Source organism: Ixodes scapularis, unplaced genomic scaffold (assembly GCF_016920785.2).
Source record: "Ixodes scapularis isolate PalLabHiFi unplaced genomic scaffold, ASM1692078v2 ptg001185l_1__unscaffolded, whole genome shotgun sequence".
In the NCBI taxonomy this organism is placed as follows: Eukaryota; Metazoa; Arthropoda; class Arachnida; order Ixodida; family Ixodidae; genus Ixodes; species Ixodes scapularis.
In genome coordinates this window covers 164,514-225,461 of record NW_024610114.1, presented here as the reverse complement: position 1 = coordinate 225,461, position 60,948 = coordinate 164,514, and the positions used below count along the sequence as shown (strand labels likewise).

Sequence of the window (60,948 nt, the reverse complement as noted above, 5' to 3'; positions counted from 1 at the left end):
GAGATAGAAACCAGAGAAGGAGAGTGGAGTGAAAGAGAGAGAGAAAGAGCAGATGATGAAGCCCTCGACTAAAAGAAGGAGAAAGAAAAAAAAAAGCGAAGGAATAAAGAAGGACGTAAGCGAGACAGGAAGACATAGAGCCGTACACAATAATCACGGCCTCCATCTAAAGAACGACCACTGCCTGACACAGCCGGACCACCCACGTTGCCCGGAGTGCTACGCGTGGATTCAGAACGAGCAGAGATGCGAGGGAAGATAGAGGGAAAGAAGGGGCAAGAACGGCGCGCGCGCGACCGACCGGCAACTCGCACCGTGAGTTTATTTTCTGTCTCGCAGGGGAGCCAGTGAAAGCAACAACGACAAAGCACAGACAAGAAACGTCCTAAACTCAAAGAACGACTCTGTCGCACAGTTCCTCCGGCTGCCACTGTATTTTTCTTTTCTTTATTTCGACGCGCCATCTTCAAGACGCTTTATCTTCCTTGCACATTTTCTCTCGGTACGTGTTGGGAATACGGTTCCTGGCCTCCTTGGATTGCCCCAAGCTGACAGGGCGGTGGAAGTCACGTGCTCGTTGTACCAATCTCTCGTCTATCTTCAGTCACGTGATCACGCACACTCCCGTCTCCGCACGCCGCTGATCTCCACTAGGGAGCTAAATGGCGCATGGAGCAAACAGGTACGAAACCACCCGAAGTAAGCAGCTTGTCCCGGAAGTGGCGAGCTTGACATGCTTTTCAACTCTTCCGAGCATCGGCCCGAATAGCGTCTAAGGTTCTGGCGTTTTTCGCGTTATGTCAAGAGAGCCTGCTTGTTACACAATAACTGTGCTTGCAGACCCAAGGAGACTTCTGGGAAGTCATTTAGGGTGTGAGAATTTCGAGATTCTGATTGATTAAGTGTGTATGCACCGTGTTCAAATGCCTCATTCTAGGGGATTCAATGCTAAAGGTGATTCTTAAGTTGGTCATAGTATCTGTCCGCAAAGGGTTAAGGCTGAGATAAGAGCGCAAGGCGTGGACCGTAACAGCGGGCACTCGGCGTTTGGGACAAGTATCGATCTTCGGGTGGCTGTTAAGCGGCATCCAACCCCGTAGAGTAGAGATCAGTGGTATTCCCGCGCAGAGAGTGGGGTAGGGCGATGAAAAAAAGGCAGCTGATTGGTTCTGCAAATGCGTGTACCTCCCACCGCACTGTCAGCTTTGGTGGGGGCGAACGGAGCAGAGCTTCCCAGGCACGCCGCCCGCTACCTTCGGTCCCTCGGGTTCGGACAAGAAAAGGCGATGGTACGATCGGGAGGCTCGAAAATATGGCGACGCGTCTCGGTGAACTGTCTTCGAGAGTTAACGATCGGGAATATCGGCTCGAACGTTTACGATGGGGAAAGTTTATTAGGATGACCCCGCGTACGTAAAACGCAGTCGCGGCCATGAACTCGCTTCGTGGAGATGGCTTCTCGGTGCCGGCGTTTGAAACTTGCAAACGTGTAATCGAACGGGAGAAGGGCTGGCCCAAACCAACACCACCTATAAAGTAATCGGGGTCTGCGAACGTCCTCCTCTTTCTCCGCGGAACCTTCACCACAGTCGGATGGCGCCAACTCAGCGATTGGACCCGAGAGCCGATGCCGGGCGTCCTTCTACACGTTGAATGGACATGAGGGCCAGCCGAATGCTGCCGCACCACTCGGGTCCGATCCGAGTCTTCGCTCCATCTCAGTGTGAAGCTGTTAAGATTCGCAGGCTTTGACTATCTACCTGGTGTCGCCCGAACACGTCTCCCGCCGTCCAGTCAACCCTAAAAATTGCCGATAGAAAGTGCCGAACCTTAAATTTTAATCAATTCCTGGACGTACGCCCAGGTCGGATCTGGCTCGTCAAAGTTCCGAGCACTACTCCGAATGCTCGGCTTTCTATTCCGGCATATCCGGCTTCACAATCACGGTGCTTGCTATGCATTAGGAAGTTGATAGACGATGTATTACTTTGTGAACGTAGCGTGGCGTGAAATATTAAATATGGATTGAGTGTCACGGGTAATTTGAGGTCACGTCATGCCTTGACGTCCCGTCACAACGTGACGCACGTGACGTCACTTAGCATCATGCTGTTACGTGACGTCTTGTGGAATCAGGGTGTCGCGTGACGTCTCGGTATCGCGTGATGTCACGATGTCGCGTGAAATTCTCAACAAATTCTATAGAAATTTTGTATTTTTTTTCTCCGCGGTGCGTGGGGTTACTAGACGTTGAGTTCATAATAAAGCGCGTGCTCAAAGCGAGGCCTCATTTATCGTGTGCCAAGATCGACAGCGGAAATCCGAGTTGCGAAAACACCATGGAAGGTTGCCGTCAACACGTCATCGTGAGCTCAGCAGCAATGCACTCACCAGGAGTGCATATCCAATAGGCAAAACTTTCAGCCTTTCCACTCTGGGGAAGAAGGAAAACCAGCGAAGCTGTACTATGGTGGAGATGAAGGAATAACCGGCCGCAAGTCGGCAAGCAAAAGTGGAAAGGCCTGGAAATGTTGCCACCATCTATGAGCGACAGCAGCAACCAGACGACTGGCAAGCCGATTGTCTGGTTTCCGCCGTCGCTCATAGATGGTGGTAGCTATCCGGACTGTTGTGTCATCATTTGTTTGCTGGCGGACACGATCCCGCGGAAACTAGCCCTTAACAGCTCCGCTGTAAAAAGAAAAAGAAGCCCCCCACCCCTCCATGCGCTCGCCGCTTGGACCCACGATACATGACGGCCAGTGAATCTCTGCAGTGGTTTCCTTGTTGTGGGTACGAACATAGCGGCGGTCGATATCCACCGATTGCGCGGGCCTACGGCAGCTGGCGAACCGATCATTTTCTAAGGTGGAGTGGCGACCGACAATCCACGTTGTGACAACCAGTCTTGAATAGTAACGCGTTACTAGTAACGCGTTACTGTAACTTAGTTACTTTTTAGGTAACTTGTAACGGTAACGAGTTTAAAAATTTAACTTTAAAACTCGTTTAACTTTTTAGTTAAACGAGTTTAAAAGTTAAAAATTATTGAGTTTTTTAAAAGTTAAAAATTTAACTTTAAAAAAATAAAATAAAAATTAAAAACAAATGCAACTTGTAACTTGTAGTTCTATTTCTTTTTTCTGAGGTAACGATGAAAGTAAGGACGTTACTTTGGTCGTTACTTTCCAGTTTTTTTATGAATTACATATGATTGAACGAGTACCCCCCCCCCCCCCCTTCTCCCCCCCCCCCCCAATCTAGCCATCCTTGTACTTTCCAAATTGTCTGTTCCAACATTTCGAGTGTCAAGTTGGCCATGCACAAACTTGTGAATACGTTCTTTCTCGTAAGTCACGATCCGAATATAGCCACGTGTCGATGTGATGAAGAAAATGACCGCATCTCCACGGAGGGAATGATGTTGATTGGAGCGAAGCTCTGGTGGTGCTGATGACACTGATTGTGTTCATAAGTAGTGCTGATGGTGCTGAATTTTTTTTTTTTTATTGCTCATGGGTAGTGTTGAGTTCCGGGTTCCGTTGGTATGGAATGTGTGGTATGGAACTTGGTTATATACGGATTTGAGCATTTGACCGCAGCGCCCTCCCGTCTATAAACGTTGAGCCAATGCATGCAAAGTTTAACGCAATTATATACGCATTTGACCGCAGCGCCCTCTCCTGTATAGACGTTGTGCGGCTGCATGCAACGTTTCATCCATGACATCCCCATCTCTTGAGTTACTACCACATCTCAGATCCCCCTACTCATCCCGCAGTCGTGGCCGAGTGGTTAAGGCGATGGACTAGAAATCCATTGGGGTCTCCCCGCACAGGTCCGAATCCTGTTGACTGTGCAAACATTTTTTTTTTTTTTAAAGAAGACAGATGGGATGGCAATCGATGTGAGCACGGACGCCGGACAAGGCTAGACCCTTAGGAGCTTCGCCCCTAAAAAAATTTAGTTATCTTTACGCACGCGCGTGTACTTTATGACTGAACACTTACATCTTAGTATCTTGAAGCACCATCTATGCTGCGGTTGTTCTTTTTTCTGCGCAAACGCTTTTTAATCGGGTGAATCAACCGTGAAACAACAATACACACAAAGGGCACTGCGAATTTTTCGTATCAAATGATTAGCACCACTGCTCCGCGCTCCGCATGTTTTGTATTTTGATTTACGCCACTACTCCGACATGGTGCCAACAGTCGAGACAAAACGTACTGCTGTTCGCGCGGGGTTTGCTCGTTGCTCTGGTTGCGCGCGGTCCGTTCAGCAAGGGCAGGGACGTGTTCGCCATCAAACGAGAGAAGCTTTCAGACACTAATTTTTAGAAGCAACTGCTGCTATGATACAATATGAAGTAAAAAGCGTGCTTTTTTACTTTTATTCAATAAAACTTGATGAGGGGCGTTTTCGAGTATTTCCTAAATTTTTCGTGTTATAGAAAAGTAACTTAAAAGTAACCTCGTTACTTTTTAAAAGTAACTAACTGTAACGAGTTACTCTTTTGATGCGGTAACTGTAACGGTAACGTCGCTACATTTTTCTGAAAGTAACTGTTACGAATTACTTTTTAAAAGTAACTTACCCAAGACTGGTGACAACACATGTAACTTCCGTGCGCCTGGGACAATGAAAGTTGTAAAACTATGGTAAGAACGGTAACTCTAATCGTCGCAGAAGTGACCGTGGGAAAACAGACTTTCTGTAGCGCTGCGTGCTGTAACTGGCCCGTAATAATAAAAAAAAGTCTGACTTATTAAAAACAAATTGTCATTTTGTATGTTTTTTTTTGTGCGTATCTCTGATATGATGCATATGACCAATCGTAGTTCATTCATGGATACACAGCTTCTCTTTGAGCGCCTCGAACAACCGCCTGAAATTTTCTGAAATAAAAAAACAAAAAAACAAAAAAAAAAGCTTCATTGTACAGGTAAAAAAAGAAAAACTAAAAACAGACCCGCATGGTTACGTCAGGAGTCAGGACACACGAGCACACTTGACCCGCGTCTGAATTTCGGCTCCGGTGTAAACGTCAACGCATACAAGGCCTCGGGCCGGTGGGTGTATAAGATAAACCGCGGACTCGTTAAAAAAGAAAGAATGAAATAAAATTATGCTTTTACTTCGTCTACTACAAAAATCCATGTCTGCTAAACAAAAATACACAATCACACACAAAAAAAAAACATTGTTTTTTTTCGCGGGGTGAATTTGGCGGATTTTGAGTTCGCGTGGTCCGAATCCTGATCTGCTGGAACAGCCTGCAACTAGAACGCTTGACCAACACCGCCTATAGTCTGTGACAGGTCAAGAACGAAGTGGAAGCTCCTCCCAACTCTTTCCACTTTAGCAGAGCGAACCCTGGAGAGGAGGTTGCCTCCTCTCAACGTTCGCTCTGCTAAAGTGGCAAGAGTTGGGAGGAGCGTCCACTTCGTTCTTGACCTGTCACCGACTATAGAGTAGGCAACGCCCGCGCACTAGAATTTCGACATCATCACAATGGGCCGGAGCCCAGACACAAACTGCGCACGAGTGGTGTGTCAGCGCTCGACCGGGCCTCGCGTCCAATCGAAGCGTCGAAGGGCGCTCTGCATCGGGCCCGGGTCCGATAGAAACCCTTTCCGGAATTCTGTCCGGCCACCTCGATACGTGGCCAGACATTGAGGCTGTCTTGCTACGCCGCGTTAATTTTCACGCACCAGCTCGATTGTGCACAACTCTTTCTTTACTTTGTCCTTGTCTTAAAAAAAAAAAAAAAAAAAAAAAAAAAACAATGTTAGCAATAATTTGCATGAAATATTATTTAGCGAGTCAGCGTCACCATATTTAGACAATTTCGGTGAATTGGCCCCCCTCAAGCATGAACACCGCGTGACACATGTATATCGTTTAAAACAGCATTGTTACGATGCACAGCTTTTTTTCTTTTTCAATGTACGTACGTGCCACCACATGAAAACCGTAAGGCTGTTCTGGGGCACGGAGCAAATAACGGCTTATTATTATTATTATAGCTACCATCGTCGAAGTGTATATCATTTGTACGTGCTGGTGGCTTTTTCTTTTGATGGTTGATGAAGGAAGTATTTGAAGACAGGCACCGATGTGGACTTGGAGTCTAAACACTTCAGACGTTATAATAGTCAGGTGTTTAATGTCAGCTTGACGAGACTTATAAGCTTCTAAGCGCTAAGCATTTTGAGGTGTCATGCGAATCATTTGGCTTCGGCACACCCCAGACAGCTCATGAAAATGAAATGAGTTTAACATTATCGAGATATTTACTCAAGTAAGTGCCTTGTACAAAGTGACAGTTTCTTGACACCACCGAAACTGAAACGAGCAGAGAAAGACAAGCGTACAGCGAATAACGCCGTAACATTAGTGCGTTTGCCGTTGACGGAAATATACTAGAATACTACTAGCTCGAGCTGCGGAATCCAAGGTCTTCGGCTCAATCACTTCCCCGTTCCGATCTGGTTGAGCATCGCATCGGGGTGCTGTCGTGTATCACTACTGCGTGGCGACCATTAAAGGGGCACTGACACATCAAAATCATATTTTTTTTTTATTATCCGAAACGATTGAAAACGATGCCGGGACGTTACCCTCAAAATTTGAGATTTGGGAATTCAGTATTCGTGAAGTAAAAAAACAATTTCCAAATGCCGAATTCGAAGTTCCCGCGCGATCGGCGCCGGTGCCTTGACGTCAAAAATTGAGGAGACCTGAGAGTCCACTTTCCTGTCACCACTCCCTGCTGTTGCCATGGCGACCCAAAGCGAGGAGGATAGGAGCGAGTGCCGGCTAGCGCCGGCGTTGCGGCGGACCGGTTTTGAGCGGTGTCGCCTGTTTTCCGTTGGAGGATACAAATCCAGGAGACGGCACCACAACGAACTCCCGATTTTTGGTATTTCAAAAAGAAGGGCCGTAGTGCGTTCGCAATTGCGTTAAAAAACATGTTTTAAGATTGCCGTAATTAAATGTTATAGAGATGTCGCCTACAAAGCTTCTAAATTTCCTGATTTTTGACGTCACCGATCAAAAGAAGCGAGGAGGCGAGAGGCGGGAAAATCAAACGCCAAAAATAAAAAGGCGCGCGCGCGCGCGGAAAAAATTTTTTTCGCGATGCGGTTTTTTTTGCGTGTCTATGACTACAACTTGCATCGTTTTAGACAATAAAAATAAATACGACCTTTGGGGTGTCAGTGCCCCTTTAAAGACCCCATGCTAGCGGTTGTACCGCACTGGCTAAATTTTTCATCTACAGCTGAGACACCAGACGTCCACTGGGCTTGACTAATGTCCAGCTGCGTAAGCATCAGTTGAGGACAGCGCGCTCCTCCCGCAGTGCAGATAAAGTTCGCTTTTCACTCTCTCTCTCGCTATGGTTTCAAGCGGCGCCGGCAAATGACTCGTCGACCCGTCGGCACGGCAAAGACGGCTCGTGCCACCTCATGCTCCACACGCGCAGAGCTCCAGCGAGGTTGTCGCACGTGCAGAAAGACCACAGTGTACCGGGATGTCATGGCAACGAGATAATTTTTTTCGCTCTCACACAGTTTCGCCGTTTGGCCGCCGGCGACACTGTCAGCCGCGGGCACGGTGGCAGCGGAATAATGCTGCCTTTCGGATGCCTGTCGAACGAACGCTATCTGATTCCTCGCGCCGCGCGTTCAGCCCCGCCGTGTCCACACCTAAAGAGTGTATCAATTACACCGCGGGTAAGCATACACGCCACAGAATTACTTACTCCCGTTAGAATACAAAAATTAGACTGCTATTTGAGCCACTAGGTGGCATTGCATTTTCGAAAGAGTGCGCCGTCTAAGTGCGATGACGCTCCATGGAGAGAGAGGAAGGATGCTGCCAGGCCTCGATTATTTTAAGTGGTGTTGACCCGTCTTAGGTACGTGGTCGGTTTGACATCTCCTGATACTCCAAGCGAGGTACTGTAATAATCGAACAAGACAAGGGAGAGAGGTGCACGTACCCTGACCGCCACCAAACAACGCCTCCTGGTGACAAGGCCGTACTGCTGGTGTTTCACGTCGCCTACCGGACGCCATCATGATGGACAGATTATGCGCGAGTGCTGCTTCAGTTTGTGACTTCAATCGGTGCTTCACCGACTGAGCACGAGCCCAGCCGAACGTTGACGCAGCGTTCGCCTACGTCGGCCAAGCGCTGCGTCAGAAACACAAATAAATAGTTCGTGTTCTTGTTGTTCCCATGGGTTTAGTTATCAACTTAACCGCTATGGGGTGCGACGGCTGGAGCTCCTCTCCAATAGAAGGCATTGCACCACCTCGCTCTTCGGTTTATTTGGCCCACACGGGAAAGACGCCACCAGATGTGAAGCCAGGGGCGTCTTTCGGTTTGGAGGGACATGCCCCCAACCATGACCCAAACCAAAAGACGCAGTTAGGGAGGGCTGATTTGGCGCCAACAGCTGTTTTAACGCGGAAAAGCCGGCGTCGGCGTCGGTGGCCTTGTGACCGGAAAATTCAGGACTGGTCGATAGGGTTATGACGTCGCAGCAAGGAGCACGGAGTTGGCCGAGTATTGCCCAATGGCTGGCAATGGTCCTTTGGCCAGTGGCCAGAGAGGGGCCGATGACTGGCCTTTCCGTGGCCATTGGCCAGTGGCCACTGGCCATCAGGCATCGGCCGAGCATTGTTTGGCCACTGGCCACAAGAACACCCCCAGCCAATGGCCACTGCTTGGCCAAAATCCGTGCTGCTTGGGACATGACCTCGCGTGGGAATTTCAAACAACCCCCAACTCTCACGTGAAACGTGACGTCACGCGTGGGATTAAAGTGACTAAACATGACATATAATCCGAATGAAAGGTCGCCCCATGTCTTAACTGATTTCAATTTATAAAGTAATTCCACTGCCTTAAAGAAAAAAATTGAAGTATTTTAGGCGGAGGCGTTATCCGAACCCATGACCCTTCGATTGCGAGCCAGACACGCTACCCACTAAACCTTTATTTTTTTAAGTAGTTAATTTAATACCATTTTCTTTTACGGACGATGAGGTTAACGCAGTTCAAAGTTACGATTCTCAATTGTATATATCTTCGTGTTTACCCGAAGATGCAACAAAAGGGAACCCCAACATACGCACATACAAAAAAAAAAAAAAAATCACTCCTCGCGTAGCGTTAAAAAAAAAGTATCTTTACTAAGGAGGCCTTTTCAGGACGATATCGTCCCGTGGCATTTGAAATTTCGGCGGCCGGAGCCAACTGCGTCTCGCCGCGGCGGCGAGCTTCCGGCGTTGTTGGATTTCCCTTCCTCGCCGCTGCAGGCCCTCTTGTTCTAGCGGTCGCTTGCTTGCCGCAGCAAACACTACCATCTCCTCCTCGCCTTGTGCCGCGTCGTCTGGTACCGCATCTTTTGTCGGCGCTAGAGCTTGTGCCTTGTGTGCCTTGCCACTGGGCTTGGTAGTGGGCGTTGCCTGACCGTTTTGGTGGGCTGCACCCGAGGAAGCGTCCTGAGGGAGCCCAACCTCTGGAGACTGTTCCTCGGCTGCGGCTGCTGGCGTTCCGCTAGTCCCTCGTGCAACGAGTTGGGCAGTGGCGTACCAATTTGTTTTTGAGGCAGGGGGAAGGGGGCTAACCCCCCACCCCCCACCAGGGTTGAGGGGTGGTGACCTTGGTATCCCTTGGGCGCCGCCGGCCAGTGTTTGCCCTGCCCAGTGGCGGCTGTTTCAGGGGGGGGGGGGGTAGCGAATCACATGTCTTCCCCCTCCCACTCTGAGAACGGGGGGGGGGGGGGGGGCAAGGGCCCCCCTTGCCCCCCCCGGTTGGTACGCCCATGGAGTTGGGTGTACTCAGGAACATTCACGGACGAATCTTGCTCTGCTTCCCCCTCGTCCATCAGCTGATCGGTGTTTTCGTCGGGAAGTGAACCGGCGTTTGCGGCTGCGTAGGATTCGACGCAGTCCGTCCTGGCGTGGCCGTATAAGTGGCAGTCCTTGCAGCGGGGGACGCGGCACTATTTTTCTTGTGTCCTGTGTTCTTGCACTGGAGGCATAAAGGGGCGCGGTCGGGCACCAGGACGAGAACGGTGCCGCCAAGAAACCGGAACTGGTGAGGGACGCTCTCTTTGGTGACGCCGTTTCTTAGGGTGACCCGGACCAGCCTTGTAGTCAGTCTTGGGTAGTAACGCGTTACTAGTAACACGTTACTGTAATTTCGTTACTTTTTTGGTAACTTGTAACTGTAACGAGTTACTTTTTAAAAATGTAACTTGTAACTGTAGTTCTATTACTTTTTTCTGAGGTAACGGTGAAAGTAACGACGTTACTTTTGTCGTTACTTTTCAGTGTTTTATGAATAATATACACCAACTCATGTTTACAAACAAACCGGAGCGCCCGGAGCGCCCGGAGCGCCCGGAGCGCCCCTAGCGAACGCCACCGGCGCCGCGCATGCGCGATGGGGGTGTGGGCAAGAAGCTCGCCGTCGCCCATAAAGAAACCCTTGAAATGAGATGTTGTCGGCGTGGGTGTGAGTCCCCGCGCTCTTTTTGGCGTTGAAATTGTTGATTCTACGTCCTCCTAAGCCTAACGATGCCTGACTACTTGAGCGGCGTCAGCGAAATTACCGAGGCTCATTACACCGCAAAACTTCGCGTCAATCATCTGACTTGCGGCGATTCATTCCGCGTGGACGCCGCAGAATATACGCTAAAGCCTGATTCACATGATGATATTTCGCTCGCAATTTTCAGTAGCGACGTCGCTTGGACTGCAAAAGCGTGAACCGTAGCTGAAATGTCGACGTCGATACTGAAAATCGCAAGCAGAATCTAACCAAGTGAATCAGGCATAACAAGTCGGTGATGGCCACTGGTAACAATGATCAACATCTCCTTGTATCTACTGTTCACGTCCAGTCTGCTTACTAACCTTCAAACTTAAGTCTTTTGAGGCCTGCACTTACTGCTTATCGCAAGTATCAGGCCCACGTTTGGTCTACGGGCCGGTGTCCTCTAAAAGAGCAGACGACAAGCAGAAACTTTTGAAAGAGCAGACGATAGTTCGAACGATCAGGCGGCCGTTTGAACTTGAAGACACACTGAACGTAGTCCGCAGGTGGTCCGTACAACTTGACGATTTTCCGGCGCTCATTTTGGAACAAAGCAAATAAATGTGATGGCCAGAAGTATCCGTGAATTCAACCCAAAATGCTTCCCGCCCAAGCAATCGCGGTCCGACGGCATCTGGTTTTCCCTTTTCACAGCACATCCGCGTTCTCGGACGAACCGAGCGCATGCAAACTGACCTTCAAATCTTTCTCGACACTTTTGGTACAGCCCCAGTCGCGGAATTTTGACGAGAAGGCAGGTTTTTGTCTGGTTCCTTTCAAAACAACGCAGGAATACACGTCTCACATGGGCACTTCCGCCCACAGCCCCGGACCGGAAGTGCGTCCAACGCGCCACCACCGCGGCGTGACGTAACAGAGATGAGTTTTCAATTCAATTCATTTATTTACTCCCATTTGTACATATGGGTGACGGAGACAGGGAAAAAAGCTGCAAAATGTGCAGCTTGACAAAGCCCCTGCCCCCTATCGGCAGATCGGCAGACAGGAAACGTTAACAGAAACATTTTAAAGGCGAAAAAACAAAACAGGCAGTTCTATGCAGACTTGTACACGTTACTGAAAAATAGTAACGAATTACATTTACAATTACTCAAGGCCAAATTGTAATTTATTACAATTACAATTACCGTCCCATGAAAGTAACTGACCGTTACCCCAAAAAGTAATCCGTTACTTTCGTGGCGTTACTTTTAACATTATTGTCCTCAAGTAAAAAACAAAGGGAAGAGGGTCATTCAAGTTCTTATTGTTGCAACGTGTTCCATTTAATGACCTTGAGTATTTTGAGCAACAGCTGGCCTTCGAAAGTCTCGTCAGGCATTTTGCGTTATTTCTTACTCAATAGAGAGTTTTAGTAGACCGTTTTCGGTTTCCCGCTCCGCTCTATGGAAAGCGGAGTCGCCATCGCGCATGCGCGACCCGCTTTGGGATTTGAGCGTGGAGCGTCAGCTCCGCTATCGTCGCCATTTTGAGAAGTACGTTCCACTCTCAGTGAAGGTTCACTAGATGGTGCTTTTCTGGAAAGGTGGGTGCTCGCTATTTGAAATCATGCTTGGGAGCGCGCTTGACCCTTATGAACCTCGCTGCGCTAAGAAGCTGCGCAGACTTTGTTTGAAAAGGCGTCCCCCAGAAAACGTTTCACGGTAGTCAAGAACCTCTGGCTGCTTCGAGAAATCGCTGGCCGCAATCTTTTTACGGCCCCTGAACGGTGGGAACAGGTGCTGCCTTGTCTAAGCCAGCGGGCTCGATTTTTCTATGCGAGTTGACGACGATGATGTTGAGAGGATGACACACCGGGCGACGGCGGTGTCTCAATTTGAGCCCTGGGCCTCGGTTCCTCGGAGGCGGCAGCTTCTACTTCGGCTGGACTACCTCCTTGGAGCATGATTCTTTAACCCCAGTGGACCCCAGTGAGCAATAGCGCCATTATGTTCCTGGTGCTCCTTCATGCACTGATCGAACGGCGTGCAAGATCTTCATAGCTCGCTGCTCACCCGCCCAACCCGCCGCCACGAAGTCTGGACTCCTGTAAATCGGACTGCCACCCTCCCCAATACCAACAACCCATGTCGTCTTCATCTTGCACGATATACTCATCACATTACCATGTTCCCTAGACGCGGCACCGCGGGCCTCGGTGGTACGGGCTGCTGCTTTCCGCGGTGCCGCAGCTCTCCAGAGCCAGAAATTAAAGGTTAAAGACCAAAGACTAAAGCAGTCGGCAAACGGACAGATATTTTGTTTGGTTACTTCAGGCAGCAAGGTAGTGAAAATTAGCGAAAGCGAGTGCTCCAGTTATATCTCTACTTTTTTTTTTCCCAATGAAATGAGTCTTTTCTTCTTCGTATGCTTCGGTTTGTGATATGGTGCCTTGGTGTTTATGTACACTGCGCGACACTGTTAGCGGGAGTATTCAATATCCTGTTTTCCTTTTTCACCTTAAATTCGAGGGGCTGACATTTGCCTATTGGTGTGGAATAAAGCGCTCGTTTGGGGCACCAATCTGAGCGACAAATTTTCAGCTTTTTCAATAGCTGTCAAAAAAATAAACTGCAAATAAAAGCGATTTTTTTCGTGTTCGTATTAACAGTGGAGCGCAGTGTATGTATCTGCCTTGGGGGGTGACATGAAACCATTTTGCTTCACTATACACTTCTTTTTATTTCTTTTGTGTGTTTATGAAAGTGCGTTTTTCAGCTTAAGCTCCTGCCCAGTTTCTGCCTCACTTGTGCTACGGTCTTTTCTTGCAATAGAAGGCCACGCAACATAGTCTACTCTTACAATGCTGAATTCAACAGTAACACTGTAATTTGGTTAGATGCAATATTCACACGCACATCTGAGAAGCAAAATGGGAGTCGTTAGTAAACGTTTTTTATTAAAATATTTCTAGATGCCTTTCAGCCCAGTTGGACAGGTATTTCGCCCAGTACAAAAGCTTGAACATGATTTACTGTGATAATTTTATGCATTCTAATATTAAACAAACAAAAAAATGCCCATGGTCTTTGTAGGTTTTGTCCAGCCGTCAAATTATGCCGTCTGCGCACATCAGCTGCCTGGTGCTTCACGACGAGCACCCTCTTGTGGTCTTCTTCTAATTTTTTTGATGGACGGCATATGGGCATGCTGTGCGGTCAACAAAACCCTTGTCCTTGACGTTCCCTTGTCCTTGACGGCCTAATAAAAAAGACAAAGAAAAACACTCTTACAACACGGCAGTATTTAAACACTACCAAAACATGTGATATGGGACTTGTTACTCCTCTAAGATAAAGCGTATTTCCATTGTAGGGTTGTAAAAAACTGGGTATCGTAAATTAATATATATATATATAGTTGTTTCTTAATTCTGCTAAGGTTTGTGGCCGTCAAACTGTGCATGCGAGGCCCGCTACGCCGGAATTCAAAACGAAACTTCTGAAAACTGTTCTAATCTACCACTATTGCTTAGAAGTCCAGGGTTGTGTTTGCTAAATTTTGCATTGTTTATGCCTGTCTGGTTTTTGACCAGACAAAAAATTGACGTGGAATATTCTTTCGACCGTTATTGGTAACTCTTTTCAAAACACCACCGGGTAACATATTCGGCCGCCATATTTTGGGCATCGCTTTTAGTGCGAGACTTGTGACTAGAACCCATTTCATATTCAGTATTGACGCAGCATTCGTGTCTAATACATTTAGACTCGCATCCGCGACAAACAATGACGTAGCTCTCTTGCCCCCTAGACACTTGGCCAAAATAAGGCGGCCTCGAAGACTAGCGGCACCATGGGTTGCACTTTTAAAAAGGCTGGATTCAAGTTTCTATTACCTTCTAAATCTACCAAGGAAATCCAACGCAAACATTTCTTGAGGAAAGTTAAACAATTCAAAAGTTGCGAGCGAGTGTGAATAAATAAAGCTGAGAGGAATGGTTTCTTTGGTGCAGCTTGCGAGTGCTATGCTCGTGGTCAGCTTTCAGTGGCATTTTCGACAGGAGGGCGCATGCACAGATATAATCGTCGCTCAAGCACGCGCACCCGTACATCTGACTGCATAGCCATATAGGCCGTCCACAAAACGCGACGACTTTACCGACGCCGTGCTGGTTGCAAAGTGATACTCGTTCACTTCGTTTGATTATGCTATTTTGTGTTACAAAGAACTCAAATCGAATGGTTTACTTTTTACGCGCGGGGCGTACGCTTTACTTCTTGATTCGACCTCTTTCAAGCTGAGGTCACGGTCAAAAACATCGACGCGTATTGAGTAAGTGCAGCCATCTTGAGATCTAAGCGATCACGCTAAGGACGCTGAGGGCAGTCCGCTTTACAACTTGTGAAGCGGAGCGCACGCTCACTCCGCTAACTTTACGCTCCAACTCAGAGCGGGCCACGCATGCGCGGTGGGGACGATGCTTCTCGCAGAGCGTAAAGTAGAGCAAAGACGGCTCATAAAAGTGGCCTACTAATACTCATAGATCACGAACGCGCTCGTCGTGACTTCTCCTGACACTGCCCATGTACACCTTTGGCGTATAGAAAAAAGTAACTTTTCACCAGACAGAGCAGCTGTGCTAGAAACAATGGAAACGCGAAATTTACACAAACCATGCAGGGTCTCACCTGTGAGCACAGCTCTAGTTTCGCCAGGGTCAACCACCTACGTTTGTTCATGTCAGCGAGCAGGTGGCCGAACCTCTCGTTGATGTGACCCACGATGAGGTTCACAGAACTGAAGAACACCGACAAGTTCCGTCCAAACGCTCATCCAAGTACGAACAGACGGTTGGGATAGGCCAGTCGAGGAAGAACCATGCAAAGCGTCTCGCCAGATTGGCAACACCCTGCGCCGATCTGTCGGGTGCTGGTATTTGGAGGCCCGCATGCAGAACAGCCAGGTCCTTCTTTAAGCAGGATAGCTTCCTAAAGGGTTTCTTTTCTACGTTGGAAATATCCAGCAAACCGCGTTCGGAAAGGAAGCTTCGGCGCTTGATGGCACGAGGGATACGAATCATAGATTCGATGTCTCGCCATCTTAATCTCGTTAGTAGAAGTCTCCTTCCTTGAGAACAGCGGGGACTCATCGTGCAGTTGCCTTGCTAGCCTTGAGCAACACTGTACTCGTACTACGCAAAAGGATGTACCCTCAATGCGCAAACTTCGTCCTTTTCTCTTATTTTTCTACTTCGAATAAGTAAATCTGTTTCAGTTTTAAAGGGAAGCTGAAACACTTCTTGAAAAAAACGAGTTAGGGGTGAATTCTGGCGTATTTCTATCCCGTGAATCTGAATATCACTTTTATTTTCCCCGAAGATGCAACTAAAAGCGAGAAAAAGCGAAAAAACATTCGACCAGTCGTGACGTCATACTAGGATCTTCGGGCCTCCAAGCGCGTGTCGCTCGTGTGTTCAGCGCGTGCAACGGCAAGCTTGCCAGGTATATTTTCCCGCACTGACACCAGTCGTGACGTCTCTTTCTGACCTTTCTGAAAATAGCAAGAGTGTGCGTGCATAGCTTTGACAGGCGCTGAAGATGCGCGAGAGCAGGTATTCCGAACGCTCCTAGTGTGACGTCACGCCCCGGGAAGGAGGGGCTTCGGCGGTACTTTAAAAATTAATTTCTGAAGCCTCCGTGCACCAAATTGAAAAATAATCTTGATATTCCTGATCCTGGAGGTAGAATGAAGGCCATTGAAATGTTTTTTCTCAAATAGAGAACCGCTTCAGTTTCCCTTTAAGTAGCAGAAGCTACAAGAGCGAGTGCCGGCCTTTCAGCGTCCTTGATAAGCACGCGCGCTCGTGCAGTCCAAGCACTGTTTAGAGCAACATGCTCATGCTTATACCTTCGGCTTCACTCGCACACAAGGTGGAACGGTTATATTTATATTTTATAGCTTGATATTTCTTCAGGTGTGTGCCTACTCTTTTGTGCTCAATATTGTCGCCTTCGTTTTTACTACCTCTACAATCACGCTCCCTTTTACTCTTTTGGTGTTAACGCTTAGGTTTATTTGTCTTACTAGTACTATAAACGTCCACTTGTGGGGCTACGCAAGCAAATTTTTTGAACCCGCTCAAAACGCTCTTACGCTGAAGAAAAACGCTCTACTAAAACGCGTTTTTGGACCTCCGCTTTCCATTCCGGCGAAGCGGGCCGCGCATGCGCAGTTTGGCACCCTCAGAGCGGAGCGGAAGATGAAAACGGTATACTAAAACTCTCTAATATGTCGACTGCTACGCTGAACACCATTTGAGGTGAGGCACTGGATGGGAGTGCCATATTGTTCCTCACGAATGCTTCATGCTCTGCATTGAGCTTTTTCAGCGAAGCAAGAGAAGTACTATTTACCTCGAATGTAGAGCAAAGCTTCGTCGTTGCAGCCGTTGCCTACTATTCGAGAGATTTAGTAGATCCTTCCGATACCTCCGATACCCGCGATAACGATATGATGCATACGCAAAGACGTCGGCGAAGTATCGGATATCGTTATCGGGGTCATCGGACCGATCTAAATTCTCCATTGTCTAATACCCTTGTTACACGGGCACACTTAACTGCAGTTACGCTAAGCCACAGTCAGCGCACAATATTTGCGGACAACATTCTGCAGCTATGCAGTCAAAGCTATGGGCGAACGTGCGCTTGAGCATCTTGAGCACCCATCAAAGCAGAGCGCGCGCGCTCTTCACTTCTTCTGAAATAGCTGTCCGAGAGTATAGTGTGGTATCTGTGGTGCCGCGCAACAGCAGTTAAGCTGAGTTAACCGCGGTTAAGTGTGCCCGTGTAACAGGGGTCTAAATCGCGAAGCTGTAGAAGTCATCAATAGCAAAACATAGTTGTAACAGTAAGGTGATAATTAAATAATAAATAAGGTTTGGCTCGATACTCTTCTCCTTTGGTTCTGAACAGTTCGAGCCTCACTTGAGACGTTGGTGAATAAAAGAAAGTTTCCAGTATATAAATATAAGTATTGAAAAAAAAAAGGACACTCATAACAACAATTAATTAGAACGTCGGTTAAAACAAGGAAATGTAAACGCACGTTTGCCGTGTGTACTTTCTTGGTGCCGTTCAAAAACGCACGGAGTACGAACCGACTGCAGTTTACTTCGGTGTTCTCCAGATAGACGTCCGCTGATGCCAAGGGCAGCAAAGGGTAGAAGTAAGCCGCGCTATGGCCCCACTCACGAATTTCATTCTCTCCTCAAGCCCAGAATATCAAGTCTACGTCAGCCACCATTATGTTTTATTTGTAAAAAAATATCTGCTTGAGATAAGATGGGCCCTGCCAACACCACCTAGACAGAAGGCCTCCGCATGATTTCCTCTTCTATGAAACGTCATCACAGTCGGATCGCGCTCGGTCGGCTATTGGACCCGAGCCCGACCTTCGACGCGCTGATTGGCCACGAGCCGCAGCCGAACACTGACGCAGCACTCGTGCCCAATCTCTCGCCTCGATCGATCTGACTATGATGACGCGTGTGGAGGCCTTCTGTCTAGGTGGTGTTGGCCCTGCTGGGGCAAAACAGGAAGAAGAAGGGATGACTATTACCATTTTCTAAGTGGTCGCAAAAAGCTGACTCACGAAAAGGGTAGGGTAGACGGAGCGTTGTCTCGTGTTGTGACATTATGAAAATGGTCGTAGAAGGACATTGTTAATTCTTTTCAGTGCATTTACCGCCTCGAGCTTCTCGAAGAGGCGCACAATCACTTGGTGCACTCCTCTTCCCGTCTTCGATCCCAAAGAAAAAACAGAGGGACTAAAAAAAAGCGGAAATAACTCGCCCCCTCCACCCTCCCTCCCCACCCCCCCCCCTCCCCCTTTTTTTTGTTTTTTTTTTTGTTGAAATGTTTATTTGGATTTTTTGACATTGTTGTTAGGGTCTAAAAAAACAGATTCAGGGGCTTGGTGTTGCAAAAAAAAAAAAAAAAAGGCTTTGCGGAACTGAAGTGCCATGCCTCCTTTCGCGCTGGTCAATTCGCGTGATAGTGTCACTGCGCTCGACTTTACAAAAATGAAAAAAAAAAAAAAAAAAAAACTTTATTTAGAAGGGGAGGGGGGGGGGTTGGTTCTGACAAAAAAAAAATGTAACGGATTACAAGGAATCCGTTACGTCAAAAATGTAAGGGAATTACTTTAAAATTACTCTAGAAAATATGTAATTATTCCGTTACTAAATTACTGATAAATGTAAGGAATTACAAGTAATTTCGTTACTTGTAACGGATTACGTACAAGTCTGGTTCTATGCAGGAGAAAAAAGCTTAAAAGTTAGAAGTGAATATTGTGCGTATTGTTTTTTTTTATTTAGTGCATCAAGACAGACATGGTGGTCTCTTAAAAAGTTCAGTAATGTTGGCAATGTATGCTGTAACATTTGAAGCCCATAATTTGTTCTAGGACGAGGTACTCTCAGGGACCCGGCGCTACGTACTCCGTATACCGTATTTTTAACACTTAGTCTAGAAAACCGCAGTAATGGGTGGTTAAAATACTTAAGGGATGCCGCGTATACTGTCGCAAGCTTATATCACTGAACGAGTGCAATTTAGCCATTCCTTGCACTTTCTATATCGTCTATTCCGACATTTCGAGTATCAAGTTGGCCTTACACAAAGTTGTGAATACGTTCTTTCTCGCGAGTCACGACCCGAATATAGCCAGGTGTAGATTTTATGAAAACAATATCTAGTTACCTTTAAGCACGCGCTTGTACTTTGTGACTGAACACTTACATCTTAGTGTCTTGAAGCCCTATCTATGTTGTGGTTTTTCTTTTTTCTGTGCAAACGCTTTTTAATCGGGTGTATCAACCGTGAAACAACAATACACGTGGAGGGCACTGCGCATGTCTCGTATTTTGATTAGCGCCTGTACTCCGCACTGCGCATGTTTCGTATTTCGATTTGCGCCACTACTCTTGGCGTGGAAACTTTCAAACACTAACTTCGAGAAGCAACTGCTGCTAAGTTACAGTATGAAGTAAAAAGCGTACTTTTTAATGTTATGCAATAAAACGTTGTGAGGGGCGTTTTCAAGTTTTTCTCATTTTTTCGTGTTATACAAAAGTAACTGAAAAGTAACGTCGTTACTTTTTAAAAGTAACTGTAACTGTAACGAGTTACTCTTGTGTTGCAGTAACTGTAACGGTAACTTCGCTACTTTTTTTCTGAAAGTAACTGTAACTGTAACGAATTACTTTTTAAAAGTAACTTACCCAAGACTGCTTGTAGTTGACTGCACTCTTTGGAAACCCTGGGCCTGCCACGTTTCGCACGTGACTTCATGCACGTTCACGTAGGCCTCGAGTGCTCTGCGGAACGCGTCGCCTGATACCTGAAACAGGACCTAAAGTTTCAGGCGAATTTCTGCGTTTCTCGAGTTTATGAAGAGGCATCGATTGCTTTTGATGGTGAGCTCTTGGGCCGCGAGCAGCCGGTCCCTCGGTGTTGTTGAGTGGAAGATGGCCAGCCACAGGTGATCGATTCAGTATGCGCCAAAAGACGCCACGTCACCCAGGCCTTTCAGTCGTTGAAATTCTTCACGAACGTCGTCGATTCGATGCGACCGGCCGGTAACGTCGCAGTGCAAAAACAGGAAATTAAGGGTGACAAATTCAGAGGGCAGGGGGGCGGGATTATGCAACAGTCGTCGCCTGCACAAAAACCGTGGCCAGCGAAGGACATTGCAAGCGCTCCTGACGGGCGTCCCACTCCACGTTCGATTTGGTCGACGTTCGAAAATGAAATGCCACCGACTAGACCATTCCTACCTCAATGACAGAAGACAACTCTGGTCCTTCCCCCCGCCCCCTAGACGTCATCAAACGCGGCCTTCGCGTGACGTCATCAGTAGCATCGCCGACCGCGCGTCGAGCTGCGTCTCAAAACGAGCGTGTCGCTAGCATGCGGCGACGCAAAAGCGGACGACTAACGGTGACGTCACACGAAGGCTTCGTTTTCTAGGTGCACCAACTCGCTGTTCAGTTCATTAGGTCCACTCATAAAAGTCTCGTTTGTCCACGGCGTGCACTCTGATTGCTGCGGGTCTCAGAAGCCGACGTTATTGTGGTTGAGCTCGCTCTCAGAGCCCCTCCTTGCCGGCTGGACACCGCAAAAGAGCGCCTTGTACGCCCTTCGGTAGTCCCTACTCATGGCCACGTACACGAGCGGATTGAGACAGGGCGCGGCGTAGAAGGCGCCGTGGATGACTAGCCGCAGCCAGGGCCGGCCGGAGCCCAAGCCGAGGCCGACAGTGAGCAGCAGGGGCAGGTAGCAGACGCCGAAGGAGACCAAGATGGCCGCCAGCATGAGGAGCAGCTGCCGTTCCCGGCACGCCGCCGACGTCAGCGAGTTGGAGCGAACGCCCAGCGAGGACACGTCCAGCATCGAGCTCGGAGGTGCCGCGTTCCAAGGCTGCATCATGACGCTCCTGCAGTGGGGAATAGACAGCAAAATATTCATTACTCAAATGGCTGTCCACCTGGGGGACTCAACCAGCGTCAAAAGCGCAAGTCACAAGGCCTTTCATGTAAGTGGTTGGTCCAGCGATGGTAGAACACGCACATCACGAAAACCATGATGGTGTGCTTGTGACACCGTTTGATTGATCCTATTAGCTCATACCGTCAGGTGCGTCTGGACTTATCAAGACAGAAGATATAAATAGAAGGCCGTATAGTGCTCAATTTTCTACCTCACCCTGAAGGCATGTTCACACACTTGCGAATGTATTAGACCGTGTGCCTTAAAACATATTAAACTCTTTTACGACGAGAGAACATACTGACGCGATTTTGCCATCTGTGCCGTGGCTTTGGAACTGAATTACTACTAGAACGAAGGATTCGCAGTATGTGCGAAACCAACTTTGCGTACTCCCATAGCCTCCTATGATACTGGCAAAATCTGGCAGATCGCCAAGAGAAGCGGCCGCCGAAATGGAAAAGGTGGAGCGGCAGACAACGAATGAAAGGAGAGCCACGTGACTGGCGTCCACGCTGCGGCGAGACGCCGAAACACACTTCTCCCGAGCTAACAAGTGTGTTTCGGGTCCTCGCCGCCGCAAAAACTGTCCGCTGACGTCCAGGTTCCCCGAAAAATGGCTCTTTGATGCTCTGTGCTTCCAGATTCTCGCGCTTCAAATCTGCAACCGGGCACTCTATTGCTCCGTCATCGAACTGCCAGGCTTTGTGAGTATAGAGGAGGATATAATGCGTATACCTATGAGAAATGGTCGTTTATAACATTGATAAGAGTTTTATTGAGCCGAAAATAGAAATAATGATGCACGAAAAAAAAAAGAGGAAATGATAATGATGAAATACGCTTATTGCTTTCAGAATTAAAGCTCAGCGATCGCTAAGAAAAACCTAAGAAAAAAAAAGTTTTGCGGAGGCCCGTTTTTTTCCAGGTAGGAAATGACGGACCTCAGCGGCCGAAGTCTTCTTTTGGAATCCCCTGCTGGTTTTATCCATTCATTAGGTATTTTGGGCTTGTCTTCGGGATCTATTGTTGCATGTGCATCTCCCCTTTCTCCACAGGAGGTGATCGATATTTGGTGGGGTCTTTTCTTTACAAAAGTTACTCTCTGGTGGTTTCGGTATGAATTCCGGGTCTTGTCTCCACTTTGTTTGTCTCCCATTTCTTTGGGAGGTTCGGGGTTATAGCACTTCCTGTCCTTACCCTTCTCAAGAGAACTGTTTGGTGTCTATCAGGAACATGCAGGCGCCACCTATCGGGTGGTCGTGGTACACTCGGCAGTCCCGAATATATTTCCTTTTTGACCCTATTCCTTCTGGACTCAAAAAGGAAATACACGGGGCTGCCGAGTGTACCACGACCACCGGATCGATGGCGCCAGCATGTTTTTTTGTCGTATGCGATTTTAAGAGGTTTTTTGGAGCACGGTTTTAGGCAGTCGCAAGTGTGTTAACCTTAAAAAAAAGTCACAAATGTCACAAAGGAACAGAACGTTATAGAAGAAGGAAGTAAAGCAATGTAGTGTTCTGTCGCCCTATGGCATTTCCTATTTGAGCACCCTTCAAGTCAAATACGTTTTCAGTTGTGTTTGAGCAGCGGCGTAGACTTTCCATTTTCCCAGGGGGGGGGGGGGGGGGCAGGCTGAAAAGTTCTCTGGGGGGGGAGGGGGGGAGGTGCTTTACCGCTTCCGCGGAAAAGCACCCCCCCTAGAAGCACCCCCCCTCCCCGGAAGCACGCTGGCATGGGCGTACCAACCCGGGGGGGGGGGGGGAGGAGGGGGGGCAAGGGGGGCACTTCCCCCCCAGTTCTCAGAGTGGGGGGCAAGGCATGTGTTTTGCCCCCCCTCCCCCTCCCTCCTGAAACAGCCGCCACTGAGCAGGGCAAACACTGGCTGGTGGCGCCCAAAAGATACAAAGGGCGCCGCCCCCGGCCTTGGGGTGGGGGAGGGGGGCGGGTTTGTCCCCCCCACGTTCAAAAATAAGTTGGTACGCTACTGCACGCTGGGATTCCGTTTCCATGTATTTTGTCAATAAAGGCAACGTGGGCATTATTTTGTTTACATGTCACTACTAGAAACTCGTTACATGGCACGTAAACATCGTCTCGGTAAGGATCATGGCCCGGGCCCGCAAAAGACTCTGCCCCGCCCCTCCCCCCCCCCCCCCCCCCGAATCTCACCAGGGGGGGTACGAGCCCCGATGCCCCCCCCCCCCCCCCCCTTAGTCTACGCCTATGTGTTTCAGGGTATGTTTTCGTGTCGTTTTGACTTCCTGCAGTCTCGGGCGTGAGTTACGTCTAGTAGTCTTGAGTTACGTCTAGTATTCACCAGCTCGTATGCGCACTGACTTTCTCTTGATGTGTACTGAACTCTCAGTGCAATGGGACAATACCAGTTTGTTTGAAAACTTTACGTGTTTAAGTTTTGCCAGTAAATTTTTGGGTGCTTGGAAAACTATTCAGGATCAATTAAAGGCCCGCAAATGCACTGCAGCACAAAAATACGTCCCCAATAACCGAGGTCAGCACATGAATTCGGCACTGTTCGGACGGGTACGTACTGTGGGGCATCAAAATTTGCAACTTAGTACTCAAACTGAGCCCTTTTTACCACTTAGTAGTTTTGATGAGAGCCCTTCAATAGTGAAAGCAAAAAACGCAAAAAAAAAACGAAAAAAAAAAAAAAAAAAAAACGACGATGGCTTGTTTGTGTTAACAGTGTCGCGGAGTGTACAAGCCTATTCCTGTCAAAGATTGCTGCCTTTGTGTTAGCAGTAAGCAAAGGAAGTGCGCGATAAGCACATCTTGCTTGGAAGACGGAACAGAATTGCAAGAAATTGTTAAGCACATTTATCTGCGCCGAAGGACATAAAATGGAGGCCGACTGACACGTTGGATAGAACGCGTTGAATGATAATAATCGAGATGCCCTATTATGCTCTACTGCAGGTTAAGAAAAGAAAGACAAGATCCTCTCGCAGAACCCCCCCCCCCCCCCCCTTTTTCCGCTTTAGTATTGCGACAGCGGGAGAGGAGGTGAGTAGACTCGCCTTCTCTTCAGCCATCGCTCTGCTATAGCCTCCTATACAGCTTTTCTACGTGGGCGTGGCCGTATTTAATTCCGGAACTTCCGGTATGTGTGAAAGCATCGCTTTATTCTCGCCTCGACAGTAGAACGCGTGAACATTTTAATTGCAACCCTCAGTCGTTCTTGTTATGACCCCTCTATACTTTTTTACTTGTTCGGGGTTGTAATCTCTTGCTTTTTTTCGGAAAGCATACCGGAGAGGGGGACAACGTGGCTGGGTGCGAGGCTAAACGAAACAGGTGTATACACTGATAAAGCCTGGCACATCACCACGAGAAGTGGCCGCAGAAAATGGAAAAGGTGGAGCAGCAGACAACGGAGGAGGGGAGAGCCTAGAGTTCCTCGATATGCTCCCCCGAAGCATATCGAGGAACTCTAGGCTCTCCCCCCCTTCGTATCTCCTCTCCTGAATTCATAGCCATAGCCTCCTATATACTGAAAAAGCCTGGCTGATCGCCACGAGAAGCGGCCGCCGAAATGGAAAAGGTGGAGCGGCAGAGAACGGATGAGAGGAGAGCCACGTGACTGGCGCCCGCTGCGGCGAGACACCGAAACACACTTCTCCCGAGCCAACAAGTGTGCTTCGGGTCCTCGCCGCTACAAAATCTGTGCGCTGACGTCCAGGTTCCCCGAAAAATGGCTCTTTGATGCTCTGTGCTTCCAGATCTTCGCGCTCGAGATCCGCAACCGGGCACTCTATGGCTCCGTCGTCCAACTACCAGGCTTTGTGAGTATAGAGGGGGCTATGGCTCTGCTAAAGTGGAAAGGTTGTGGGAGGAGCTCGATCGGATTTTTTTTAAAACCTGAAGCACAGTATAGTCGTTCTGTTAAGGTTGCTGCTACGGTTAACTATCAGTGACCAATTCCCTTAGAATGATTAAAACCCCATATGTATTAAAATAAATATTGGTGCTGTGCACTCTAAATATCGTCACGTACGAAGAATGACCATGCATAACTGGGAAAACTAAGTGTTTCATGAGGCGAATGTGTGCCAAAACAAAAATATAATACCTTCCGTCGCGGGCGGCGTGTCGGCGTAGCAGCATGATCGATCGCTGGCGACGGACTGACCCAACGCAGCGCGCTATAGCTGATTTTACATTGGCTGTGTGTTGGGGAACGCTTTTATTCCGAACACTCAATAAACAAAGAGAATGGGCTGGAACCTTCCAGTGGCGAAACGGAAAGAAAAACCAATATGGTGGGATACGGTCTTGAGTGTTCTGCACAGGAGCCGCATGCACTGCCAAACCAACCACAAACTTTTTTTTTTATTTAGTTACGCACGCGGCAATATTACTTTGTCAGAGGGGGAGGAACAACAAAGCTTCAAAATAGACGCATATAAAACTATCGCCTATCTTAATTAACCAGAACGCGCAGAGATTACGATTCTTTGTTTAGTCTTCTGTGGTACGCAGCAGATATACCGGGATCAATTAGAATTGCCTACTAAATGTCTGGCCAGCAGGCTGGTAATAGTTTTCCTGGCGACATGTATATGGGCACGCTCCGTCCGCTAGGAGCCACTACCGATCGCCCAGCGAACAGCGCCGCGCGCGGCCACTTTTGAGTCATCGTAAAGAGAGCGGTAGAGAGCTCCGCCACTGCTCCCGCGCTTCCACCAATGTGGTAGGCCAAGCAGGTATATGGACTTTGCAACACCCACCTGTATACCACTGAAGTCAAGCTGCGACTGCCGAGGTCGCTACCTGGTGAGTATGCGCGACGCCGCCGCGAGAGGCGCGCGTATCGGCACTGTGTTACATCTGCAGGGTGCCCATCGTAGTTAGCGGTAAGCTAGTGTCTGAATATCGTTACAAAGTCAAGCTTCATTAAGGTAAACAACAGAAAGTGTAGCTCTAATCTTGTTGGGCGAAACTCGTTATCCATTCTACCCAAACCTTTCACATTTCGAAAAAAAGAAAGGGGCCTTGCAACCATTTTTGCATGCATGAATACCCGTACTGTCGAGCGGTCCTGAAAACAGATGGAAGGTCCTTCCGTTCAAGCATCAAACGTCATGCCACCCAGTTTCTTGAGTGCGCCATGGGGGTCACCTATGAAATCCCCCTGTTATGCGGTAGGGTTTACATGGACCAGACGGGGAGGTGCATCAATGATAGAATTAGAGAGCACTCAGCCAACACCACCTAGACAGAAGGCCTCCACACGCGTCATCATAGTCAGATCGATCGAGGCGAGAGATTGGGCACGAGTGCTGCGTCAGTGTTCGGCTGCGGCTCGTGGCCAATCAGCGCGTCGAAGGTCGGGCTCGGGTCCAATAGCCGACCGAGCGCGATCCGACTGTGATGACGTTTCATAGAGGAAGAGGAAACCATGCGGAGGCCCTCTGTCTAGGTGGTGTTGACTCAGCCGCCACCAGGCAATCTCCGTCTGGCCATTCGGATGTACACTGCGATTGATGTGAATGCCAACCGGAGTTCCAAAGAAAAAGCTTGCGGGAAGATTCAAAACGCAACTATACACCAACTCATGTTTACAAACAAACCGGAGCGCCCCTAGCGGACGCCACCGGCGCCGCGCATGCGCGGTGGACGGTGGGCAAGAAGCCTGCCGTCGCCCATAAAAAAACATTGAATTGCGTTGTTGTCAGCGTCGGTGGGAGTCCCCGTGCTCTTTTTCGCGTTGGGATTGTTGATGCTACGTCCTCCTAACAATGTCTGTCTACTTGAGCGGCTTCAGCAAAACTAACGAGGCAAAACTTTGCATGAATAATCTGACGTCCGGCGATTCATTTCACGTGGACGCCGCAGAATGGGCGCTAAAGCCTGACTCCCACGATGAGACTCTGCTCGCTGTTTTCAGACGCGACGTTGCTCGGACTGCAAAAGCATGGACCGTAGCTGAGATGGTGGACGTCGATACTGAAAAGCGCAAGTAGAATCGGGCATTACAAGTCGGTGATGGCCACCGGCAACAATAATGATAAGCATCTTCTTGTATCTGTTCACACTTAGCCTACTTACCCCAGCCAACCTTGAAAAGTGTTTTGAGGCCTGCACTTAGTTCTTATTGCAATTACCGGGTCAACGTTTGGTTTACGGGCCGCTGTCGTTTGAACGAGCTGACGACCAAAAGCAGCCAAGTTTGAAAGAGCAGACAACAGTTCGAACGCATGCGTAATGGGGTACGGGCAAGAAGCACCGCGTCCCGCGTCAACAAACCACTCGAATGTCACGTTGTCGGCGTCTGTGTGAGTCTGCATACACTTTTTCGCGTTGGAATTGTCGATTCTACGTCCTCATCGCAATGTCTTACCACTTTAATCGCCTAAGCGAAATTATCAAGGCTCGTTACGCCGCTAAACTTTCCGTAAATAATTTGATGTGCGGCGATTCATTCGCATGAACGCCGCAGAATGGACGCCAAAACCATGATGAGATTCTTCCAGCTCTTTTCGGTAGCGACGTCGCTCGTGTTGCAAAAGTGTAGAAGGTAGCGGCGATGATCGACGTCGATACTGAAAATCGGAAGCGGACGAGCAGACGACAAAAAGCAAACAAGTTCGAAAGAGCAGACGAAAGTTCGAACGATCAGGCGGCCGTGTGAATTTGAAGACGCACTGAACCCGCGGGTGGTCCGGACAACTTGGCGGTTTCCTTTCGTTCATGTTGGAACACAACAACTACATCTGTCCAGCACAAAGTGTTGCCTGCACAAGCAATCGTAGTTCGACAGCGTCTAGTTTGCCCTTGTCACGGCTACTATCCACATTCTCGGACGAATGGAGGGGCAGAAACACATGAAAAGCGATCTTCAAACCTTTCCAGACTCTCTTTGCAGCATTTTGACGAAAAGGCAGGTTTTTTGTCTGGTTTCTCTCAAAAGAACGCAGGGGCATGTCTCGCACCGCGACTTCTGCCCACCAACACAGACCGGAAGTGCGCCCGACGCGCCACCACCGCGGCGTGACGTAGGAGAGTTGAGTACGTGTATACTTCGTTTCACCTTATGTGCGAGCGCGGACGATGTTTTGAGCCGAAGGGCCAATCAAACAGCTCAAAAAGCGCAGCGTCATGGCGTGCTCTCTGTGCTTGATAGGACTAGCCGGCGGAGGAGCACGCACGGAGAGACGGCAAATACCGGCTGGTCCAATCAACTGCAGAGAGCACGCCATGACGTTGCGCCTCTTTCGCTGTTTGATTGGCCCTTCGGCTCATAACATTGGCCGCGCTCGGACCGAAGCTGAAACGAAGCATAGAGCGTGAATTACATGAGGCCTTCATGATAAAGGCCCGTGGTTCGAATGTTTGTATCAGCACTCCCTCCATCGCCCTCTCTGATAAGGAGCACGCCTTTATCAGTCAGCTTCAGACACCCACCAATCACATCTGGCTTTTTTTTTTAAATCTTAATGTATCCGGTTTTACGTATGTTTTATGTTTTACGAAATGCATCCTGTTCTAAATGCGATTTTATTCTTTTTATGAGTGTGTCCATTAAAATTCAGAGCAAGTTGCGCTCTATGCTGTGTGGCTCTCTTCTCTGTCTTCGGTTGTTTGTTTTTTTAGCGTATTTTTCATTATGTATTAGAACCAACTAGCCCAACTCGCAGCCCTCATTCCGGTCAAACCAATTTTATTCAACCCTAAAATACAGGAAGCGAGAGGAAGAAGCATGGTAGGGGAAATCTGTTTTTGTATTTTGTTCCTACCTCACTTGTGATTCCGATCATTTTATTAGTTACATTGTTTCGCTTATTCGCATAAAGTTATTAGCAATTCCTGAAAATGCCAATAGGCATGACATCAATTCCGAAATCACGCCTATATTGAAGGCAAAATTATTATAATAGCCGGTTTGCCTCAAAATTTGTTCCACATATTGTATTCATAGGCACATCTCAGCTTGCATCCCAAATCGCAAGTTATAATTTATTTTCGCGAATTTATTGAATTCATATAGGCTCAAATGACAACACTGAAGACGTGGCGGCAAATGAATATGGGGGCTGTAGAGCTTCCTTTCTCGACGGGTGACAAGAGGTATGATGGTGTGAAATACATGCTGGCGAGCTCACGCCATATCATGTTTTAGATATTGTGTTTTAGACCGCCTAATCTAGTTGCAAGTTATAGTACATGTGACGTCACCCGAATGGAGAGCGCGAAAAGGTTTGAGTGTTTGTTTTTGGCGGAGCCTTCATTTGTCACTTTTTGAATAGCTATTTTGAATTCAAGAATAATAAATAGCATGCTGTGAGAAACAAAGCCTGGGTCTTCCGAATATCCGTTAAATTTCGGAAAATACAAAAAAAGAAGTTTAATAACGGGTGTTTAGTTGGCCAGCATGCAGCTACCAGTTCCGACAAATCGTATACCTATGCTCACCACCGTCACAATTTAAATTAATGTTTTGTGAATGTTTTTTTTTATATATATATCAGCAGAACATTTCAATATACGGCACAATAAAACTGCCGCGAGAAGAGAAGAGTTATCGCATATCTGAAGCCTTCACTGGTATGTATTTGAAGCAGAGAATAATAATAATAATGTTTATTGGGCTCAGGAGAGTCGTGCACAGGGTTTGCATCTTGTCATTCGAGTTGCCCGCTATAGGATGAACAGACATGATATACCAGTCTTGAAAATCCTATTTTGCATACATCCGATTTCAAGGATACTTTGTTAGATAATGTTTCTTTTTCTTAGTTATTTATTTTTCAAAAGAAGCGTGGTAAAATAGCGTATGGTGTCAAGTTCGTTGATAATGCAGGGGTAGACTGATTTTATGAGACGTATTAGACCTGGTTAAAAGAAAAATATCGTACGAAAAGTGACATCACTTCAGGATGACAAACAAATGAAGGAGTGTTTCAAAAACCTTTATGGCAAGAATAGAAATTCAAAGCAGTTTTTGTCTCAAGCGTTTTTTTTCTCTCATTTTTGCAAGAAAGAAAATAAAGATTGTCAGCCTTTTCAATGTATTTTTGTTTTTGTTTTATTGCCGTTCCCAGGGGAAAAAAGTACCACCTCGCTTTTGCATCTGTGATGCGAGTTCTCAAAAACGTGTGTGTTCGAGGAAAGAAAGGCATAGGGTGTTGTACGGAATTTGCCAGATTCGTTTTTATATATCTTACTCAACTAGGACTTGTGAAATTCTGCGTATATATTAACGTTAGGGGTGTGCGAACATTAATATTTTCGAATACGAATCGAATACGACTTCGATATTTGAATACCTTCGAATATCGAATAGTCGAAGGCAGTTGCATTTATTTACAGCATTTGTATTTTCACATGTCGGAACTGCAGTTATATTTTTTTTATTTTTTATTTATTGATTTCTGAACTGCAGAACTGCAGTTGATTTTTCTGCATGACAGCTTATTATCTGCACTACAAGTAGAATTTTCGTTTTTGTGTTTTTATTCGCGTTAACACCAGTGAGGCACTGGTGCTAACGAGAATAAAAACACAAAAACAAAAATTATACATAAAATTGAAAGAATAAAACACAGAGGACAAGCACAGGACAACCACTGGATCTCGCGTCATTAATCGCCAGTTGAAGCGTATGCGCGAAGCACGCTTTTTCAGTCCACGGAAGTCTCCTTACTGCAGCAAGGATGTCGCGCCCGTTATAGTTTACGATGAACGTCGCAAATTCATCGGGTGCCTTCCAGTCACGGCACATTTCGTACAGCATGGTTGCAATGTTCACTGAACTGTGAGTCTGTGACTGGCAGCAATGTGTCGAGTGTTCAATGTGAACCGCTTCATCGTGAATTTTGGGGTGAGAAGATGGCAGGTGAAGCTCACGTAACTTTCGTTAGCGCGCGATGTCCACATGTCGCTTGTGAAGGCAACAGCGGCAGCGCCGTCTTCAAAGGCGTGGTTGAGCTCTGCTTTCGCCTTGTTTCGGGTGTCGTCATACATCCGTAGCACAAGCACGCGCGAGAGTATAGATCGGGATGGTAAGGCGATGGTTGGGAACGGCTTCTGTCAGTTCTTTGAAGCCGCTGTAAATCAAGCGCCACCATGGCGGCCACCTTGTTATTTAGCGCTCGCACCCTCTTTTCCGACAGGGGCTCCATGCGGTGCACGAAGTCCGTCAGCGTCGGTTGATCTTTTCCTGGCGTACCAGTGGTAATCCTATGACACTCTTTCAACAACGGAGGATGTACTATGAGATGGTTTACAAGCTATCGAGGCCGTCACCCTCGCAAAATAATTCCAAATAGCGCTCTTCTCTCTTCGTTTTGGAGCCGTTTCCCGCTCGTTTCTCCGCTTCGCAGACGGTTCCCCTCAAACACTTCCATCCGTCAAAACACGGGTGGGCGAACGCGAAAGTGAGCAGTTTAAAAAGTCAGGAGTCTCAAGGGTACAGAAACTTACAGATTACCGCTACCGACACCGGCGCCACCAGTTTAGGTTGAAGCCACCATGCAACTATGTCGTTGTTAATGGGCCTTACTTACCGAAACCGAAGCCGAAAGCAAAACTTACGCTTGCGAATACGTTCTCAAATATTCGATTAATTTCAAATATTCGTGTTACGACGAATATTCTAAAAATATCGGAGACTTAGTTTTCGAATCGAATACGAATAATAAATGTATAATATTCGATTCTTATTCGACATTTCGAATATTCGCCCACCCCGTATTAACGTGTAATCCATCCCGGGTTATTTGCATAATTTTGCATGGTATCTATAAAGGAAATAGTCGAAATATACGAATGAGCGAGCCGTACTGATTGAATAGGATAGTTGTTACAAATCCGTCGATGGACAAAATCCCGGCTCCGCCAAAGATTTTCTTGGGAGGCTTCGTAACAATTACTCCATTCGTTCAGTACGGTTCACTCATGCGCATATTTCAGCCATAAATTGCGTTAGGTATTGTCTGTAGATACCGATAAACCTTGAAAATTAACTTCCGAGCTGGCTTGATCAAAATCGCGCAAAAAAAAAAAAAAAAGAAGAAAGGGAATTTGAGCTTTCTTTTACAAATAAATACCCAATCTTCCAGCGGAAAAAAAAAACCTTCAACTACATTTTTATTTAGTGTTTACCTTGAACACAGCCACACAGAATTGTTCGTGAGGCTACTTGTTTATTGGGAAACCAGACCCCTTATCTCGTTTCTTTCTTTTATTGGTACCGCGACGCTTCCCAAGTATTCCGGACACGAGCATGTTCTCTGAAGATTGAGGAATTTTGTGCCTACTGCTTCTTCAACATAAGGCCAGATAAACACCAATTTCTTGTCCGACACCGAAAATAGGCATCGAAAAACACCGAATCCGTTGGAAAAATAAACCCCGAAAAAGACCAGTTTCTGAGCCTTTTGTGACGGCTTCCGACCGGCTCCGCAACAAAAGTACTAAAGTTTTTGCGCTCGTTACGTCGAGGGAGCCTTCATGTAGACAAACGTCCTTTTTATTTTATATATGATCTCCCGTTATTAATTCAACCTTTCGTGAGCGTATGTACGAAACCGCACCCCGAGTTTCGCTAGTGTCAATGGCTGACATCCGTAGCTGCTGCGTGACGTCACAAAACGCAAAGGTTTGTCAGGTAGTCGAGATAACAAGCGTTGGTCGATGGATGCCTTGCATTTTGTTTCGAATTATATAGTCTCCTAGGCTGTACCCTACTAAAATACGGTTCTTTTAATGCAGTTCCCAAGCGTGCGTAAAAAAAGTCACGCCTTTTAGCAGGATATTACTCGAAAACAGCCATAAGCTTCGAGCAAACGTATACCGTTTCGCGCAAACACAACTGCGACGGCCACCGATCGAAGTAGGAGCGCTTGACAAAGCAAAGGATGCGGATTTCGCCTCTGAAGCGGCAACTAGGTACACGAAGCGCCATCTGGGTAGACATTTCGGCGGACCCACTGGACGGTGATGAGGCTGCGGGTCGTTAATTCCCTCAGAGGCGATGCCCGCGAATCGAAGGCAAGCGGCGAATCGTTCAAATGCATGTCGTCACTTGACTTGGACGAGCTTGGTGAATCGTAGCCACTCTCAATTTTCACCTGCGGTTTAAACAGAATTTGGCTGCACACGTGCTAAATACAACTTCTGGGCCGGCTTGCTAGAAGAAGTGTCTCAGTTGAGACTGCTCAAAGAAAGCGCTGCCAAGGCTCGGGCGCGCGAGCGTCTGAGACTCGGCTTAAGCTCGAGCGCTAGCCTTGACAGCGCTTTCTTTGAGCAGTCTCAACTGAGAATCTGCTTTGAGCAAGCCGGCCCTAGTATCGTTTCCAGGTGGCCTAGCTGTTGGTTTCGGTTTCGCTGCATAATCAAATTGATTGATCCGATTTGGGCGAGGAGTGGATGGATTTAATATCGTCAACACAGCATCACACCTCAGCTTACGAGCCTTCTGTCCGCTTGCGGCTCAGCTCGTAGCTCTCTTCTGTTAGATGATTGCCGCCATAGGCGCAGACTATGGGGGGGCGTCGGAGCTGGTGCCCCCCCTGGTGAAATCCAGGGGTGGCAGAGCCCCCCCCCCCCCCCCGTCCCCCCCGGGCCCAGGCCATGATCCTTACCAAGACGCTGTTTACGTGCCATGTAACGAGCTTCTAGTAGCGGCATGTAAACAAAATAACGCCCACGTTGCCTTTATTGACAAAATACATGGGAAATGGAATCCCAGCGTGTTTTCATTAGCTTCAATCTCCAGTTCTCGCCAAAAGATAACGCGCAGCAACCCCCCCCCCCCCCCCGGCCCCCCCTCCCCCGGGGAAATGAAAAGTCTACGCTGCTGATTGCCGCATAAGCGGGATCTCGATCTTGACGGGAGCCCTTTCCTTACGCACAACGACGATCCATTTTGCTCATCACTGCACGTCTCGCGGAAAACTGTGGAACTTCACTTCTTGGCTCGTATGTGCTGCCCGGTGGTTGTGGCACCCAACCGCGCAACAAAAATCTCACCCAACCACGAAACGAGTCGAGCACAACAACAAAAACGAAGCACGCTGAGGCGTTCACTCGCAGCTAAACGACGAGACAGAAATGCTCGCATTGTGTTGTGTGACGACAGAGCTACAATGTTGCCACCGAAAGCAGTGTTTACTCTAGGGTGCGATTGGAGCAGGGTGCGATTGGAGCCTTTTGTGACGGCTTCCGACCGGCTCCGCAACAAAAGTACTAAAGTTTTTGCGCTCGTTACGTCGAGGGAGCCTTCATGTAGACAAACGTCCTTTTTATTTTATATATGATCTCCCGTTATTAATTCAACCTTTCGTGAGCGTATGTACGAAACCGCACCCCGAGTTTTGCTAGTGTCAATGGCTGACATCCGTAGCTGCTGCGTGACGTCACAAAACGCAAAGGTTTGTCAGGTAGTCGAGATAACAAGCGTTGGTCGATGGATGCCTTGCATTTTGTTTCGAATTATATAGTCTCCTAGGCTGTACCCTACTAAAATACGGTTCTTTTAATGCAGTTCCCAAGCGTGCGTAAAAAAAGTCACGCCTTTTAGCAGGATATTACTCGAAAACAGCCATAAGCTTCGAGCAAACGTATACCGTTTCGCGCAAACACAACTGCGACGGCCACCGATCGAAGTAGGAGCGCTTGACAAAGCAAAGGATGCGGATTTCGCCTCTGAAGCGGCAACTAGGTACACGAAGCGCCATCTGGGTAGACATTTCGGCGGACCCACTGGACGGTGATGAGGCTGCGGGTCGTTAATTCCCTCAGAGGCGATGCCCGCGAATCGAAGGCAAGCGGCGAATCGTTCAAATGCATGTCGTCACTTGACTTGGACGAGCTTGGTGAATCGTAGCCACTCTCAATTTTCACCTGCGGTTTAAACAGAATTTGGCTGCACACGTGCTAAATACAACTTCTGGGCCGGCTTGCTAGAAGAAGTGTCTCAGTTGAGACTGCTCAAAGAAAGCGCTGCCAAGGCTCGGGCGCGCGAGCGTCTGAGACTCGGCTTAAGCTCGAGCGCTAGCCTTGACAGCGCTTTCTTTGAGCAGTCTCAACTGAGAATCTGCTTTGAGCAAGCCGGCCCTAGTATCGTTTCCAGGTGGCCTAGCTGTTGGTTTCGGTTTCGCTGCATAATCAAATTGATTGATCCGATTTGGGCGAGGAGTGGATGGATTTAATATCGTCAACACAGCATCACACCTCAGCTTACGAGCCTTCTGTCCGCTTGCGGCTCAGCTCGTAGCTCTCTTCTGTTAGATGATTGCCGCCATAGGCGCAGACTATGGGGGGGCGTCGGAGCTGGTGCCCCCCCTGGTGAAATCCAGGGGTGGCAGAGCCCCCCCCCCCCCCCGTCCCCCCCGGGCCCAGGCCATGATCCTTACCAAGACGCTGTTTACGTGCCATGTAACGAGCTTCTAGTAGCGGCATGTAAACAAAATAACGCCCACGTTGCCTTTATTGACAAAATACATGGGAAATGGAATCCCAGCGTGTTTTCATTAGCTTCAATCTCCAGTTCTCGCCAAAAGATAACGCGCAGCAACCCCCCCCCCCCCCCCCCCGGCCCCCCCTCCCCCGGGGAAATGAAAAGTCTACGCTGCTGATTGCCGCATAAGCGGGATCTCGATCTTGACGGGAGCCCTTTCCTTACGCACAACGACGATCCATTTTGCTCATCACTGCACGTCTCGCGGAAAACTGTGGAACTTCACTTCTTGGCTCGTATGTGCTGCCCGGTGGTTGTGGCACCCAACCGCGCAACAAAAATCTCACCCAACCACGAAACGAGTCGAGCACAACAACAAAAACGAAGCACGCTGAGGCGTTCACTCGCAGCTAAACGACGAGACAGAAATGCTCGCATTGTGTTGTGTGACGACAGAGCTACAATGTTGCCACCGAAAGCAGTGTTTACTCTAGGGTGCGATTGGAGCAGTGTAAATTCAATTACTCGTGAAGAGGGGCATGCAAAATTCAGATATTGCACGTACGATGCGTCTTGACACAATAACAACAATATTCAATTGTTTTCTCGAATACAAAATTTGACCGGACAATCCCTTTAAAAGAAGCTTCAAAACCGGTCCTCTCGAGGTCGGCCGTAGTTTAACGGAAGAGTGTGAACGGGCCTTTATGCGGAGAGCAAGTCGTCTGCCTCTTGTGCAGACGCCAGAACGGTGACAAAAGAATGACGCCGAGTACTGATTAGCTTCGATTAGAAGTATAGTCGGAAGACCATGGTAGACCTTAATGCTAGATGCCTTGAGGTCTGCTCACGGTGTAAGATACACTCAAGGAGGTTATAATGGGCAGGAGGTGGCGTCCCTATCCCCAATGCATGGAGCGAAGTGTAACGGAAGTAGGCGTGGCCACGAGCCGCAACGAGCATTTCTTGACCAATGGGAAGCCTAGTGAGTGGACGCCGCCATTAATTTCGGTGCAAACAACCGCGTTGCCATGACAGTTCCGTGGCAACGCGATTGTGTGCACTGAAAGTAATGGCGGCACCCACTGTTATTTGAAACAGCGCTGAACGGGAGGAATCGTAGGTCCGAGCGGTCCGAGCGGAGCCGGAGCTTCGAGCACGAGCATACACTGCAGCTTTGGACAGTGCACAGATCGCACGAGCGCGCATGCAAGCCAGGAGCGCACAGAACAACGGGCTCGCGTTTCCAATTCTGACTTCGCTTGCACATAATGTGGAACTAAGTATAAACACTCACGCTGCAAAGCATTTGCATTGTGGACGCCCACGGCGGACGCCGACCGCATCGAAAGCTAGCCTCGTGAAGCACACGCCGGAGCAGATTAGAAAGCAGACGAACCGCCGGTGCGCTACCCCACGGCCTCGGAACGGGTGCGCAAGGCAGTCTGGGATTAAACGCCTCTTCCGGCTTCACTCAGGCTGACGTCATGCCGGGTCCTGTCTGTTTAAACGTCCTTGGCCTACACTCTTTAGATGAAAACACGGCGGGCTGAACGCGCGGCGCGAGGAAACAGATAGCGTTCATTCGACGGGCATCCGAAAGGCTGCATCTTTCGGCGGCCACCGTGCTCGCGGCTGACAGTGCAGCCGGCGGCCAAACGGCGAAACTGTGGGAGAGCGAAAAAAATTGTCATGACACCCCGGTACACCGTGGTCTTTCTGCACGTGCGACAACCTTGCTGGAGCTCTGCGCGTGTGGAGCATGAGGCAGCACGCGCCGTCTTGTGCACTGCTGCCTGCCTCCTGCGTCTTACACCGTGCCCGTGCCCACGGGTAGACGAGTCATTTGCCGGTGCCGCTTGAAACCATAGTGAGAGCGAGAAAGAGAGAGAGTGAAAAGCGAACTTTATCGGCACGTCGCGAGGAGCGGGCTGTCCTCACCTGAAGAGTATTATCTTTCACCGTGGGTGTACCCACTATGCTTTTTTTTTTCATTCAGCCAATAAGAGCTTGGCGTTCTGACATCTCTCGCAAACCCTGTGCAAGAAGAAGACCTTGCGCTCCGCGTAGGGAAGGCTATATGGAGAGCAAGTTCACCTGCTGCTTGTAAACGGGTCGCTGTAATGGCATAATGCCCAGCTTTAATTGGCTGACTAAAAAAAAAAATAGTAAGTAGACCTTAAGGCATTTACTTCGAAGCCTGCCCACTATCCTTTTAATGAAAGCCAATTAGAGCTCGGTGTCTTTTTGACGTCACCGTAACTCCTACGTAAGAACCAGACAACTTGCGCTCCGCGTATAGAAAAATACCGTGCAAAAAAACGAAATGAACAGAATAATACGGAAGTGATGTCATCAGCGGTATGGTAGTCACATGACCTGACGTACATTTTGCGAAACTGTTAGCGCAAACAAGCTATCGCCGGTTTTCTCTGCTTTTTTTTCTCAGTAATGATCAGGACTGTCATCAAAACTACTATAGGGGGGAAAGTACTCAGCTGGGGCACTAACTTTCAATGCCCACCAATATTCTTTGGAAGTAAATTAAAAAAAGCGCCGAAGCACCGTGTTCACGCTAACAGTGTCACGCAGTCTACGTAATGCCTTTTTGTGTGTTATATGTACTATAATTTTGTCAGCTATCGCCAAAACAGTCTACAAGATTTTTTTTTTCAAATTAAAATTTGAGAAACATTTTGCCTTTTTACTCTTGGTAACGAGAAAAATATTTGGTGGGTCTATCAATTGATTATAATCTCTATGCTGAATAAAAAGCAAGAGCCTCACCTGGATAGGTAGTGAGAGGTGAGCCTCCGACGCGAATGCCTGAGCGCCATGAAGAGCCGCGGGTAGCAGACAGCGAACAGCAGCACGGGCATCAGCCCAGCGCCCACGTACAGGACAGTTCTGTACAGCACGGGCTTGGCGTCGGCACAGCCCGTACCACACACGGTACAACTCCAATCAAGAGCATCGTAACCCATTCGACCCCAAAGACCCGAGGTGGCCGGCAGGAGCAGCACTGCCGGCAGCAGCCAGCATCCAGAGACGAGCAGCAGGCAGCTGCCCTGACTGAAGATTCGGCCGTACGCACGAGGCCTAACCACGCTCACGTAACGGTTCAGCGTGATCAGCTGGATGCTGGCCAGCGAGCACCCAACAGCCACGTGACGAGTGGTGGCGGTCAAGACACACAAGGCGCGACCGTACGCCCAACCGCCGTTGTAGAAGACCGCAGAGTCCAAGGGCCCGTTGAAGAGACTAAAGAGCAGATCTGCTAGGGACAAGTTGAGGACGAAGGCGGTGGTGGCTCGAGACCGAAGTCGAGGGCTCTGCAAGAGTGCTGCGACCGTGATGAGGTTCACCACTATGCCGGCGATGGACAAAGATGACAAGAGCACAAAGTGGATGTCCAGAACGCCCTGTGGATTCGTGCCCATGGTCTGAAGCAGCCTCGAGCTGTTGTCGTAGACTACGGTCATCTTGAGCGTGGTTTCGTTGGCTGACATAGCAGACGGTGGGTCTCCGTTGCCCTTGAGAGTTTCCGTATCGCAAACCTGGCGTTCTTGCGGAAGTGTCTCTGCTCGCTCGGGTGAATGGCCTCTTCGAAGGGGCGTTCTCGGTGTGGGAAAGTTTAGCGCCGTCGGATGGTGTGATTCCCAAAAACATACACTGACCTGTTGATTTCGGCGCTTAAAACTCCTACAGGAGATACAAATTATGACAGATTTATAGAAGAATTTTTCATGTTGGCTCGATTAGATGCGGCGGACGGGCTTGCTTCTTCGACGTTCTCGGTGTTGGAAACTTTCGCTCCGTCAGAGGGCGTGTCTTCTAAGAAAAAGCGCTGACCTGTTGATTTCGGCACTTTCTGTAAGACCCGTAGAGAATGCACACGCTGTAGCAGCTTTCTACAAGAACCTTTCGCGCTATGTTGGCTTGGTTAGATGCGGTGGACGGGCCCGTTGGAACCGCTGATGGCGAAAGTGAAGTAGCCGAAGACGGTGGGTGCGGAAAGCATGATTGCACCATCGATGGGTGACAGCGTTTGAGCCGTCGTGGAAGAGCTGACAAAAGATTCCAAGGCTGCATTCGAGGAGCCGTCGCGTCGAAGAAACAGGTCCGTGTTATTTCCGCCTCTGGCGTCACCGGATGGGCTTCCGCCATCAACCACCGCTTCCGGTTCGAGATGAGAGCCCGCTCGATTTTCCAGAAAGCCCGAGGGGCGATAAACAGCGCCGATTACTTCCAGCCAGAAAGAAATAAAAGAAAGAAACTTGTGCAATGTGGCAGTGTTATTTTGTCAAATTAAAGCGGGAGGGCTGCCCTCGAAACATTTTGCTACAAACAATGGACCCTTTTTCAAAGAACGTGCCGTCCAGTAGCTTTGACGAGGCCGCCATATTTTGGGCTGGAGGATGGGCCTGCATTTGACCACGAGTCGTGCCGCATGCGTCAGCCTTCGGCGCGCATTCGGAACCACTAACATGTTTCGAGCAGGAAGCGGTGCCCGAAAATATGGAGGCGGCTAACGTTGCTTGATGTACTTACGAAAAGAGTATATTGCAAGCATGGTGTCCCGGCTTGTGCCCCATGCGTGAAAGCACGCTCAGCCCGTCCATGAATGTACTTTTTCCAGGCTTGCCATTGCACATGCTTCCTCGAACGAGTATAGACATGACGGCGGCCAGGTGACCTGCTCACCATCGAAATAAATTCTGGTCACCCCTAAAGTCTGAAGCACAATCTTAGCAGAAATCGAGTCGCATCGCGCCGCCGAGCGGCGTAACCATAGCAACCGTCGCTGACGTTATCACGGGACGGCGCGGCATTGGGCCATGTGATAGCGTTGCCGCGAAGCGACGCGATTCTTGCTCACATGTGTTGTGGTCGTTGGGCCTGTCATACGTCTATTTTTCGCCACCTGACGCTCTCGTCCGTACCCATACGCGGAGTCTCTGATACGTCACGCCGCAGTGGTAGCGCGTCGGGCACACTTCCGATCTGGGGCCGTGGGCGGAAGGAGCCCTGCAGAACGGGCATTCCTGCGTTGTTTTCGAAGAAACCAAACTAAAACCTGTCTTCTCGCCAAAACGCCGCGACTGGGGCAGCACCAAAAGAGCCGGGAAGGGTTTGAAGTAGTTCCGTCGATTAAAAGTTTTAACCCGAATAATTGCCACCCTTTAATCGATTAATTAAACGAGTGATCGATTCCGTTCACTTTCATGCAAATTATTTTCTTAAAACATCTATTTTTTTTCCGCTGATTTTGTGATAAACGGCGCAATATGCAATTTGCGCCGTTTATAATAAATAATACCTACAAATAAATATTTTGGTTTTATGCGTTACATCAGTGAGAGCGGTCGTGTTCCTTGATAACACGGGGAAAATATCGATGCTTGCAAGTGCTGCCGAAACCAGGTTCTCACGAACAGTAAGAATTAAGGCCATGCATAATAGGGTGTTTGAATGCCCATACACACAGTTGCTTTTTAGTGCGTTTGACTGCGCTACACCAAGAAACGGAGCAAGTAACCGGCACATCTATGTTTCGTATGAAGCGTGGAATTTAATTAAAAGAGTAGCTTGAGGGGGCACGCGAAATGCCAAGCAGGGATGTCCTGCAGGACATCCCTGCTTGGTATTTCGCGTGCCAAGCTTTTCGCAGCCGCAACGCAGTCAAACACACCCAAACGCCCCCAAACGCAACTGCTTATGGGTTTTTAGAACAGCGTTACCGCTGCCTACCGCGGCCACAGTGTACTGTTCCCGGTACAGGTTGTGCCAACGTATACCTATCCAACTGGGTATGCCCCCAGCTCCGCATTGAGGGTATCACGTGATACCCTCACCTGGGGCTGGGGGCATATCCAGATGGATTGCTTGCTGTTGCTTGCTGTCTCTCGGTGCTTTTGAAGTAAGCACGAATGATTGTAAGCCTCCCAAAAGATACATTCGCGTGCGTGATTCATTCGCTTGACGTCGGTGTTGGTTGTTTTTATAAGTCACTCTCGTTGGACTTGGGCATGAGTATAGCGATCCCGCCACTGCCCAGAGCGGCAGTACAACAGGGAGCTCGCGCTCTTACTTCGAAGCATGCTGTATCATCATCATTATCGTAAACTTTAATATTCAAAAAAAAAAAAAAATTAAAGGAGCTTGCTATGGTAATCTTGCGGTCCCTGGTCGGTGCCCTTAATCCAGGGGGGCTATGTTGCACGTTTTGGACTCCCAGGAGACTAGGCAGAAGGAAGTGACGTCAACAACGCTCTTTGGATGTTGATTGGTGGAGTCGCTGATGACGCGTTGCGTGGTGCTGCTAAGATACGTTCATTCACACCTACGTCACTTCCTTCTCCCTAGTCTCCTGGGGGTCCAAAACGTGCAACATAGCCCCACGGGGCTCCGTTTTCCGCCCAGATTCGGCGGGCTCGCTCAACCAGTCGCTGCTGGTTACCGAGCTCTGTGCCGAATAGGGCCGACTCTCTGGAGGAACAGATAGGGAAAGGAAAGGGGGTAAAGATACATTTGCGTGCGTGCCTCATTTGTGTTTGTGTGTGTGTGTGTGTCTATACTGCCTGGAGTTAGTCTGCCTCAACTGGCGACTTGTCTCTCACCAGTAGACGAGTAATATATATAGTTAGTGCAGTGCAACCGCTATCTTGGTCTTTTACGTGCACCACGGAGTAGAAATACACGACCGCACGCCGGCAAGACGCTTATCCAGATCGAAACGGGCAGGGGCGGAGATTGATTGTGCCCATTGCTCGAGGCTTATTGGTGTTGGTTCTTTCTTTTTGTCACTCAATTGAACCAGAGCATAATAAACAACAACAATTTGTGTCTTTTTAGAGCGCAGCTTTTAGGGGCCCGTTCCCGGCTTGAGCGGCGTCGGCGTCGCCGTCGGCGTCGCCGTTGGCGTCGGCGTAACCAAGGTCATCCCAAGGTCACGTGACCCCTCCCAAGGTCATTTCAAGGTCACATGACCCCAAGATGACCCCACGTGACCCCATGAAGGTCACGTGACCCATCTGAGGTCACGTGACCCCCGAGGTCACGTGGTCTCCACCCCAAGGTCACGTGACCCCTCCAGGTGACGTGACCCCCAAGGTCACGTAAACCCCTGAGGTCACGTGACCCCTCCCAAGGTCATCTCAAGGTCACGTGACCCCCACGTGACCCCCTGAAGGTCACGTGGTCTCCTCCCCAAGGTCACGTGACCCCTCCAGGTCACGTGACCCCCAAGGTCACGTGACCCCTCAGGTCACGTGGGGGTCACCTTAGGGGTCACGTGACCTTGAGGTGACCCCCACGTGACACCTAGGTCACGCCTCCCCGAGGTCACGTGACCCCCCTCTCCGAAGTCACGTGACACCCCCCCCCCCGAGGTCACGTGACCCCCCCCCAGAGCATATTAAAGAATGAGGGGAGGAGGAGGAGGAGGAGGGGTCTACCCTCTCCTCAGTACCCTTCCCTCCTCCTCCTCAAGAGCTGCGCTCCAATTCGGCGTTACAGGGATTTGTAAACGGCTTTCACTTTTTTTCCCTCTTCCACTAGGAGTAATCTTTGGGTTTCTCCTTATTTGATCATGTCATCTTATTTGGTAGCGGAAGTGTACGTCCGGAGGAAATATTCCTTCAGGGTACGAGAGTGCAAAGCATTAAAACCGGAGTCACATGTAACATCTACAAGCACTGTTCGTAGCTTACATGCTACGAACAGTGCTTGTGGCAATTGCTCAATGGATTCATTCGAAAGCTTGACCTCTGTTGCAAGCTGTGGAACCCCTGCACAATTACGGTTACAAGCATCAGCTCTTTGCTTTCGATTGCACGTCAGCTGCAACAGTACTCGTGCAGCGGTAGCTTAAGTCAAAGGTACAAACAAGCTTGCCCGCTCGCAGCATTTTTGATTATCACACAAATTTTCAGAATCCCACGTTTTGCAATGTCGATTGTTTCGCCATTGTGTAGTGGTTCAGACGACGTCCACCTAAGTCTAACATTGTCAGAACAAATAGAAGTAAAGTTGTGGACGTATGTGACATATATAAGTAAAATACACGTGGCAGAAAAAAAAGAGATTATTGTTTAATTTTTTGCTGACAAGTTTTTGTTTTCATTTAAATAAATCCTAATAGTGTCCACACCGTAAGTTTTTGTTTTGACAATATTAGGTTCCGGTGGCAACCTGAACCTAATACTGGATCGAAAGATAAAAACGAGGGAAGATATTTCTCTATGAACGACTTCCGAACCTCATTCATAGAAAAATATCTTCCCTTGTTTTTATCTTTCGCTCCATTTGACGTTCTCCTCCCACTTATTTCGGCTCTGCCGAGCCGAAATAAGTGGGAGGCGTTCACTTGATCGAACGCCGTTCTAGCGAATGAAAACGAGACCACGACGTTTCATCGAATGACTAGCGAATGGGTCTAGTTACATAGACAGCTCGGATTAGCTTTCTTTTGTAATGTGGCGCCTTGTCTGCCGCTGCGAAGCGGCGTAAACGAGGGCTCCGAGTATGTTAGCACGCGTCCCCCCCCCTTCCCCCCCCCCCCCCCACACACACACAAACAAACACACACTGCGAGCGTCTGGGTTCGAAACTATTAATTGCCAGTTCTAAAGGATGGTACTTACTTGAAGTGGGAGCTGGAATTCTACGAGGTACCAGGAGACACTTACTACCGGGCAACGAAGCAGGGTGCCTGTGGGGGCGGAGTCTAGGAACGCTACTGATTAATATTGTGACAGGCCATCAGTTATGATAGCAGACGAAACTTCGACTCGTTTGTTCAGAAGTTTGCGGTGATATTTTATTAGCCCTCGTTACAGCACACCAATGATCTTAGGCAGTGAAATTCACATCACGCAGGCTCGTCCGTCGTAGTCAAATGAGCGCAGTCGACGACGAGGTGTAATGAGCTACTAAGCTTCACAAGGAAATTGTGCGTGAGAAAGAGTTTTGGAGGCAGTCCAAAACACCGATCCAGCAGACGCACGTACGTACGTTTACTCCGGACTCCATGAAACCGACGGCGCAAGATCAAAGCGATCAAAAAGCACCGCCGCCATCGCCACCCGGGTTTCTCTACACTTTGCGCGACAACGGCACTGCAACGGAGGGCACTCGCCTCGACGTTAACAATCCGCGAAATAGATTAATTTCCCACTCTTGAAGTCATTCCAAATGATAAATGAAAATACCTTGGCGTTGTAGAACATCTGACGACAAACTGTGCCGAGCGCCTGCTCAGCATCTTTGTTGCTCGTAAAGGCCTGTTTATTTGTAGTTGGGACGATGATTGCACATCTTTCGTGCCACTCGTGGTACTTGAAATTACTTCGAAGGGCAGAGGAATCTTCTCACGAGGACGTTGAAGACACTCAACACCGGAGCCACCAAAGCGATCGCACAAACCGTCGCCATGTTTGCTTCTTCTTCGTCACTCGCGGCGCGGTCAACTCGTCGCGAGATGTTTTCTGGCTCGGCTAGATGAAAACCAACAGCGCGAAAATGGCGTATGGACACACGGCTCTCACATTACGGGCACTATACTCACATACCGTCGTAAACAGGACCGATGCCGGCGAGACTGCAGTCGGCACACCAGCGATGAAGCCCTCAACGGGAAGCGGCGGCGCAGGCCGACGCAGCCCCCCCTCCCCGTGAGCTTCTGGCTTCGAGAGTATTGTTCGCTTTTGCTCCTTGCGATCGAGGCTAAAAAGAACACTTCCGGACACTGGTCTATAGTGTGCAAAGTGAGAAACATTCCAAACCATGCGCAATTTTGCCCATGCGGTTACTCTCCCAAGCAGCACAGAGTTGGCCAGTCATCGGCCAATGGCTGGCAACGGTCCTTGGCCAAGTGGCCAGACAGTGGCCAGAGACTGGCCGGTGACTGGCCTTTATCTGGCCATTGGCCAATGGCCACTGGCCATCAGCCATCGGCCAAGCATTGGCCAATGAATGGCCACTCTCTGGCCACTGGCCAAAAGACCATTGCCAGACGTTGGCCATTGCTTGGCCAAAATCCGTGCTGCTTGGGCTAGCTGTGCACCGTCCCTCGCAGCTAACGATAACGCGCATGACGAACCATATTTTGCTGGAAAGAACACGGCATTTTGCTAGTTCCTCCGTTGATATACGCCTTTCCGATGCTTGTCATACCAGAGGAAACGGCCGAGTCACTGGACGCACGGGCAGCGCCCGGTGTTCCGCAGAATAAAGCAACTGCGCACGCTCAAAAAGCGTTCCACAGCCCGGTAGACAAAGATCGCAGCGCACAGAAGGCGATTTTTGGAACGCTGTTATTCTCTATCCGAAACATGCAATGTCACGTCAGCCGACCCCGCAACTAATTTTGCTATCCGTAGGAAGCACAATGGGCGCGCGCGACGGCCGGGAAATTAAAGCAACAATGGGCTATCTAATACCATCTTAGTTCTATTGTAAGGAGAATAAAAGATGTGTGCATACATTATAGTTTCACTTCAAGTACAACTGCAGCCGACGCCACAATCCGATGCAGCCAAGCAAGCGGCTCTAAAAGTGCAGCGTCACGGCGATCATCGTCTTTGTGCGTTCGTTACTACTGGCTACACCATCGCAATCACAATGAGTCGCGATCCTGCGCTTTTTATATGTGCGTGATTAGTTTTAGCCGGTGATACCAAATCCGCAAAGACGACGACATCACGACATTCATATATAAAAAAAATAAACTTAGTAAAAAGGCTCGTATGTTTCCGTTGTGCGCACGCGCAAATGGAAAGGGTACATTAGTCTGTCACGCCCCCGGGTATTGACTGTCGGTTCCTTTTGCGGTCATAGTTTCACGCGCCATCTCCGGCCCTCTCATCGTCACGAAGGATTAAACGGACCATGGCCTCAAACGGCGCGGCAACGGAAGACGGCAAGATGTACCGCAGCATCACGGTGGTCGACAAGGCATCTAAATGCATCGGCGTCGTCGACAGCTTGCTCAAATGCAGGATGCTGGGACTCGACGCCGAAGGCGTCGCCCCAAGAAGCAGGGGACCGATCAGCATGGTCACACTGGCCACACTCGGACGGCACGTCTACATCTTCGACGTCAAGGAGTCCGAGGAACTCTTCGAGGAAGGCAACCTCAAGCTGCTTCTCGAGTCTTCCAAGATGCTCAAGGTAGTCCACGACTTTCGGAACATCGCGGAGACGCTCTACAACACGTACGGGGTCAAGGTCAGGCATGTCTTCGACACGCACGCGGCCTACCAGACAATCGCTATCCAGAAGGGCATCATAGAGAACAAGGCCCTCAGCATGGATGAACTGTTCGTCCTGTACACCAGGACGGCCAACCCGGAGAGCCCCTACATCAAGCGCTGGACGAGCGCGAATTCCAAGTGCTTCACGTTGCGACCGATCACCAAGTGCGTGGCGTACTACATGGCCTTCAACGTGTGCTGTCTCCTGGCCTGCGTGTTCGAGGACCAGGTCAGACTAATCCGCCTGAACTACTGGCCCCTCCTGGCCGCGCTCAGCGATGACCAGCTGGGCAACCGGACCAACTCCGAAGATCTGATCGCAGAGGCACTAGTCCAGTCTGTCAAGGACCAGGAGCGCGACCTGGAGTGCCGTTTCGGCTAATTGTTTCCCGAAGATTACGAAGCCTGATCACGGGAACAATGAACATTGGCCCGTTGAATTGGATGGTCCGGCGCAGCGAGATTTCACCCAAGGAATGTTCTTAGCGAAAACCAAAGGAGATTTCACCCAAGGAATGTTTTAGCGGTGTGCGGTCTGAGTACATGATGCCACAGTAAAGAAATCGACCTTGATGTCTCCTTTTTTATTCTTTGCGGGGGCTTGTTTCAAGAAGACTACTTTTAAACTATTTACTAATGCGAAGCACCTGCTTTTTCGTTTGCGGTTTTTTGTCTCTTGGAGAAAGTACCCGAGCGGATACAATTTGAGGTTACCCTCAGTTTGTTTTTCCTTACTTCACCGTGCTTTGCGTGACAATCGCGTCGTATGATGGCGTTTTGACCATTTACGGTTTTGCATCGATCATTTTGTACAGTCGCGGTCGATGTAAAAAGCCCAAGTGAGCGCGTGGCTCCGGAGACCAGGCGCGTATGAAAGCTGAGCTATCATCGAGGCTATTTACGCACGAGAGCATCTCGGCGGCCGTTCGTTTTTCGTCGTTATGCTGCTTCGGCATCATGCTTGCATACTCGGTCAGACGTAATAAAAGTCGCTTATAGACTCATCCCACGTCACAAACTTATTATCAAACTCTCGAAACGATATCGACCAGCTAACCGACCTGGTGGCTTCAGCCGCACTTGATTTTTCGACTTTTGTTGCAAGGTGTCTTTACATTGAATTCAGCATTGACTCAACGACAGCCGGTCAAGTGGGGAGTGACGACCAAACTTTAACAACCACTGGAGCCTCGGTAATGGTTAATATTTCTGCTGGTATATTACTACAGGCTTTCGAAGCCACGCCCTCGCCTGGGCTTTTTGTTATCGTCCGCGACTGTGCATTTTTTTCTTTTCAAAATACATGCTCTTTGTCATTCATTATGTTTGCTTGTTTGTTTTTGCTATCCAATGTAACGAAAAAAAAAAAACTTGCCTTAAACATTCTCATGAGCCCAGAGAACACAGAATGTGTCGTGCGTGTATTTTTGCGTGATTTGTAATGCTTGGCTGCGGGAGATTGGGTGGTTTTGGATGCGCTGCACAGACAACACACTCCTGGGATCTCCGGCTTCCCCAGAATGATCAGGACAAGTTTAAATATTTTGAGGAGTAAAATGTGTTGCGAGCACGTTTTCCATGGGTTCTGCTTCTTGGAGGGCACGTGTAAAGCCTTAAATCCACAGTACTACATCCTAGATAAAGGCGATGACAGGTTGTTCAGAGTCCAAAAAGTAAAAGCGCTCGTATTAAGACGAGGCGGAACATTAAAATTTACTTTGCATAAAAGGTCGGAGTCTGTATCGTTATGAATTACTTCACGTGTCAGCCTTCTGGCGGATAAAACTTGAAGCTCTAATTTAGCAAGAAGTTCATAATAATAAAAATGTCTTGTGCCAAAATGTCTTTCATAAGCTATGCGTACCAGGCGTCTCTGAACAGAGTCTATTTGTGCACTAAGAAAATTCCACACTATCGAATCAAATTCTGATCTAGACCTGATAGGGGAGCAGAACAAGCGGAGCAAGCAAGCATGACCCACAAATTGCCGAGTTATACGAGCTATCATTTCCAGCAATCTAACTGTGGAACAAACAATCTGGCTGACGTGGTAGCTGTACAATAGCAAACTATCAAAATGCACGCCGAGATCACGAATAAGAGACACTCGTGAAATAATCTTACCGTCAATCGAATACAAGTATGACACAGGTTTCCGTTTTCTACTGTACGACAAAACCTTAGTTTTTTTTAGGATTAATTAATAAAAGGTTTGCCATACACCAATTAAGCATACGCGACGCATCATTCTGAAGAAGCACACAGTCATCCCTCGAACAAATTCTCAAGAAGAGTTTGACGTCGTCAGCAAATATCAATGCATTTGAATTAGCTATGCAATTTTCAGTGTCATCGATAAAAATCAGAAACAAAAGTGGCCCTAAATTGGAGCCCTGGGGTACTCCAGATGGGGGAAAAGAAGGATCAGAAAAACCGTCTGAAATACGAACGACGCAAAGACGGTCAGTCAGATAGCTTTTGAATCATTTTACGAGCACAGGGGAAAATCTGTTCTGGGATAGCTTATGCAAGAGCAAGGCATGATTATTTTGATTAACTATGTCAAACGCCTTGGAGAGATCAAAATAAATAACGTCGACCTGACCACGACCATGAACGTAGGGCGCCGAATAATCGAGAAAGGTACATAGATTCGTCTCAATTGAGCGTTCCTTACAGAAACCATGCTGAAAGGTGGTTTTAATCCAGCATGGTTTCCTTACGGGAACCATGCTGAAATAAAAAGACACGTGTGTGCACTAAAATCTCAAGTACCTTTGCGAAAGCAGATACCCAGGGCGATAATTGTTTCAGAAGTATTCCCAGCCTTATGTACTGGGACAGCAACCGACTCCTTCCAAACAAATAAAAAAAAACTGTACAGAAGGAAATATTATGTGTTCTAAGACAAGTGCAAACAAACTCAAACAACCCTTGACAACAAAATTGGGAATCGAATCTATGCCAGGTTAATAATTTCGGCTGCAGTTTTTTTATGGCCTCCGTAATTTGGCGAACAGTGACTCTGTTAATCATGAAGACGTCTGAGTAATGATGATCATTCAAAAATTCACTATCTGCAGGAACATCCAAAGAAAAGCAACCTTTAAAGTGACAATTGCGAATATGTTAGCAACGCCTTTAGGGTCAGGCAGATATCCTGAAGCACTCTTTAGGCTGATACCCTGCCCACTGCCTCTCGTGTGCTCTTTGGCAAATTTCCAAAGTTTATCTGGATTGTGCAACAAACTATCTTGTTCTCCGATAAAGACGCTGGTCATAAATAAACAACTTTTTTCACGAGAGAGCGAGAGATGCTAAACCTAGCGTACCACATTTTTGCTCCGTTTTTCTTGTATATTTTATGACAGTGGGCTTGTTTTGTGGATATAGTGTATTCGATCTTTGGAATACTACGCAGGGTACTTTCTGGGATTGGATGATCGCTGAGGAATATACTGATCGATTCCATTTTTTACTGCTGTTGAGAATGACTTCGCCGCTGAATCAGCTGAAACGTTCTCTAAGATGGGCAACCAATTATAATCTTCAAAATACTTATAAAGTCCAAAATAGTCGCCTTCTTTGAAAGAGTAATACCTGCAGCTTTCACTAGCTGCTGCTTTTAAAGAACCATAAAAAGTGACAGTAAAAGGTGGTGATAGATTTCAGCCTTTACAAGGGGAATTTCGGCCTACGTTATGCCGTGAATGGGAACATTTGAAAGTAAGAGGGCTAGTACATTTCCAGCACTATTACCATAGCTGTTGAATTGGTACAGCCCGTTAAAAATGTATAACTATCAAAAGGTGAGCCGATTTGCTTATTGTTCGACTATTTTTGATATTGATAACTCCTGCCGACCAATCAACACCTGGTAAGTTAAAATCACCATAGATATGGATACAAAACTTTGTAAAATTAATTCCGTTTTCGAGGATTTCGAATTGTTCAATAAAAATATGGCTATCCGATAGAGGAAGGAAATAATAATTTCTGATTACCTAGTTGCATTGTGAATATAATTCTACGTCATGTCTTTGATGAGAGGCAATTGAATTATCGAGGGCAATTGAAACACCTCCCCCAAATTTCTGTCCAGTCGCAGCGTAGTCTATCACGACGATAGACATTATAAAATGAAGGAAAATAGCTGGCATTTGACATCTCTTCATTAAGGCAGGTTTCGGTCAGACAAATAACATCAAAATTGCAAGACAATACATTTGGCAAAAAGGTGTTGACCTTTGTTCGCAGACCACGAGGATTTGGGTAATATGCTATGCTCCGCAAGCAAAGCATATGCAGTTACTACAGGTGAACTGAGTTGTGCAGCGCCCGCTGGGGGAAGGCAGCATGAGACCTTCTTTTTCAAGCCCGCCACCCGTCGGTTTAAAGCGCCGTTTAGAGGTCGCACTTCAAGAACTGAAGACAGCGGCTGTCGTACTACGCCATGTGTGACGCGAATAGGCGTCACGACGGTGACGCAAGGTCCGACAAACGTCACCTGTATCAGCGCCGGCAGTCGGGCGGCATCCTGTCTCCCGTCGGTATCTGCCGTGTCCTGCACCGTGCAGATGCCCGGACGTAACACACTTCCCGCCGTTCTTAGTTCAAGTGGGCTGCCTGGACGCGTCTCGGACTGGTGTGTTTATACCGCGTCCAAAAAAGTGGTATTTCGATTTCTTCCGTATGACGCCACAGGAGTGCGATGCTTGCACCGGCCGCAATCCGGGCGGCAGACACCTGTTCCGCTGCAGGTCGCTCTTCAGGTTGACAGTCCACGGAAGCTTCGGAAGCTAGCAGTTGAGACGCCACGATGACAGCGGAACTTGCGTGTGCCCGTTCTTTTTGCCCGCACTTCTATGGCCAACCACCAGGATCGCGGCATCCGACAGCGTGACACTCCGGCTTCTGTGACGTCATTTGTTGCCACTTAGGTAACACTTTCGATGCATGGCAAGAATAAGACGCTAAACGCACAGGTCGGAGAAGCGCTCCAGGCACCGCAGTTCAAGTACACGGTGCATGGAACTGAAGGCGTCTTCGACCGCTGCGTTTAATGTCCTATCTGCCCAGGCGTTAAAAAAAAGAAAAAAAAAAAAAACGGTCCCGAAGTGGAAACAGGTTACGTCACAGGTGCCGGTGTGCCACGCTGTCGGCTGTCGCGATCCTGGCGGTTGGTTTGTATAGGCAAGAAGTTCCGGCGCCTCAGATCAAGTCAAGTCAACATGTGTTTTTATTTGTAAGCAAGATGTTAGATAATGACAGTTATTCAGACGGAGCCCCCAAAGTTTTCAAAGAAAACTGTTCAAGGGACCCCTTGGTAATAAAGGGTTAGTCAGCGATCAAGCTGGCACCATTATATTAAAAAATTTTAAAAATGTAGGAAAAAAAAAAACGAAACAGGATAGCGGTATGTACATAATCAAAATATAAAACCGACCAAAAAGAGAGAGAAGAAAAGCTAGAAAGTCAAGGAAAAAAAGAAAGACAATATCAGTTAACCATTTTGTTCTTAGCCCGAGACTGAGGCAGGAAAAGAGGAAAGCCTCAGTCTCGGGCTAAGAACAAAATGGTTAACATCCACCAGCTCGCCTGCGCAATCACTACATTATCATTGACAATATCAGTGTATGTTTGTGTGTGTGTGTGATTGGGGGAATTGTGTGAAAGGAGTGCGTAGGAAAGAAGAATGAATCGGAGGGGGGGGGGGGGGGGGGGAGGGGGCCATAGAAATTGTTGATGAATCATGCAGATTGTATGTGTGCACGTATGGCTTGTTTAAAGATATAGAATGGTGACATGGCAGTTAGGCTGTGTTGTAGGGAGTTCCACGTTTTAGTAGCAATATAAATGAAGGTGAAACGCGCCATAATTAGTTCGTATGTGTTGTACAGACAGTGACGCTTGGCAATGTGAACGCAGAGGATAGATAACATCTTGATGCGTAAAACTAATTGAAGATCACGTTATCTGATTGGTGATAAACTTAAATGTTAATAATGCGATACGATAATCGAGGCATTGATGAACTGTTAAAATGTTGAGGACGCGGTATGCAAATTGCATGCTTTCGCGACTATTAACAAATAGCACTGCTCGTAGTGCTGTGTTCTGGGCTGTTTCTATGGGTTTTAGTGTTGTTTTATATGTCAATTTATAAATGGATAACCCGTACGAGATGTGAGTATGAATAAAGCTGTGATAAAGAATTTGGAGGGTTCGTAAGGAAAATATGTGCGTAGTTTAATAAAATTGGTATATTTTGATATATCTTGTTAGTTGTGTCTTTTACGTGTTGATGCCATATTAATTGATGGTCAAATGTTAGTCCTAAAATTTAGTATGGTACACTCGGGTTAGGTTCATACTTGTAAACGAAAGCTGAGGTGTGTTTAAAATTAGTTTGTCTTTCGGGGCAAAAATTATCTAGTTTTTTTCCCGCTATATTGGGAACTAATTTGTCATAGGTTAGCCATTTAGCTAGCTTTTCTAAAGTGTTATTAGCTTGCATGTATAGTGCTGTCACGCTTGCATTAATTATAAAAAGTATTTGTATCGTCGGCATAAAGAACACAATCTTTTTTGTAAATAGGCTGCCAGGTCATTAATATATGTTAAAAAGAGAAAGGGACCTAATATTGAGCCTTGCGGAACACCGATGGTAATGGGTTTAGTTGTTAAAATGGTGTCAGATAAAATGACAAATTGACATCTGTTAAAAAGATAACTTGCCATAAAATTGAGAGCAACACCACGAACCCCGGAAGCACTTAATTTTTGTAGTAAAAGATCATGATTAATAAGGTCAAGCGCGTTTGTTAGGTCTACAAAGGTTCCCATTGTTAATAACTTCATTTCAATGTTTTTGCTTTTATTTTTTTCTGCCATATTGAATAACGCGAGTTTTGTTGATTTCCCTTTAAGAAATTCCTATTGTGACGGAGTGACCAAATTATTTTCAGAGAAGAGCAGGTTTAGTCGCGTTAGTAGTAGTATCTGAATCACTTTTGCAACAACAGAAAGTAATGCGATTGGTCGATAGTTCTCTGGTTTTCGTTTGTCTCCTTTTTTTAAATATTGGAATCACTTTTGCTACTGTGAGTGAGTCAGGGTAAGAGCTAGTCGTGAAAAGTTTGTTGATAATATCGCCCGAAGGCTGTGCGATGATGGAACCACATTTTTTTTAGTATTATCGTCTGTCTGTCGCACCCCGACGACGAAGTATTTTTTTAGCCTGTTAATGGTATTATGAACTTCTTCTGGATCGACAGTGTAAAGGAAAAAAGTCGTGTCATTTCGAGCTATGTTTGGTGTGCCAGTGGATAGATTTGTGCATGAAAGATACTGTACGTTTGTAGTGATAGTTGAAAAGTAGTCATTGAGCGCTTTAGCAATTTCTTTTTTTTTTCTTTTCTTGTTTGTCCGTAATTATGCCTTGATCGGTGCTTAAGGCTGATACAGTTTGTTCGGTAGTGCTCTTGTTTAGTGCAGAGTTAATTATTTTCTAGGTTTTTTTGGGATTGTTACTGGCGCTAGAAAGTTTACTAAAAATACTGCTGTTTAGCTACGTTAACTAATTTCTTTAAACAAACATTATACGATTCGTATTTATATTGAAGGCTTAGATTGAATGGATTGCGTTTTAGTTTTTTTATACATATTGCTTTTGTGATTGGTAGATCGCTGTAGTCCGTATGTTAACCAAGGGCTTTTTCTGTCTGATCTGCGGGATTGGGTTTTGGCTTTCGTACCTTTTTGGACTGAAGATTTTAGTGTTGCTAAAAAGTTGTCTAGATTTAGGTCTGCCGTGTGCGCTTGATATACGTTCTCTCATGACTTCGTGTTTAATGTATTTATGATTACGTTGTTATCGTATATTTGAGTAGTTTGGTGTTATTTGAGTAGTTTGTATATTAGAAACAGCGAAAATGGGTGTATGGTCGGTTATGTCGGTTTTAATAGTGCCAATTGTGAAGTTTGTTGAATGATAAGACGTAATCATGTGACTCAAACTGCTGTGTTTTGTGTCACTAAGCCGGGTAGTTGTCGTTAAGCATTGTCGTAGTCCGTAGACGGCTAGTGTATCTAGGTATCTGTAAGTGACCGATGAATCAGCAGAAGTGTCAATGTTTATGTCGCCCATAATGATAACATAAGAATTAATTTGAGAAATGTTTTTGAGGGTTTCATTTAAGCTGCCTAAGTGCTCATTATGACGCCAATGATTGCATTTTTTTTTTTGTTTTATCGGGAACTGCCCTAGGTGATTTGGGATTTGGCGGAATTTCTATAAATAGTGATTCAGAAAGGTTAGATGATATATGAATGTCATCTCGAAGTCTGAAAGTAAGTAGATTTTTTATGTAAAGAGCAACTTCCCCGTGCGATTTAGACGGAAACATTACTTCTTGTGGTTGGCGAGGACCATATATTGCCTGATATAGCCAGGGATATTTAAGTTGTTATTCGTGTTATTGCTGAGCCATGTTTCAGAGAGAGCGATAAAGTGGAAATCATGTTTTAGGGTAGACAATAAGCAAACAAGATCGTCATATTGACTACGTAAGCTTCTGATCTTCAGATGAAGTACTGATAACTTTGATGAAGTGGATATCTGTCTGAAAAAATACATCTGGTTGAAACAAGGATACGTTCATAAGGAAAATAAAAAGGGAGAAACGAAGAGTGCCACAGAAAGATTTCGAAGCAAGACAAAGACGCTCATATCATCCTGAGACACGACCTTGTCAACTGAGCTCCCATTAGTTTTTCTGGCTTTGATAACATATTGTTCAGTCCACAGGTGCACCCTGTGGACTGACCAATGTGACAAAACTATAATCCCATCCACCTCAAGGACCGTAGTAAAAAAAAAAGTCCGGCTTGTCGCGAAGCGTTACCAATTTTCATTTCATCTGTTATTTAAGTGTTAAATAAGATGTATGCAGATTGCATTCATGTATTTTATGAAGACATACAAGTTTCAAACGCCAGAAAGCCTTCTTTCTTCCTTCGATAACCGAAATGCGTAGGAACTAGTTCAGGCAGCGCACAAATAATGCGCAAAACGTCTTTATTTTTTTCTGTTGATGTTACAACGAGTATAGATCTTTCTCGAAGGGCGCCGCCGTCTTGATTATCGTCCCTTCCAGTACGGGTGAAAACATTGTTTTGCAGTCGCCAGGCCAATAGAATACACGTACGATATAAACGTAATCGTCCCCTATTCTCGTTTGACCTCCCCTCTATTTTTTTTCTATTTGCAGGTTGAAATGTTATAGTATATTTGCGTGGCCTATACCGGTTATGCCTATCAGGTGGCTGGGGACGAGAGTAAGCAAAGCATGTCTATGCGGAGAGAAAGTTGTCTGGTTCTAGTGCAGGATTTGTGGTGACGTCAGTACGACGCCGAGCTCTGATTGGCTGTGATTGAAAGAATAGTGGGTAGACCTCAATGCTAGACGCCTTGCGGTCTACCCACAATTTTTTTTTTCAATCAGCCAATAAGAGCTCGACATTCTGACATCATCGCAACCTATCCAAAGAAGCAGACGATCTTGCGCTCCGCATAGTTTCTCTAAACTGTCAAACTGAAGAACAAGCTGGGGAAACGGCCGTCTGTCCTATTCACCACCGCGCTGGTCGGTCACCGCTGGGATCGCGGCAGTCCGGCAGCTTGACGCTTCTATTAATGATGTCATCGGGTGGACATCGAAGAACCACACGTAGATAGGCGGTAAACGCACCGGTCGTCGACGAGCTCCAGGCAGCATAGCTGACAAAAATTTGGAGTTTCCAAACAGGCGCTCTGTAATGGGAGAATTTACAGTAAGCATGTTGAAATAAGGGTTATCTGAGCAGGCAAGGTTGTAAGCGATCCTAGTGGGAGAAAAAAAGAAAAGCTCTCGAGACTAGGGACAAAAAAAAAAAAGGGGGGGGGGACAACACAACACTGTCCCAAATAAGAGAGGTTGTGTTGTTCCCTTTTAATCTCAAGACGGTGTTGTGGTGTTGTCCCCCCCCCCCCCCCCCCTTTTTTTTAAGGGAAAGACTTCTTTGATTACGCGAAGAGCCGTCGGCGTTGTCCCCAGGAGATGGTCATAAAACTGCGTCATCAAGCACGCGCCTCAGAAATAAAACACAAAGAAAAGCACAGCAACGCAGATGCTTTGTCACGGAAGCCGTCATGAGACCGGCACGGTTCGCGGCGCGTGCGCAGTGGGGGCGTGATTTCACCGCCGGAGCGCCGTGCGCGAAAGCAAGACATGGCACGCTGCTTGTAGGAATGCGCTGCGTGTAAGAATGCTTTCCCATTCCCACAGGTAAGAAGTGTCTTCGGCGAGTTTTTTTTTTCTTTATCTTTACACACGCGCCAGAATACTGTCGCCATTGCTGACCTTCTCCTGTTTTACCGAGATGCCGAGCCACTGAAGCGGGTGTTGACGAGCCTCCAGAAAGGCCAATGCTGGGAAGGAGACAATGGAATCTAAGATGGCAAAAACCGGAACTGCTATGGTAATGACGAAGTGAAGAAAATGGAATAAGAGGAAACAAAAGCTGAAGGTCAGTTATGGCGGCGCCCATGCACAACTGCTGCCAAGCGTCTATTCCCAATGTGTCTTTTCTTTTTTCCACAGTGAGCATGGTCGTCTTATAGCTGAAGCGACCGGCCTCTTTCTCTCAGCAATGATAATTTCAGAACCCACTCACCAGCCCCAGCCAAACGATGACGCTGCGTTCGGCTTTCGCACTTAATCTTTGCCCCGTGTTTATTCTCTTCAGTTGACGCAGAAAATTCAGCGCTATTTCTTTGTTGTCTATAGGAGGTGCCGATTATCTTCGTTATCCCGCTTTCGCGGAAGAGGTTATATACTTCGTGCCACTCTAAGCCCGTGACCGTTGCCCACGCTATACGTACCGATAGGGCCAATAAAGCAGCCGCGTAAGTGCATATTCACTGTTCTCGTGGTCTTCGTGGATCTGCTTGCGCCGGTTCAATGATCGCATTTAGCGTGCGTGGCGTGACTGGAGTGTCACGTGACCCAGAGCCTTTTATACTGACGAACCTCCCCCCAATTGATTCCGTGCAGATAGCAAATCCCTTTTACCAGAGCCGTATATTGGGAGAGCCTGGCCAGTGAAGACAGCGTCGAAGTACTGACATTTTTTCTGTCACCAGCGAAGGCCCATATACGCTGGACACAGATTGGAAACGAGTGCTGCGTCAGCGCTCGGCTTCGAGTTGAGTTTGAGCCGAACCTTGGGGCAGTCGTCGTGTCCAGTCCGTGGCCAGCGTTGGCCTTCTCTGTCGACGGCATCTATTTAAAGGGATACTGAAGCGAAACTTGAAATACACCTATTATGGTCAGAAATAGGTTCAATATGATCAATGACATTCATAAATCATAATCGCGCGTTTGTATTTTGAACGGATGGCTATATTTTTCACCCTGATGGGCCCGGTTGGGCGCGCGCTCAAAAATCAGCCATCGGAGAGCGCGATGCGTCTCGGGATATTGGGCGCATTCGTGACGTCACTTGTGCCGGTCGGGAAAGGCTACGGCGTGAATGTTGTGGTTACGAGCGTTGCCACTTGGTGGCGCGTCGACGATTAACTACCTGTGACAACGTGGCCGTTTGAGATGTGCAAGGACTGCACGCACGCTGCACCACGGGACCACGGCAAGTCGGCAACCACGGCAGCACTGACAAAACCAGCTCTGAGGCCGGATTCTCAAAGCGAATTCACGACGAAAAAAGTGCGTAAGACAAATTTGAGAGAAAACCCGTGCTCTCGAAACGAAATTGTCGTAACCTTTGCGCAGGTTACGACAGAATCCTACGACAGCTCCGAAGCTGTCTTACGCACTTTTTACGATCAAATCAACAAGGCCGACAGCGTCGCTCAGTTACTTGGTATCGGCCACCAACGGACATTTATTTTTCTTCGTGCTCTTCTCGTGCGTCCCGTCGTCAACCAGCAAGAAAAAAGGAAGGAGTACTTAAAACAGACCACGACGATCAAGAACGCAGGATCCACAAACACACGAGAAGAGCTACAACAGCCACGATACTGCCGACCGAGCGAGCTCGGCAGAATATAGTAGGCCTAGCAGCAACATCGACTCGGCGCACCGTTGCTCCGGCGGTCCTTGGCCAAGACCGTCTGTCCATGACCGGCTGGCCTGCTGAATGGAATATGCCCGCGCGACCCTTGTGGACCCTTACCGGATGAGTAGTTTGATCCCTGAACTAAATTTCAGAGGTCAATATTTTCCCCTTGTCATCTCGATCTCCTTGTTTTCCGAGACAGCGGTGACGAACGCTGTCGTCGAAAAGGGACTCTCATTGATTCTATCTCCTTGTTTTGTGTGATATAGAGCTCAAGTAAACGCCATACGGATTACCTTGGCAACTCGGTATGTACACTCTGTTATTAGTATGCCATTTTTATTCTGACTCGACGCTACGTCAGTGTCGAGCTATAGCAGTTCGTGGGAGCTACGCGATGTCGGTCTAACCTTTCTTTGCCGAGTGTCATGTCAGTATCGAGTTGCAATCGTAAAAGATCGGTCCAGAAGCGCTTACCGAAACGCGGTCTAAAAGAGCGAATCCAGCACTTCGATCAAACGCGCGTGTCCGCTCCGAGTGTGAACAGGTATTTGGCATTTGCGTGGCTCTTGCTGACACCCTCGTAGTTCAAACATATCCTTTTTAACGTCGGCTTGCAGCTCGCGACTCGCAGCACCAGAAGCATGCTCGGGCCGTGTCGTGCAAAGAGCCGCAACGAGAACGAGCTCACTGTGGCCAACTACGCTTTGGCTTTCTCCGCCAAGGCTTTGCAAACGCGTTCAGGCCTAGGCGAATTCTGCCTGCACGCCGTATTGCCGCAGAACGGCGCTGCTATTTTGGCACAAGTGATGTCACGAGAACTTCCCCCCATCCACCAGATGAGAATTTGAAATCGTTTAATTATGTTTAAAATTAGTTCTCCTGTGTTTTACAGCGCAATATTTATATTTCCGAGGTGGTGCCTGTCCCTAGCCCATATTTATGCAACAAGATCGGCGCTAAAATTTCGTTTCACTACCCCTTTAAGCACTAGGGATTTGTTAGCGATAGACCATTCAATCTAGCGCTCTCAGGGCGGCGCCATTTTGTTCGACCGCAGCGTCCTCTCCACACATCCGGGAAATTCAGCAGGTTCGGCGGGGTAAAACGAGAGAGAGGGCACGCGCCCGGCTCCGCCAGCAGACGACAAACCGGGAGGTTGCCGTTCTCCATCTTTGGGCTGTACCGGCGGGCTGTACCGAACATCGAACTCTGGCTCGTGGCTGCCGTTATGAAGTGGTTCCCGTTCTTAGAATATTTATGGCAACACCAAAATCAGCCTAGAACTCTCTGTTGTTCTCTTTCAGTAAATGATCAACTATCGTATATTTGTTCCGTTGCTTCAATAGCAGTGGAGTCAGCCGGCAAAACCACTGCGCTCATTGCGTCAGGAGAGCACGTTTTTATTTATTATTTCAGACTTCCATTCATTGTCGCTAAAGGCCTACACTAGTACGAATTTCGTACAGTAAAATAGCTACAGCAACCGGATTTACTTTTCGCCGGAGCGACCGGCCACTCTGACAGTTTTTCCTTTTTTTTTTATTCGCACGCAGGTAACATTGCAATGAGACTCGGTTAGTTTTTTTTATTGAGCGTAGCATTACACGAAAACTTGCATATCAACATTCGCGCATCTGCGCTTGAAATCTCCAAAATGACGTGATTTGAACGCCATCCGGATGTTAGGTACAGCCCACTCGGCGGAGCAGACGACGCGAGGGGCAGGGCATTTTTTCTCTCCGCTCTTCCTAGTGGAACGGGAGCTGCTGGTGTGGCGCGCGTTCCAAACCAACGCGTCTTTGTGCGCCCGTAGGTCGTGCGCTTCCCGGAAATGGCGTATTTCGTGACGTCGCGCTGATTCCTTGCGCTTTCCGGGCGCGCATAAGAAAGTTGGATGATTTCAACTTTTTTCTGAACGCGCACAAAAACGCGCTGTGACGTAGTAGAGCGCTGCTCTCCCATATCCTCCCCGGCCAATCGGGTGAGGGCACCAGTTCCGGCTCCGCGTTTCTTCGCCGTCTGGCGCAGATGC

General features: G+C 47.9%; 2 protein-coding genes across 2 annotated transcripts; one reads left to right on the top strand and one right to left on the bottom strand.

The window, feature by feature from the left end:
* Nucleotides 1-20,450: 20,450 nt before the first annotated feature.
* Nucleotides 20,451-39,050, bottom strand: LOC120851154 (protein trapped in endoderm-1). The gene is made up of 2 exons (XM_040223744.3): nucleotides 38,329-39,050; nucleotides 20,451-21,057 (listed from the first exon to the last, which is right to left on the bottom strand). The coding sequence occupies exons 1-2, from the start codon at nucleotides 39,048-39,050 to the stop codon at nucleotides 20,679-20,681; spliced, it is 1,101 nt and encodes a 366-aa protein (XP_040079678.2). The 3' UTR covers nucleotides 20,451-20,678.
* Nucleotides 39,051-46,431: 7,381 nt separating this feature from the next.
* Nucleotides 46,432-47,178, top strand: LOC120851153 (egalitarian protein homolog). The gene has a single exon (XM_040223743.1). It carries the CDS (start codon nucleotides 46,432-46,434, stop codon nucleotides 47,176-47,178), a length of 747 nt encoding a protein of 248 aa, XP_040079677.1.
* Nucleotides 47,179-60,948: the final 13,770 nt, after the last annotated feature.

Coding starts and splice junctions, on each gene's coding strand:
- LOC120851154 (XM_040223744.3), bottom strand. CDS start 39,050: ATGTCAGCCAACGAAACCACGCTCAAGATGACCGTAGTCTACGACAAC. Junction 21,058..38,328: donor ACCTCTCACTACCTATCCAG/GTGAGGCTCTTG, acceptor CCACTGCAGGAG/CGTCATGATGCAGCCTTGGA.
- LOC120851153 (XM_040223743.1), top strand. CDS start 46,432: ATGGCCTCAAACGGCGCGGCAACGGAAGACGGCAAGATGTACCGCAGC.